Below are 51,380 nucleotides of genomic sequence, written 5' to 3'. Positions count from 1 at the left end.
CTCTTGGTATCCTTCTGGTTTTTCCTGCATGCTTTTTGGGACAGAGAGCATCCTTTCATAGTGCATTGGTAAAGTACCTAAAACATGAAGTTCTTTGGCGAAAGGGTTTAAGGTTAATACAATTCTTCAGAGTGAGGCAGGTTTTTCATTAATACTAAATTTAACCCCAAAGACAGAACTTGTTAACTATTTGTCAATAATTTCACCTGGATTTGTTTCTCACAGGAGAAAGATCTACTTGCTTTTAGGTGCTTGTCCAATGTGTCAGAGGTAGAGACAAATTTTATTCTTTCTTATAAAGAAATGGATTTGGAATCTCACTTCTCTTTTTTCCAGCGGGCATCTTAAGAGCATGTCACCAGGGCACTCCGCAGTAACTACTCTGCAGACACGATGGTTCAGCTGTTCCAGTATTCACAAACTGGTCTTACCCTGCCATCACGTGAGACAAAGATAAGAGTTTTACAGATCTTTAAAAAAGAGACAATCTATTCATACTACACCTTGTTCAAAAGTTTCTCTTGATGCTGGCATAAAATGTCTGAAAGTGAGTCAACCTTTTAAGATCCCTATTTTGCTGCTAGCATCTCTGCTGTTAACAGATGTGATTCATTCCTGTATGCCTCCAAGGTGAAACACTGTCAATGAGGTTTAGACAGTTAACGATGAATGATTCTCTCCTGGAAGGTAAATGTGTGTGCTCCCAGAGCTGCAATTGTTTCTACAGTCCAAACCAACACTTAAACTTTTTGTCCTATAACAAAATGAAGCAACAGGGGACTTGTGAATAGTAGGGAGGAATTATCCTGCTTTAAATTAGAAAGGTGTGTCTTTTGGCTTATCTTTATTAAATGAATATAGTTACACTTGCATCAATCTGGAGAGGAAATCTGAGCATGCAACTGCTAGGGGTTTCCAGCAAAGGAGGAACATACATGTAATTACCTGGTTGTTTTAAATAATGGTATGTCCAGTAAGTTTTAACGTCTATTCAATTGTTCTTTCTTCTGGTTATAGATGTTTTTATTTGTAAGAGGTCCGGGTACTATCACTATCTGCCAACACAGTAGCTATATGACTGTATCCAGCATGATTGGTGGAAGGGAAGGAATTGTTTTAATGTTGCATTTTTTAAAATAACTAAATAAACCTTCAAGGCTAAATAACATTAAGTACTTTTGTTCTGTCAGTGAAACCTCATCTACAGTTACATGTTTCTTGCTCACAGTCAATTGCAAAGCGTGCACATAGGTCACTGAAATCTTCCCACGTGCTTTGCGAAAACACTTGGGACTTGGTATTTTATGATATTTTGTTGTTCTTCAATATGTAAGTCTTTGAAAGGCTTCTGGACCTTTGTTATTTTTATAATGTTTCAAGGGAGAAAGTCTGAGGTGAAATGTGACGCTGAGAGGAAATAAATGTCCTTGTTGTTTGTTTTTCTAAAAAGACACTCTCCAAAAAATGTTTCACTTCCACAAAGGGTGAGGCCCTAAGAAGGGCAGATGCTGTGCTGAGGCTGGAGAGCATCGTCTTTGGTCACAGGCCTGCTAAACTGGAGTGGATTCCTTTGAATTCAGACTGGCAGGGACCACTGTCGTAGGCCCAATGGTTAAGTGTACATTTTGTTAACATGGAAAAGGTGCAAAAGCTAGGGAGCTCACTCAAGGTACAGTTACAGGAGCAAAAGAAGGAAAATCATGGGTCAGTTTGCTTAACATCCTGGATGTCTGTATACTAATGAATAAAGTATGGAGAAACTGAAAATCTTTATATTGAGTCAGTGATAACTTCACTGGCAAAACAGAAACTTTGTGAGATAATTCAGACGTGAAAGGAAGGACTTGTTCAGAGAGGTCTGAAGGCAGAGGAGGAAGGAAGTCTTTCTCACAAAGATGCATATGATTTTTGCTGAGATCCAGCATATATAGGAGGTGAAGTAACTGAAAGTATCTGGGCAAAGATATGAAGAAAAGATCAAGGTAAGTGTTTATTGTATATTTCCAAAGAAGTCTGGTGGATGAGGACCTTTTTAACCAGAGCTGGTTAACATCTTGACAGAAGACTCTTCTAGATTTTCTCTTTTTTTTTTTCTGGACTGAGAAAAAGGAACCAGTTGAGAATGTGAAGATGTAAGGACACAGCAGAACAGAGACAAAAGCATTTGAGAAAGAAAACTTCAATAGAATCGTTTAGGTTGGAAAAGACCTTTAAGATCATCCAGTCCAACCATTAACCTAACACTACCAAGTCCACCACTAAAACAATTAAGGGTAGAGTAATAATTAATTTCATGTTTCCTGGCTTGGTGGCTGGATTATTCTTCAATGAAAGTAAGACTAGGAATCATTAAGGTTGGAAAGGACCTCTAAAATCATCATTCCAATCATCAACCCAACACCACCATGCCCACTAAACCATGTCCCAGGGTGCCACGTCTACCCATTTTTTGAACTCTTCCAGTGATGGTGACTCCACCACCTCTCTGGGCAGCCTATTCCAATGCTTGACTAACCTTTCCATGAAGAAATTTTTCCTACTATCCAATCTAAACCTCCCCTGGCACAGCTTGAGGCCATTTCCTCTTATTCTATCACTAGTTACTTGGGAGAAGAGACCAACACCCACCTGGCTACAACCTCCTTTCAGGTAGTTGTAGAGTGCAATAAGGTCTCCCCTTATCCTCCTCTTCTTTAGGCTAAACAATCCCAGTTCCCTCAGCTGCTCCTCATAAGACCTGTGCTCCAGACCCTTCACCAGCTTTGTTGCCCTTCTCTGGACACGCTCCAGCGCTTCAACGTCCTTCTTGTACTGAGGGGCCCAAAACTGAACACAGTATTCGAGGTGTGGCCCCACCAGTGCTGAGTACAGGGGCACAGTCACTTCCCTGCTCCTGCTGGCCACACTATTTCTGATACAAGCCAGGATGCTGTTGACCTTCTTGGCCACCTGCGCACACTGCTGGCTCATGTTCAGCCGCCTGTCAACCAATGCCCCCAGGTCCTTTTCTGCTGGGCAGCTTTCCAGCCACTCTTCCCCAAGCCTGTAGCGCTGCATGGGGTTGTTGTGACCGAAGTGCAGGACCTGGCACTTGGCCTTGTTGAACCTCATACAGTTGGCCTTGGCCCGTTGATCCAGCTTGTAGAGCCTTTCTACCCTCGAGCAGACTGACACTCCTGCCTAATTTGGTGTCATCTGCAAACTTACTGAGGGTGCACTCAATCCCCTCATCCAGATTGTTGATAAAGATATTAAACAAGACTGGCTCCAAAACTGAGCCCTGGGGAAAACCACTTGTGACCAGTTGCTGACTGGATTTAACTCTGTTCACCACAACTCTCTGGGCTTGGGCATCCAGCCAGTTTTTTACCTAGTTTTTTTGCTTAAGCCATGAGCCGCCAGCTTCCCTAGGAGAATGCTGTGGGAATTATTATGGTAAATATCAAATGGAAAGTAAGTCTAAAGAGGAGAATTGTCCAGAAGAGTTGGCATTTTCTTGAAAAAATACACATGAAAGGCAAGAAATCACCTGCTTCAATGTGAATTCAAGGTAGGAAAGTTAGTAGAGGAGCAAACAGTATTTTCGTCAGTAATGCAAAACTTTTGTTGGAATTGAAAGCTAGGTTAAGTTATTGAAGAGGACTTGTAAAAGAATAACACAATCATGTAGGGGTAAATCAGAAAGACAAAGGACAGAAGAGATAGGACCAAAAGGGTGCCTCAGGGTGACCAAGAAAATGTTCTTGGTAGTGAGGGGAATTCCTACATACGGAAAACTTATAAAGTCATAGCATATTATCTTTAGTGATGTTTTTTATGCCATCTAATATGACTTTCTCCTAAGCAAGCAAGGGAAGTCTAGCCTACATCAAATGACTGTAAAGTGTTCAGCTGGACAGAAAGAAATTCCCCCCCCCCCCCCCCAAAAAAAAAAGAGCAGTCAACAAGTCACAGGACATATGTGTGTGGGGCGGTTGTTCAGGGGTACACCTGAAGTCTAAAACTATTTCCTATTTTCAGTAAGTCCTTGAATATTTGAAAAGTGCATGTTATATTAAATCTTTGGATAACAAAATGCTAGCAACAGTTGCAAACACTTTAGAGAACAAGATTAGAATTCAAAGTGATCTTGACAAACTGCTGAAGTGGTCTGAAATAAATAGGCTGTAATTCAATAAAGAAAAGTGCAAGGCACTTAGCTGAGAAATAATCAACCGCGCAAACAAAAGTTCTGCAGGAAAGATCTGAGGGTTAGGGAGATGCGCAAACAGAGCCTGAGTCAATAGAGGCAGGCTGTTGGGAGGGAAAAAAAGCAAACAACCTTATGGGATGTGTAAACGGGGTCATCTCATGTAAAAAGCGATAGTTCTTTCACCTAAATAGCACTACCAAGACTTTGGTTGGAGTACTTGGGGCATTGCTCTTCAGAAAAGAGAGAGAGCAACAGGAGTAAGTCCAAAGGAGATCAGTTAGCCTTAGCAGGTCTCCAGAAAAGATGATCTATAAAGAAAGACTGAAAGAACTGGAACTTTAGTTTACACAAAGAATGATCAGTATGAGACAACAACATAACATACACCAAAGGACTTCTGAAAGGAGGAATTACCTGTCTCCTGTCTTTCTCAAGTGTCTGAAAAAGTAAGAGGATTAAACTTCAGGAAGATTTAATTTAGATATTAAGGGAGGGGGAAAAAAATTTTGAAAATAAATAAATAAATATGCACTAGTGTAGGTCACGTAGGGGATTTTTTTTCTGGTTCACTGAACACTGGTGCTACATGGGGAAGTGAAAGAAAACTTACTTTGTCAAATGTTTGTCTCAAGATGTTCTAACCTAAATAGAAAATTATTTGCTAGTGGTCCCTCTTTGGATCTCGCCTAGCAGAGACATGGCAGGCTAGACAGCTTGTGATAGCTTTTGCTTACACTATGAAAGTTTGGGATACAAAAACTTCAACGGCTTCCTAACCTCAGACACAAATTGTATCTAGTCAGATTTCCCAAACTGTCAGAATACAGAAATAATTTAAAAATAGAATTTATCAGAGATGGTGGTTATTTTAATAAAGAGCGAAATTGGCTGCTGCTACTTTAAGGAAATGTATCACGAATTACGGAAAGTCAATAAATAAATTAAAGCCAATCAGTAGGTTTGTTTATACAGCCATGGTAGAACTATTTACACAACACATAAGATAGTATGATATCATGTTCAAGTCTGTTTACTGAGAAGAGCTTGCAGTAGGTAAATAAAAATATTTTTCTTCATACCTTATGAAGCAGAGATACTGGTTTTGCATTTATTTTAAAATAATATTGCTGAAAAGAAAAAGCATTGTAAAAAACCTCAGTCGCATGTATCTGGGACTTATCAGTCTCTGGTACGCTGGTCCTAAACTCTTGCTGCTTTTTCCAAGAAAAAGGATGAACACAAGCAAGATTAAAGGTGCATCTTTTCTAGCAGGGCTCAGTCTTCACTTTAAGTTCCTTGACATAATTTCTGGGTTTTGTTTTTTAATTGGAAGTTCCTGTTAAATATGTGATACTGCTTTACATATGTCTCAAAGAGCTCTTTATTCACAAGGACAAACACTGAAGTACAAAAGGGTCAAAATGTGATTTACTCCACTACTTGTGGAGTCAAATGTGATTTTTATCCACTACTCTTAAAAAAGAGAGCCAGCAGGTAATGGATACATGCATTATAGCAGAAGCAGGTCTTTAAGAGGTTTGAATGAATTAACCTCATTAAGAGAAAATAACCCATACGAGGGGTTACTATGCAAGTCTTGAACGCAACTGTGGAAGTGAGGAAGTGGGAGATGAAGTGTAGGCTCATTTCAAGCAGCAGTGTGATGAAAGGTATACTCAAACAGAGAGAGGGAGAGAGAACTGACTGTCAGGTAGTATAAGAATTTAAATCTGTGTTCGTGGAAAGGGGGAGTGGTACTGAGTGGTCTGAAATGTGGGTGAAATGGGTAGTCACTCAAGGAATTCTCATTGGTAGCAAAGAAACATGAGGCTAGAACAGTCTGTCTAGATTATTGTACTGAGTTTTCTTTTTATTAGAGGCACAAACCTATATAATCATTCTTTTCATAAACTACTTAAACCCTCACTTAAACACTTTCTTTTTTGTCCTGTTATTCCCATTAGCAGATTGTTCCAGAAATTAGTCTTCTGTTGGCCAAGACTCAGATTTTAATAACAGGCCGAAATGTTTCTGTGCCAGGTTTATAACCATCTGACTTAGTGCCAGTATTGTCCTTTGCTTTAAGTAGTTCGTAATTGCTTCTCCTTGGGGTTTACTCCCCAACTGTTCAACATCTCCCCCCCATTTGTTCTAAAGTCTTGTATGTTTTAGAAATCAGGTATTATCACACCCTGTTTGCTTGGTTGGGTTTTTTTTTAACTCTTATTGTCTCACTGCTTAACAGATTTGGTTAAAATACCAGTGCCTGGGTCTTGCAATGTCATGTGCTAATTTTTCATAACTCTGTTTTCATGTATTAAAACTCTTTCAATGTTCTCCCTGCTTTGGCTGTAGTAGTTTTAGTTTCTTTTCCCCCTTGTTATCCTTCCTGCTCCTAATGCTACGGTCAACATTGTTATCTTTATGGCAAACTAAGGAGATTCTATATCTACTGTGAGGTTATAGCAAATCTGTAATCTCTACTTTTGCTATTTGTTTTAAGGGGGTTATCTCTAATCTGTAACTTAATCTCTGCTTTTGCTGTTTGTTTTAGTATTTTTTCCAAGTCTCCTGTGGTTGGGTTTCTTGCCATATCTTTAGTGACACCTGGTGTGGACTACTGTTAGAGACAAGGGGCTCTTGGCACATATTCTACTGTGGGCCTGATCCAAACTGGAAATTCATGTGCGTAACTGGGCCCATAGCTATGTGTTAGAAGAAAGAACAAATGTACAAAAAAAGTGGCATCTTTGATCTCCATTTAGTAACTGGACTGCCCAATTTCATGTGAAGGTAGCTTCTAAGCTACATATGGTATAGCTTTTTGGAAAAGTACAGATTGCTATGGTGTATTCGTTGTTGACCTGGTCTTCGCGAATTTAATTCTTGAAAAACTCATTTTAACAATTCAAGGTCAGGATTTAAGCTTAGTTCTAGTTACTAATTTTCACTGTCAATTTCTTCGGTATGGCTCAGGATTTTTAAGTTAAACAAAATTTTTGTGATAACAATCCACATATAGTTGGTATTAAAACATCATTAGCCATAGGAGAGTAGTATAGTAAAAAAGAGATTAAAATAGTCTCTCTGTATCCAGATTGTTCACAGAAATGTGTAATTTTTAAGATAATGGGAAATAATTATCTTTCATTTGAATGGTTCAAAACTGAATTACAAACCTAGTGCTTTGTTTTAAAAACACATTATCTTTGACAATTTTATGATGCAGAAATGAGTTCCAGTTGGAAATCTAGGTGTTTTGAGGAAATAGTTCCATTGTTTAATAACATAATTCTGAAAAGAAAACACATTTTCTAGATTTTTCTTCTGGAGAGTCAATTCAGATTACATTTCAGAACAAATTTCTTCGGACTAGGGAGTGTCGTGGTTTAGCCCCAGCCAGCAACTAAGCACCACGCAGCCGCATTGCTCACTCCCCCCTACCCCAATGGGATGGGGGAGAGAATTGGAGGAGTAAGAGTGAGAAACACTCCTGGGTTGAGATAAGAACAGTTTAATAACTGAAATAAAGTAAAATGGTAATGATAATAATAACAATATAATAATGATAATAACAATAATAATATACAAAGCGAGTGATGCACAATGCAATTGCTCACCACCTGCCGACCGATACCCAGACAGTTCCCGAGCAGCGATCGCTGCTCCCCGGCCAACCCCCCCCAGTTTATATACCGAGCATGACGTCATATGGTATGGAATAGCCCTTTGGTCGGTTTGGATCAACTATTCTGACTGTGCCCCCTCCCAGTTTCTTGTGCACCTGGCAGAGCACAGGAAGCTGAAAAGTCCTTGACTAGCATAAGCAGTACTCAGCAACAACTAAAAACATCAGCATGTCATCAACATTCTTCTCCTACTAAATCGAAAACACAGCACTATGCCTACTACTAGGAAGAAAATTAACTCTATCACAGCCGAAACCAGGACAGGAGTCTTCTGTGGACAGTGAATGTTAGTCCTGCTGAACTGCAGCATATGCCCACAAGGAGTTTCAGTGAGCGGGGTTGCATATAGGGTAAGAAGGAACCTGGAAGGATAAAGATACCAAGGATCATCTCCATTTGAAGGTTTCATCCCAGCACAAGCAAAAGTAACGATCCAAGTTTTGTATTTGCAAATGCATGAGTGCTTGGATTGTGAAATCAGTCGCAAACGCTTACTTGTGACGTGAAAAGTGCAGCAGACTTCTCTATGTACCATCCAGTATATAAAAACACTGAGACTTTCCGTAAGGATTGCCTTTAAAAAAAAAAAAAAATGTATGCAGCAGGGTAACCTTCTAATAAAGATCTATATGTACCAGATATTACTTTAGAACTGTGCGTGTATGCTTTACTTAAAACTCTATGTATGATTTTGGGTATATAACCGACACAGTTTAAACAAAGATGATAGAGCAAGCTATCTTGCTTTTCAATATCTTCAGAAAAATCAGGAGACACAGGATAATGAGTTACTGTCAAAATTAAGCTCTGATTTTTGTCCTTAAACAATCTTAGGACAGATTACAATTTAAAAATCAATCAAAATACAAATTCCAATGATACCTAATACTACAGGTGACATAATCACTGCAGTGAAGATGATGGCAAAACTTCCAGTATTTTGCCCAACATTACATTCTGCCTCGTATAAACAAGGTTTTTAAAATAAGAGGTAGTTTATAAGTAACTGATCTTTTAAAATAATCATCTTGGGTTATTTTGTACATTTGCTGTATCTGTGTTGTTTGAGATTGTAAAACTGCTTTTCTTGATCAAAATTGTATTCTTACATTACTGGTGAACACTAAGCTGTTGTTCACATTTTTGGATTAAAATAGTTACGTATTACAAACTGTTTAGGTTGTTTGTTCACATACTTAATACACCCTGGAAGTCTTTGGCAAGCTACTAATGTTAACATGTTCACAGCTTTGAAGAACGAGATTTTCATGACCAAATTCTGATACTTTCACTCATTTTCTAGTACGTCATTCAACAAATTAAAACTTAATTGGATAGCACTGCTTAATGCGCCATTTAAAAAAAGTGTATCTGAATCTTTTTTTTTTTTGAAACACTAATCTTTGTCCTACTGACAAGTAGACATGTTTGTGTTATCAATAATAATTCACAACGCTTATCATTTTGTGAAAATTCAGAGGTCCTTGGGAAATACAACAAATAGGCTTAACAGCCAGAAAGCATTCCCTTCACTTCTGGTTTATGTCACCTTTTACATTGACATTTGGCTATTTTGTACAGCCTCCACTGTTAAAAACACTAACTGGAATACTTAATTGAATGTTAATTCAGTTCTTAACAAATGTTTGTGTGTGGATCCAGACAGCACTGATTGTTGCCTGAAGGTTCTCTATTTAGGTAAAATAGTCCCACGCTGCATTAAAAAACCCCCAAACATCTAAGAACTGTCATTAAATTTCCTTCTATAATAATCATAATGCAATCAGAAGAGGACAACTTCGAATATTCTCTCCCCATTCTCCCTGAACTTATCCTGGACAAACTCACGCGCCCCCCACGCGAAGCAGCAGTGTCACGACGGCTGGTCGGGGAAGCAAGGCGAGGCTCCATGTGGAAGGATGCCTGGAAACTTTCCCGTGAGAGCGCTTTTATTCGTACGCTTGACAGGAGAGAGAAGCGATGCCATCCGGCCTGACCGACCGCTCGGCGCCGAGCACCGCAGCTGAACCCCCGGCGGCCCGAGAGCCAAGGGCGGGCGGCCCCGGCCTGGCGCTGCGACCGCGGCCCCGGGGCACCGACCGGCGCCGCCCCGCACCCCCCCGCCGGACCCCCGCACCCCGCGGGGCCTGCCTGCCCGCGGCCCTCGCCGCGCCTCGCTGGCTGCGGGCGGTTCGAAGGCTGAGACTTTATTTTCTTGCGCGACTGCTAGCTGTAAGAAATGAAATTAAAACACGCAGGGGGGAAACGCCGCCCCGTCCCTGCGCTGCGAGGGGGCGCCGCGCTCCGGAGGGGACCCGCGTTCTGAACCCCGCCCCGGCACCTCGGGTGTGAGGGGAGGCCGCGCCCCGCCCCGCCCCGCCCCGCCGCCGGGGGCTGCGGGCCCTGAGGGGGGCACCGGCCGCACCGCCGCCGGCGAGCCCTGAGCCAGCGCGGCCGCGGGGGAGCGCGGCGGGCCGGGCCGGGCCGCGCCGCCCTGCCCTGCCCTGCCCTGCCCTGCCCTGCCCTGCCCGGCCCTGCCCTGCCCTGCCCTGCCCTGCCCAGCCTTCGGACGAGGCGGGGCCGCGGCCAGCAGCGCCCGGCGGCGGCGCGGGCGCTGCCGGGGCTCTGAGGGGAGCGGGCGGGGCGGCGGGGGCCCTGCTGCTCCCGGCGGGGGCGGCCAGCGGGCGGAGGCGCCCGGCGGAGCAGCGAGACCCGACCGCCGCGGCGTGACTTCGGCTGTCCGTCAAGACTCCGGGAATGAAGCGAAGTAGGTCGGTGAATTTACTTTTTTTTTTTTTTTTTTTTTTGCCCCGCTTCTTTAATTCAGGTTCCTTGCGGTTTTCCCCGCGTAGACGGCGGCGGCGCCGGGGCCCCTGCCCGCTTCCCTCCCTCCTCCCCTCCCGGCCGGCCGGCTTCGCGGGACGCCCCCTTCCAGCCGGTGGGTGAGTGCGGTCTTTTCCCTCACGGACCAGCTCGCGAAAGGACCGGGCAACTTTGGAGGCTGGCATGGTGTACCCACATCAGCCCTCTTTTTTCTTTTTTTCCTCTTGAGGCTTAGTGTCTGAAGCAAAAGAAAAGAAGAAATCTCCATGAATGTGGGTTGTGAGTCACTGATGCTGAGAAGCCATTATAGCCTGTTCTGATAGAAGAGCACTTTGGAAATGTAGTGTTAATTATTGACACAGTATTTGTAAATAGAGTTTATAATGAAAACACTGAGGACCCTTAACCAACAAGTGTGGCTATAGTATGAAGGAGCTTGAAGTGCCAGGTAATTACAGGAGCTCTGCTTACATCTGCATATAAGGAAAAAACAATGTATGTTTATCAGTGAAAAACAATGAGAGACCATTAATTAAAACCACTTTTCTCTATTGCTGACTTAAAATCAGGAATATTTATGAAACTTAAGTCTCTCAGATTGCATGTCATGAGTGCACACAAACTCCAGGACTGCGTTCAGCGCTGTGGTAGTGAGATGCAGGGACAAATGCAACTGCTGTGCTGCTGGATCCCCTGCCTTCCGTCTCTGTCGTGTGCTGGTGAAGGGAACCTGACTTTGAGCACGGTGGATGTTTGTGAAATGAGGGGGTAGTTTCAGCACAATCAAGAGAAATTGTACAATCTGGAGAAACTCTTTAGAGTTTGGGATGCTTTGCTGTTGAGTTTCAGAAGAGAGGCTCCATCAGCAGACTTGGAGCCTGTTTTTGTAGCTGTGCTTTTGCCCAGCAGTCGTGCACGAGTGAGACAAGGGGAGCTCTGCTGCTGCTTCTACTGTACTTAGCGTGTGGGGAGACGTGCAACTTGGGTTGCCTTGGTTAAAGCTTTAGTATTAGAAAGCAAAATTATTCAATGCAAGTCATATTCATTGCTATTTCATATGTTCCATTTAGTCTGAACTCTTTATTAATAGTGTTTACTAATACACTAAATGACAAACAAACACAATGAAACTCCGTGCCCACGATGGCTGACCAAGAACCAATGGTCTTGCCAAAACCGACAGGACTGGAAAGTCCTCGGCACCCTTAAAGAGCAGGCCAGAAGACGCTGTGCATAGGCATTATTACTAAAATATTTTTATGCTTTATAGAGATCTTTTAAATATTTAAAAACAGCTGTAGTGGAGTGTTTGCAAAAGTCAGGGACAGCTTGTATGCTTGCAGTATTATGTTCCTGTTTCTCATTAACTAGCAGCTGTTGCTGTTTTTTTGGGAGTGTGGGAATAAGGAAAGCCAAAAAAGAACTCCAGACCCTGTATGTGTGTGTGGTACATTACTCGAGGAAAAATAGGAGATCCTGGCAATTGAGTTTGTATAAATTTCTGTAGGCTTTGAAATTGCTCATTGGAAACCACTAACATGTAAGGCTCTGATCTTGCAACGTTTGCTCATCTAGTCCCTTTGTCCCTACAAAAGTCAGTGAGTTGAGTTTAGTGGTGTCAGGGTTGTGCTACTCCGTGGCGTCCAGGACGGGTTGTAGAGACTTGGCGCTCTTAGTCACCAGTGCCACCCTCTGTTCACTGGTGTTCAAACTGGACAGATAGACCTGCCTCACACTGCAGTCCTCTTTTCAAGTCAACCCTTTTTTTGTAGTTCAGAAAGGAGACATGCAGAAATATAAGTTGTCAAGACAAGGAACTGAAAAAAAAAAAGGCAGCTCCAGAAGGAAAAGGAAAACTTTCAGTACATTTTCCCTGCCCAGTGAGGACGTGTTTGTGGAGCACCAGTCATGCTTGTTTCAGGCTGTGCTGAAAATGCTTCTCATGCTGATATGCCAGTGGATTGTATGACTTCTCATCCAGCCTGTTTTAAAAAAAAAAAAAAATCTTACTTTCATTGTTTTCTTCCTTTTTACCATATCTCTGTGTTTTGTTTTAAATTGATTTTTTTGTTATGAGAGGGACTCTCCTTACTGAAGTTTTTTGAACAGTGGTTAGCATGGAGAGGAACATAGTATTTACATATGAAATTTGAAAATTTCTTGTTTGTAGCAGCAGCAAAGTTGGTGGTTTCAGAATGCCGTATCTTAAGATAGATGCATTAAAATGAGCCCCGATTCCTTCCGTTTGTATGGATACTTCCCCAGCCATGCATAAAATCATTTGTCCTTGTGTGTTAACTTACTCTCTCTCTGGGATAGAGCTGTAGTTACAGGCTTTAATAATTCTCCTTTATTTAACTTTGTGTTTCCCCATAACTGTTCTTGTAAAACTTGTATTCTTTCTTACAATGAAGTTAGGAATTCTGCAAAGTTCAATATTCTCACTAGAAAAGATACTGGGTAGTCCTCTCTAGTCCATCTTGTCCTGGGAGTTATCTGTAGATACCTCTTTTTACCCAATTCCCGTGTAAAGTTTACACAAGCAATACTGAACTTTGAACAGAAAAGGAGCTAATGCTGGTGGCATGTAGCTTACTTTTGATCATGTACAGCACTGTTTTTTGCTCATCAATATTGTTGGAACCAGGATGGAAAAATAATGCCTTTGTAAAAATCAGCCTAGATTGATGCAATAGAAGTAGGAAAAGAAGATGTCTTGAGCTGCTCTGAACTGTATTTTTGCCTTCTGGTCCAAATACTGATAATTATGGTTAAATTAGTGCAGATATCAGAATCTCTTTGCTCTATCTGGACATTTATATGGCAGCAGGAAGTGAAAATGCCTTTGTCTTCAAGAGACTACATAATTATAACTTTCCTTCTTTGAGGTGTATGTGGTTCTGGGGATCTGTGGTTGCTCTCTTTTCCGTTCATGGTAGGTATTGCATGGGTGAAACTAACACAGCAGCTGCTGTTGATGTGATTAACTATTTGTCTTCTCACTTCCAGGAGCAAATGAGAGATGGTATTTCACATTCTGCTTTGAAATAGTACAACGAAATATGTACAGTTACTGAAATAGTGGTTCTTTTCTTCAAATATCTAGGAGCAATATGGCTAAGATATCCGAGTGACAGCTTTTACTTCTTGCAGTGCCTGTGATGGGAGAGCAAGTGATGGACCATAACTTTATGGATTATTTAGAGCTCTTGATGGTAGACATTTTTTACTTGTTCTGAAAGTGAGAGCTTTAAAGCATTTGCAATAACATCCATGACATATTGATGAGTTTATAAGCCTTGGAGATATATGGCTGATTTTCTTGTACAACATGGGGAAGTGATCACTGCCAGTTTCCTACTGAGAAGTGGGACTATGTTTTAATGACTATTTACTATGAACAGTAAATTTTTGTTGCATCTTTAAAAGAGGAACATGGACTGTTTTTCATTAAACCATGCGTTTAATAGTATGAATAGTGTATGCTTATGTCAAGTAAATTATTTTAAAAGTTGGGTTTTTTTTTTTTCTTTCAGTCAGAAACTTGGGAAAAAAACTAGATAACTTCCATCATAGGCTTCTGGAAATAATCCTGGCCTGTATATTTGTGAAATGACAGACTTAATAGAAGGTTGTAGCTAGATAATTCCTCTGGCCTTCATGGCTCACCTATTAGGAAATAGGCTAATGGAAGAGGTACAGGTGAGGTTGGCCTCCTAACAGCTGTGCTGAGAGGCAAATTTTCCTCTGAAGTAGGGGCTGTGAAGCACTGCCTTTGAAACGTTGAGCTTTCCTCTTTAATTGCTCAAAATGTAGCCTAAAATGTACTCTGATTATAACGTGGGTGAATGGGGAGAAAAGTGAATGGGACTGACTCATCTTGCAGACCAAAATGAAGATGGTCTGTGCTGAAGAAATGGCTTGGCTCCGGCTCCAGCCCCAGCTGAATTTGCAAGGGCTTTCCTTGTGGGAGAGCTTGCAGGGAGACAAGAATATGAAACTACTGTAACTTCACTGGTCAGTTGTCTGCTGCTTCACCTAGACAGCTATGCCTGTTGAATCACCTCTGTTTTAAGCCATGGTCAAAGCTGTGTCAGGGTCAATGGATGATCATATCAAAGTCTCTGGTGAGGACAAAAGGTGGAGGAGGGATAGGTGTGAGCAGAGGGTGGCTTTCCTTATTGTAACCAAATTCTTTGGTTTTATTAGCAGCCACTGGTTCCTCTGTGGGGCTGACGCTCCACTCTGTGCTGTGTTGTTGAGGCACTGCCCTGGGTGAGACAATAGGGGTGTCCTCGCACTGTGCAGTGACCAGAGTGGTAAAAACCAAGAGGGAATTAGTCTGTTTCTCTCCTTCTGGTCTCCTGTGTCCACGTATGCTTTCCTTCCAGGCTGCAGAGCCAATAGCTGTGTAGCCGGTACGGAGACTCTCCCACTGCAGTAGCCTGTATGTATCATACAGTGTGTATGTATATATAGTACAGTACATGCACCTCCAAACTGAGAGGCCAGTGGATTGCACAGCATTGGTGCCAGTTCTTTTGGCAACATAGACGTTCTCAAGGAAATTGTTATCAGAAATATTTAAGGAATGAGAATGTTTTGGAGGGACTCCCCAAATCTTACTTCTTGCCCCAGCATTCTCTGTCTGACTTGATATGTAAATTTTACTAATCATCTAGTTCTGGTTAACTACAAAGGCAACCAAACTCAGTATGTTTTCCTCTGATATAATCTGTTCAGCTTTTTTTAAAATACAAAAATGCTTATATTTGGGTTTTAACAGAATTTATGTGACTATAGGACGAAAATCAAAAAGAACACAGTACCTCAGAGGAAAGAACAGTATTGAAATATTGCTGTAAAGTATAGTGAAGTTTTCACCATTGAAATGGGTACCCGAGTGCTTTTGTGTATGTTGCACTTTGAAAACTGAGTATCTCTCGGGCATTTTGATTGTTCAGATTTGTAGTGCCTTTCAGATGACCGAACCCAGAAGGTGAACAATGATCAGCAAAAGCCTGGAGAAATGAGGTACTATATAGTTCTAATGATGAAAGAAGAATTGTACTGATATTTAGTCGATGTTGTAAGCAATGTGGGTTTTTTTCCTCAAATGACATTCTGACTGTGTTCTTCCTTTCTGCTTACAAAGGAGTGAGTATCAAATTAAGTGAAGTGCACCTAAATGAAACCCTAATGAAATAATAGACTGATAATTATCAGCTCTCAGTTAATTTTCTGTATGTTTTTCAGATCAGCTCTACAAAACAAGATGTATTGGCAAATCATTCTGACCATGTTTGTGCTATTGGGTAAGTTACTAAAAAAATAAGTCTCTTAGAAATTATGTAGAATGAAGAGCAATCACCGTTTCTGTTTTACAGTGGTGTTTCAAGTCATGATACTGGATTAGTATCTTATCACAACATGCAGCTAGAATATACAAAGGACCTGATGCTATCACTGTGTGGAATTGCAATGCTGACACTCTGAGTTGTGTCTGTGTGTCTTATCCCAAAAAGCAGTGCAACTGACTTTTAAGATCAGGACACATCAGTAGAAAGTATGTGGTGAGCCAAGATGCATTCAAATAAATGCTCCCGTGAAAATTTGGTAAGATGGAAGTTCATGGGCAATTTTTTCTGTTACCCTAATAGATCCAAAAGCGGAAGGCAAAATCCCAGTTCCATCAGAACTGTAAAGTTTCTGTTTAATTCAGTATAGCCAGGGTGTCACTTTGAGTTTGAGCTCTGTTTTTTTTAGGTAGCTGACATAACTGCTTTCATGTGCACAGTGCTGTTAAATGGCTCTCAATTAACTGTAAATGTTTAATATAATAAACTGATTTTCTAATTGGGAAGTGTCTGTAACAATATTGCTGTATGCTGTTCAGGGACAGCTGGTATTTGCCTTTCTTTTTTTGATTAAAAAAAGAACTATTTAAAGACTTTTGGTGAGGATGCTTAGGGAGAAAGCAGATGCTGTAATCCAGTGAAATTAGTTTCAACATTTGTGTCATCTTCACAAAAGATGAATTAGATTTCAATATCTTTTCTGTATACATACATAGACATCTTTCTGTATCTTTCTATATACATACCTTTATCCACTCAGTATCAAATATTGCGTTGTTCACAAATTCTTCTTTTAGATACCTTATGTAATCTAAACATATTGTGTATTTTTTAATTGGACAACCTGGATGCCCAGGGAGTTTTCATTAGGCTTCAGAGATGTTTGTCACTTTCTGATGGCCTGTAATGACTGAAAGTCAGTGTATCTATTGAGTGGCCATCTTGGTCTGTTTCCAAATAAACTAGCAGCTATGGCTGGCATCTTTGAAGCCCTGTTAACCCAGACATGCAGTAAGCTGCTGTTTGAGGGACAGAACTGTACGTGATGGCCTCCTGCGTGTCTGTGTCATGGGCAAGCTGGTACACCTGTAGCAGGAAAACATTCTTAATGCATGCTGCAGTTTATTAATGGGCATTTAAAAGCTATAGCAATCCTATGCTAAATGTTCTGAATTGTAATGCATTATCATTTTTTTAACACTTCAGCAGTGGTAAGTAGCTGCACACATTTATAGGATTTAATTAATCCTGTGAGATTGTCTGGTGTGATATGCGAGGGGGGAGTCTGTTTTTTAGAAAAATAGATGACTGGCAGGAATCTCTTCCCACCCTGCAATTGGCTCTGTGAATTGCGTAGTATGTTAGTTATCTGTCCTGCTTCATAGGCACATCATGTCACTCACTCATTTGTCCTTTTTAAATCATGTATTATGGACTAATAGTCTGTTTGGTCAACTGAATCCTCTGCATGGAGCCAGGAGGTCTAATGAAGCTGATATTTACAGAGGCACAAACTCTGTTAAATGAGAGAGGAGGAAAGAGCAGAACCCTTCAGGAGTCTGCCAATTCAAAATCTATGTGAAGAGAAAACGAAACACTTTAACACACTGCATAGTAACACAGTGTCTGCTTTTAAGGTAGCATGCATCTACTTTTTTTAAAAGCTTTCATTTTGTGTTTTTGTATTATTTAGCTTATGCTTATGTGCTATTAACCCAACAGTGCTAGAGAAAGTCTGTTTTTCTTATTTTGGCTATTGGAAGGCATAGAGCATGAATTAATTTCTATCTAATGAACTGCTTAAAATATTTATGCCCTTAGTGAGTGAAAAGCTAAATGCAAAGTGCACAAATGACCCACATGCCTTTCTGTAACTAGAGCTTTAATCTTTGAAATTCATGCAGTGTTTTACAGTTAGCTATTTCCAAAACTGACACGCTTATCATTCTCAAAATCATTGTTAGCGTAATTCAAGCTATGACTTACTAACAAGAGCTACAAATGTGGTCAGAGTGATTTTATTTTGAAGAATCTAAGTCTGATGGAAAAGATTATTCTTTTCCTACATCTCATTTCCCAGATAATGCCCTGGGGTTGTGTAGCTACATACAGTCATGTATTCTTATAATCCTATTCTTTGGTTTTTAACAGTTACAAAGTGACTAAGTAGTATATTTACGATGGGATTATTTTTTTCTGCAGTAATGAAACCATGTTATAAGAGTGTCCCAGCACTGCAGGGGAAGATGAGATTCATACCTGTATAGTGTGTGAACTTATGTTTAGGATTCACTGTATTTTGAATTAATATAAGCCAGTTTACCCCAAAGAGATGCTTCCCCTACAGTCTTGGTCTTGACCTATTTCAAGAGGTTGAGAAAACAAAATGTTAGGTGTAGTGACTTTGGGGGAGAAGTTTGGCATCTGTCAGATGTGACACCAGTTCAGAGGGGGTGTTTTTAGTAATTTTGTCTCCAACTCAGAGGAGAGCAGCCCCTGGAAATAGTCTGATTTTTATGTAGTGAATGTGCTTCTGTATAACATTGTTACTCCCTTCTCATTGTCAAGTAATATGAACTTTTATTTCCAATATCTTTGCCTTCATGTTTGCAGACCTTCTTCAAATGGCAGTTGCTCACTGTATGGTCCAGCAGATTCCTCCTAGGAACTTTACGTTACCCTGTATGCTGCTGAATGAGACATTTTTGAGTCCTTTCTCTGCTGGAGTTGTAGAGAGCTGGTCTGGTTTGAGGAGAGCATCTGAAACTAAGCCTTACTGGCTAATGAATGAAGAAAGTTTTCTGTGTTGCCTTTGGAGTGATAACAACATTGATTGTTCTTTGTACAGAGCAAGCATGCAAGCAAGGAAGTTTATTCCTTCAGAAATAGTTGTCTCTGCTTCTCAGGAAATAGGTATGTTTTCCATTAAAGGGCATAAGAAGTTACTACTACTTCAAAAAAAAGGTTGGGATTTGTTGTTTGGGGGGGCAGGGGGCTGGGTTTTATTAATGTATATTCATTTTTATCCAGAGCAGACAATGTAGTGTGGTAAAATCCTTCCTCACAGAATTCTGTAGTGGAAGGTGAAGGACATTGTGTAGTGCAGATTCAAAGGGCAAAAAAATAGTTGGCTCTCTTTCTAGGGGAATGCTGAATAGAATATGTAGCACTGCATACGAGGATGTAAGCCCAGATCTTCAAAGGTGTTTAGATGCTGTGAGAAATGTTTTAAATATTTTTGTGGATGTGGGCTTTAAACTCCTTCAGGAGGCAGGGGAGATGGAGAGCAAGTGCCAACTTTTCTGTCTGGATTGGGATGCCGTACTAAATATCTGTACATGGATTAGATTGAATTATTTTTTCCTCGACTGCTTTTCTCCTCCTGTAAACCACAGTCTCGAGCAGCATACTGGCCAGTTGGCCTACTGCTATCAGTGGCAGGAATCTCATTGAGCTCAGCAGAGTAGAATTTCATTTTACAAGAAATGTCCCATGGAACAAATAAATCTCTGTTAAAGACTGCCGCACTACATTTCTTGCTGTTGTGTATTGCAGTACAGCTGCATATGTGTGCACAAAGTGTATGCACTATAGCCACACAGAGGCTGTACCGGTTAACAGTAACAAAACCTTCATCATCCTCCTCAGCTTAATTTCTTTCTTCTCCTTGTGGCCTTGTCCGTAAAGCCAGGTGAAATATATTCCTTCTCTAATAATTAGAATGCAGCAGTATCACATAGGTTGTTAGCCTTTTGAGTGTTGAAGGACATATACTGGTGCCCAATTCAGCAAGGATTATTCATAAACATTTGCACGCTTGGAGTCCAGCCTCACCTTCATGAATATCTGTTACTTGTCCTTTTTTTGGGAGTGAATTTTATCCTGGCTCTTCAGTTGTTTTTTTTTGGTTGTAATATAGTTCAGAAATGTTTACTCGCTTTCTTTTGTTTAGATTCAAATTGGAACATTGAATGTTGGATTAAAGGCACGCTGGACCTGTTAGTTTGTAGCCTGCGGCTTTTGAAGTTGTACTTGAGAGCCGACTTGAAGGTTAATCTTTTGTATGCTGTGTAAGTACAGACTGTTAAATTTGTCACTGTCAGCATTAGAAATCTGAAAGCTTTTTCTAAAACATCAACACTGGCCTCTCAAGCTTACAACACAGTGGTAGTACTAGCTTTGCAAGCAGATGATGTTATATACCTTTGTCTTATTTAAAAGTCATCTTGGACAATATGGAAAGTTTATGTTTCTGTCTTTAAATGAGAAATGGTTGGAATAGAGAGTGTCCCTCGTCTGTCCTTTCCATGTTCCTTAAAATGCTTTAATGAAATCAGTGTTTACTTGTTGTCCTGGTTTTGGCTGGGATAGAGTTAGTTTCCTTCCTAGTAGCTGGTATGTAAGGCTGTGTTTTGGATTTAGGATGAGAATAATGGTGATAACACTTTTTTTTTTTTTAGTCATTGCTGAGCAGTGCTTACACTAAGTCAAGGACTTTTCAGCTTCTCATACTGCCCTGCCAGCAAGGAGGCTGGAGGTGCACGAGAAACTGGGAATGGACACAGCCAGGACAGCAGACCCCACCTGGCCAGAGGGATATTCTATACCATATGATGTAATGCTCAGCTTATAAACTAGGGGGAGGTTAGCCGGTGGGGTGGGGCCGCTGCTCAGGCACTGGCTGGGCGTCAGTCAGTGGGTAGTGAGCAGTTGCATTGTGCATCACTTATTTTGTGTATTCTTTTATCATTATTTTCCCTTCCTTTTCTGTCCTATTAAATTGTCTTTATCTCAACCCACAAGTTTTACCAGTTTTTTTCCGATTCTCTCCCCCATCCCACTGTAGGGAGAGTGAGCAAATAGCTGTGTGGTGTTTACCTGCCTGCCGGGTTAAAGCACACCACTTGCTAAAGTATCTTTCTTGATTCTGCCTTTTTTATGCTTTTGACCATAATGTTCTCTCTCTTGAAGTAATTATGTTACTTAACATTTAATACAATGCCAAATGCTACTCTAATCACATCGTTGCCTCTGAGAGACACCCACCTGTGCACTTGCCACTGTGGTAAATATTCTCTGGAATGGTAATAGATGGTAATCTTACTGACTGTGGACTGAATAGGGCTTGCATACATGACCTGCCTGATTTGATCATAAAAAGATCTATTTGATTCCATTTCCGAAACCACACTGTTTTTTCTGTATTACTGACAGATTGGAAGGAATGGCATGAACAGACAGACTTAATTTCCTTAGGAAACAGGCTAAACCTAAATAGTTGAATTAGCTGAATTTACAGGTGACAACTTCTACTTAAAAAGCCAGAACTGGATGACAGATATCACTTGCCATAAATTATCCCTGTAGTCAGGGTAGAAAGCAAGTGTATTAACTGGTAATAAATATGATTGTTTAGTTGACATAATACTTGAAAGCTGAAATTAGATTTTTGAGTGGGTTCCCATTTCCAGCGTTCTCATGACTTTGATTTCTGAAATGTCATTACGTGTGTGTTTGTGGGAAAAGTAGATATGAATTTGCCTCTGTTTCCTCCAGTCTCAAATGCAATAGAAAAATCTTTGCTAGTAATCCTAGTGTAGTAATCTCCATATTGAATTTTTTTAGTATGCCTAACATCTGTGGAATAACAGATTCAAGTCCCAGCTGGGATGAAGGTGTTCTTTGTATTATGAAGGGAATTCAGTAAGTGTCATGCAATTTATGGGAGCAGGCCCTATAGACTCACTAGAGTCCTTGTGACATTTCTGTATTTGATTACTTTTTGCTGCAAAGGTGAGATGCGGTGCAGTCCCTGACATTGGAGAACTTGTTTCACTCATTTCATATTAATATTTTTCTTTTAGGGTCCCTATGTTCTGGGGGAACAGCTAGCAAAACATTTCAGATTTTGGTAAGGTGACAGCTTTCCTTGTTGGCTTGCTGATACCTTAACGTTTTATTCACATGAGCCAAAATACCTTGAAAACATTCCCAGTTTTAAAAATACGCATTCCTGGCATGTGTTACTCCCTGGGATTCTGGAGATCAAGCCAGAATTCTCACATATAGGACAGGCAATGTACAAAATTAATGACCTAGAAGAGTCTACAACAAAAAAGCTTGGGTCCTCAACAGCTTTTAAGTTTTTCAGCATTAAAGAAGTATCCTCTTATTTTACACATCCACAGTTTGCCTGCTTGTAAATGGTATTGAGTTACTTTGAATAGAAAATGTTTTGTTCTGTCCAAAACAGCGCTATGACAGTATTTTCTGTAAGAGGCTCAAAGAAGGGTAGCGATAGGGCTTTTACCTTCCCTAGCAGCATGTCTTTGGGAGGGGAAAGATTATTCTGAAACTTAATTAGAGAAATTAGGTTAATTGTCTACCAAAAGTGAATGATCTTCCCAGTTGTATGTATTCTAGGAATGCTGTAAACCCTGATGGTTAATTACATTAACTGAAATCACTTAGCCTTAGGGATCCTTTTGTAGTGACACAGATGAATGCTCCCACTTAAATTTTGAGCACTGATGATAGTTCGCCCTTTCAGCAGATGATGATGTATAGGGTGTACTCATATTTCTGACCTATTTGAAGTACCTGTGAGGCAGTCCTTTAGTTCTGGGCCTACTCTTGCATGTTTTTAAGGATAAATCATGCAATTTACCTTAAGACTGGTGGCTTAGTTGAGTGCATCAATTATACATTGAGCCTTCTTCAGCTGGAGAACATTAACCTTTCATTAGAGACTTATCCCCTCATGAGCTAGGCAGCCATCAGATATTCTGCAGTTAATGGGGCAGCTTGGTCAAATAAGTGTTGTCCTAGAGCTGCTATATATCAAATAGATTGAGATATAATTAGTGAAAATTCTTAGAACCCTAGACAGTTTTGCTCTGTCAATTCCTAGTAAAGGTAGCACTTGTACAAACACACTCTGTTGAAATATTGAAAGCAGTTACAATGGTAACCTTATTTCTGATATGCCTCAACATAGCTACCTAAATGTGATGTTGTACCTTTCCTGAAATCAGAGGAATTGTAGAAGTTCATGTATTTCTTCCTAAAACAATTTTGACCTTTTGTTTTCGGTTAGGTGTTCCAATTGCAAGAAGTTGATTGCAATTCAGTAAAGACATTCTGCAGCTTCTAACTTAAAGTCTAGAAGTTCACCACAGGGCCAAAGATTAATTTAGCATCAGTAACAACACCTACTGAAGTATGGTCAAATTGTGCACCAAAATACCAAACATTTAGGAAGTGTTAACTTAAGGTGTTGACTAAAAGAACTATCTGTGCACAACTGAAAAATGCAGTGCTTGGAGTAGAAAAGAAAAGCAAGCCTTGGACGCATACCTTTGTTGCAATGTTAATTACTTCTGTGATTCAGGGCATATGGTATTTATTTTTTTTTCCCCTCTTTTGCAGTGTCTTATGCTTTAGTCCCATGTTTCCAGCTTAAAGTCACATTGCCTTTGCCCATTCTCTCTCCCTTCTCTGCCAGCCATTAAAATTTACATCCAGTTCACTATTTTTCTGTTGAATCTCAGAGGTGGGCTCTGGTAATCCATTAACAGAAGTTCATATGCGTAGTACTTATCTGTTTTTTGCTTACCTCTCTGTGCCAAGACAAATCTCTCCAATTCCAGCAGCCAGCACTATAAAACTGAGGGGGACATAGTATATACTCATATATTTTATAAGCCCTCTGTCTTTCCTTCCCCCCACCACAATTTGGATCTGGCTTAGATCTGATTGCTGTTGTGTGATGTAAAGTGCTTGTTGAACCAGGATTTATAGCTTCTCTCAGTGTGCTGCAAGTCTGATGGAAAACTCCAGTTTTTAATAGCCTGTTGCTTTAAGTTTACCCAAAATTTCTCCTGCCATTCTACTGAATGAAGGCACTGACCTCTCCTGAACTTGTGAGGGCTTTAGAAGCGTAAACTCCTCTAAAGTCAGTATCTACAATTTAGGAGCAATGGTTATTCTGTGACTGGATCCATCTGCAGTCAAACTGAAGATGACAGGCTGCTCATGCAATCCTAGGCTGCTGCAGTTCTCCAAAATACTTTGGCTTTCTGTTGTTTGGCTTGTAATCAGGTCTCAATCGTTTAGCCCAGGCTTGGCAATTTGGAATAAGTTGATGTGGGGGCCCCTCATGATCATGTCCTCCATTGATCTATTCTCTTATCCCAAACTCAATTTTGTGAGATAGTCCCTGTGTCTTGCCAGTTCACGGAAACGCAGGGATCATTACCATGTATCTTAGTATCTGTGTACCTTCCTCTGGGAGCAGACCTGGCATCTGATAACATAGCTTGGTCTTTCCCCTGGCTTTGTGTTGGTTCCCTGCAGAGGTAGTGAGCTGTAAGAGAAGTCTACAGCATAGAAGTGAGATACTGATAGTTCTCTGTCACAAGTGGAAGACCTGCCTGGCATGGAGTCACAGGGTTTTCCTCCAGTTACCCTTGCATTCCTACACACAGCATTTTATACCGTAAACAAATGAAAGGGTTTGTGTGGTGGGAGCAGGAAGAAATAACAACCCATGCCTGTTTACTCCCAAATAAGCGGCCTTCAAAACACAACACTGGCACAACACAACATGGGGAGGAGCTCTCTAGCATCTTTTTCCCCTGTACACAGGTGGTCTTCTGGGTGCAAATAAGCTCAGTTTGATGGTTAAAAATTGAAATAATTATTAGGAGTGATTAGGAGCAAGATGGGGGTGGTGCTGTGGTGGTAACTGCTTTCCAGATAGATTGGATTAAGGACACGATTTGATGAAAAGACTGTTCTTAGGGATTGATTGTGGGTTTTTTGAAACTAATAAAATCTGTGAGCAGCAATAGAAGGCAGGGAAACTTAAAATTCTGCGAAGTCTTTGAAAGGAAATTCAGGAGAAAGAAGTGGAGCCACAACTATAAAACCAAAAGTATTCCAAGTCATTTAAAAGCTGTATGTCTGCCAGATACCATCAGCATAAGGTTCCATAGTTCTTGTGTCCTAAAGTCTATGAGTCCTGGTAAAAATTATTTTACGAATGTCAGTATTGACTGACTGTAGCACTAATAAATGTAAACTACATAGTCATATGAAGCTGCATAGCTTATGGGATCATTACTGCAGAGTACAGGTGCTATGAGGACATACTGTTATTGAAAATCCTTGTGTTATCAGCTTCAAAGAGTATCCTAAAAACAAGGTGGATGCATAATGTGTGTGTTGATCAGTGAACAATGAGGAGAACGGGGCCCCAATTCAAGGAGATCCATGTGTGTACGTTGTGGGTTCCCTTGCAGTCCCAGTCAGCATGATCTGCACGTGTTCTTCCCTGTAATTCATCAGCCCTTTGTTCGCTTCCAAACTCTCCTTGGTTTTTGACCTTTTCTTTTTTAAGTAGGGCAGATTATGGTAACAGGATCAATGAATCATGCCCATTTCCCCTGTGCTCTGCAGTCAATTAAATGCACTAGATACCAAATTGACTAAAAACAAAAAAAGGAGAAAATCTTGTCCTTTCTTCTCCTCCAATGTAGAGTTCTCTGCCCTCCCTGAATTCAAGTGTTACAATGAGTCATACCAACTATAAAACAATTTAAAACTTTTACAGAAAGGCTCTTATTCTATTAACTTCAATTTCTTTCTCTGAATTAGTAAAACAAAACCCTTACTATACAGAAATAATTCCCAAATTACTTCAGAACAATTCAAAACATAACCTTTTTTTTGTAAGGATGAAGTGTCAAAAGCAGGAAAGAATCCAGGATGGTTTAACTGTCAGGATTTGTCTTGGCTTTACTGCTTTGAGAAGTTTGGCCACAAAGTATTCACACTATTAAATTCACTGCCTTAAGGAGGTCTGTGTCACTGAATACCTGCAGGACACCATAAATGTGTGTCTGTGTTTGCAAGAGCCCAAAGAATATCTGTGGAATAGAAATGAGAATGAAGAATACTTTGGGAACTGCTGGATGCTCTCAGAATAGAAGCAGCTGTGTGCCTACTTGTGTGGTATTTATTTCAAAAATCAAGAATAGTTTGACTGAAGTTGATGGTCTTTTTTATGCTGCTTCTTGAAGTTGAACCAAGGAAAATTGTATTTGTTTTAGAGATACAAACTAAATGTGATGGCCTGTGTTTCAATATGAATGCGTATGTTCTTTGTGTATCCTATAAAACATTTGCTAGCCTCAAGAGACGTAATGCGTGACTGCTTTTATCAGTATATGCTACTTTGTAATTTACTTCATTTACAATGTATTTAAATAATTTTATTAGAAAATCTGATTAAACTGTTTATGAAACATATATTGTGCCCATGCAGCTATTAGTTGTTTAAAACTTCAGAAGCTCATCTTAGACCATACAAATTTTGCAGTGGATTATGTAATCAAAAACTGTGTATATTAAACTCTCAAGGAAGGAGTGTTAATAGAAAGAAAAAAAAAGGCAAAAAACCCAGCTTGAAACTAAATCTGAATGTTCAGTTGAAAATAGTCCCATGAGCTTTACTCTGAGAAGCAATAAAAGCAAAATGCAGTAAGTTACTTACTAAATACTTTCCGTGAGCCTGTCCAAGACAATAGCAGTAATGTGTGTGAATAAATAATTTGCTTTCCTAGAAAACATCAGACTATCTACTAGACAAACATGCTGTGCATAAAAATAATTAAAGCCTCATCTTGGAATTAACTGCACAATGTTAAGACTTTTAGAGGACACAGGTGTATTTTTCTTTTTCCCCCAAATACTGTAAGTTGTTGAAAATGAGTACTAAAATGTGTTCTGAATGGTGGAGTTCTTTAGCCTTTTGCTATTCCAAAACTTCTTTTTCACTTGAGTAATTATTTGTTATTATTGTATTATTTGTAATGCTTAATTGTAGCAGAAGCTAGAAGGAATGTTAAATTGTTTAGATTTTATTTCAGTGCCTCATAAATAGGAATTAGAACATAATCTCTATGGGGGTGGCAGAGAGCTTTCAATTAGTCCACTGTAAGGTAAACTAACTTTGTGTGCCTAAGAAGTATCTAGTAATAGTTACCATCAGGAATCAGAAAGTAGTCTGACTAAACTATGGGTATCATCTAGTATTGTAACACATTTGTTTTAAAGTCAAACCTTGGGAATACTTTTCATGAAATCATCTGAACTACTTTACTTGGAAACCATTTAAAAAGGGAGAAGCAGCAAAGTAAAAGCAACTGGTTACAATTACTGCCTTTTTTACTTTTTTCTTTTTTTTTTTTTTTTTTAAGTAAACTTTATCCAGATGGACAAACCTCCTCTACTGAGATAGAGTATAGAAAGAAATATTGCTTTGTTTTGTTTTATGGTTTGTTTTTTCCCTTGTAGATCAGAGCTTTCACTGGGAGATGTATCTACAAGCTTTCTGAAGGGGACTCTCTTGGTTGCTCAGTGTGACTGTAGTGAGTATGACAAATGTGAATGCTGTGTGCCTTCTCTGAGACTCAACTACACTTACATCATGTGGCTGAAGATTACGATTGGTGTAACACCTCTATGGTCACCTTTGATGTCAGTCAAGCCCATAGACATAGGTAAGACTGACCTATATTTTAAACCTTTTTTAATGGAGAACAGCAGCAGGATGTCTTTTCTGGAGAAGGAGGGCACAGACAGAACAGGAAGAGGCTTCCTGGTGCTGTCTCACTTGCTCAGGGTGGTGCTGTACACGTTTCTTAGCCGCCTAATGCCTTTCTGGGCTCTTGTACAAAACCATACTCAACAAAGGCCAGGCTGTCAACATACTTGATCTTTCATTTGTAATCAGGACAGCTCTGTGCCTGAGTCTGAGGCAGTGGTGGAGCTTATTTGTCTGTGTTACTGAGGACTTAAATTAAAAACCGAGGAGGAAAAAAAGCTGTTCCTCAAGTTAGTTAGGAAGCAAAACTGCCTCTTTCAAGCAGCTCTGTTGTCCTGTTGTTCCTTGCACGTACAGTTCCAGCATTTTCCAATTCGGAAAACATTCCTCTGTATTTAATCAAGTTAAAACCATACTGACATTATGGATTTGATATGTGTTGCTATCCAGTATGCACAGTTATTGCAGATCTTGGCAAATTTCAAAAAGGCAGGGACTCTGTCAGCTGTGGGGAAAAAAAGTAGAAGTTTTATAAACTTCTTTCTGACTGATGTGCTTTGCAGACAGAATAAGTTCAAAGTCTCTCGGCAGGCTAGTTTTGAAGATGAGAGGTTGCATTTATCATCATGCTGCTTTTAAATCATGCTACAGGAAAAAATTAGAAATTCAGAGTGGCATCTGCCAGTGTTTAAAATGACATAATTAGTTTGTTCTGCTTAGTGAAGTATATTTTAAAAATGCATAATATTAGTATATGTTCTGCCAAGATTTAGCTCAATTAAAAATTATTGTGAAAGTAATGCTATGAATACTTGTGTAATGTAGAGTTGTACTTGCTTATAGATGATACCAGCAGAACAGGTGGCATCAGTAGAACAGACATCATTTCTATTGTAAGAATCACGAAAGCATGATGTAGAAGTTACTGACTTTTCTTTTAAAAGCTACGCCTTTTTCCAAGGAAGAGTGGGTGTAATCCTAATCATCATTCTGAATTGCCCATCCATTTCCCTCTCCAGAGAATTCTCGTCATCCTTGTGGGAAATTTCTGAAACCCTCCATTTTTACTTTGCCCTAATGCAGCTCTCCTGGAGACCTTCTTTAATAGCCATAATCACTGTAGAAAGGTTGGGAATATTTAGAAATTCTTTGTGTACAGTACGAAGACATTATCTCCTATCTCTTAAGGACCTGAGCTAATTGCTTTGCTCAGCACTCCCATCTCTCTTAGTCCTCTTTTCGGCAAAACAGGTAAGTTAGTGCTTGGTTACTGGGGAGAGTCATGGCCCAAGGCAAGAAATTCATGTAGTTTTAAGGCAAACATTAGGTCAGGCAGCATGTCCTGATAACTAACTATGCAACAGTGCCAGGGTGCACTTTTCCAGTGATATTACACAACATTAGTCTGTCATACACTAGCTGTAGAGCAGCTCTTGAAAGCTGAATTTGAAGAAGACGCATGAAAGAGACTTGTGAATCAGTAAAAACACATTACTGCCAGCAATCACAGGCAATAAGGTTAGTGATAAACTTGTCAATTAATTTGTCCGCAGTAAAGCCTGAACCTCCTTCGAACCTGCATCTGGAAATGACAGAGAAAGGTCAAGTGAGAATCTGCTGGTCTGACCCTGTGCTGATGCCATACCCACTCCAGTATGAAGTGAAGATCTCTGCAAATTCAGGTCAAAATGGCTGGCAGGTGCGTCAGCTCTGCTCACTGTTTTACGGTGGAGCAGTGCAGGTTGGTGGGTATCTTCCAGAGCTCAGGATTTCTTACCATGCTCCTTGTCCTGGGGCAGTGGCTCTGGTGGGATGAGCGACATGGCTGGTCTGGTGGAGCTGGGCATGGCCCACTGGTTTCTCCTGAGCTGGTGTGTTCAGAAGACCCTGGTAAACATCAGCAGAGTGTGGTAGAGCTGGCAAGCTGGGCTTTACATCTCTTACACTAGGAGAGCCACTACACAATGATGAAAGACCTGTCTTCTGTTGGGTCTTAAAAACAAACTCCCATCTTTCCATTTGGATGAAATGCTAGATTCTGTGAAGTCTAAAGGCAAAGCTCTCTCCTTTCAGCAAACCTGAAATTCCATGATATGTGCATATATGTTTAATATTTATAACTTTTATTAGTGAATTGCTACCATGCAACTGGCTCTGTTGTCCGTAATGAAATAACACGTTTTCCACAGAGGTATGCAACCTCTACCATATTCAAACTTAAAGAAGAAAGCTATTTTTACCCAATTTGCTACCTAAAAACTACTCTCTAGACTATTTGGTTTGGTTCCCTCTGTCTCTTTCTTGTTTCATTATACAACAGTAATGGCTTCTGATAATCCAACAGATGGTTCAAGTTGCTCTAGAAACCTCACTGGCCATAGACAATACACCACTTGATTCTTCATACTTAGTTCAAGTACGGTGCAGGAATCGTCATGGTCCAGGGTTCTGGAGTGACTGGAGCACACCCTATAATCTCAACTTGGGAGGTAGGTTACGTGCAGTTGCTTATGTGCAGTAAGTAGTCTTTTGGAATAGAACAGATTTCTCTGTTTTGTTTTGTGGAATGAGTATTTGAGAACACGTGTTATCCAGGGAGGTACTGTAAGCATGAGTTGGGCTGAAAACACCTGTGGAAGTTCTTTCCTGTTCTGCTTCTCTTTCTGCATGGCTTTGCCTGAGGTTCCACTCTTTCCTTTGTTCAAGACTTGCATTAAAAGAGTTCTAGAGTAATGCATGCAGACTGCATGGTCAGCTCCACGACACCTCCTTGTCTGGCCCTGTTGCTTGCTCACCAAGCACCTGTTCAGACCCAGAAAAAGCTCTTTTTCTAAGAGTTTTTCCATTTCAAAAGACAGTTGGCAGCATTTAACCTCTACTCAATAGAAGATTTTTCTCCTAATGCCTTCTCTAACTTTTATTTTAGTACGAGGCTTTGGAGTTGAACTAAAAGTGCCGAACACAGTTTTGGGTTTGTAGATTTAACATAATCCATCTTGGTTTGTAATGCTGAGCCCCATTCATAAATGGCATAATAGCCCCAGTCAGTCAGTTTCAATGCATGTGGCTTTAGTGTTAAGCATATAATCTTATATACTGTAATCAATTTACGACCCAAATAGGGTGAGTTCCTGACATGTCGCACACAGTAAGAGCTCTCCTGAACTGAGTAAAGGGCTGTTATGATTTAATGAGGTCCTTTATATCAACACAGCTCCTGCTGAAATGATAGATCATAATGGCTCTTTATTCATGGTCAGAGTGTATAGGAAGGGAAAGAAATTTTGTTCGGCAAATCCTTGGTCAATTACCAGGATTGCTGATTCGCTTTGCAGATTGAGCTGTTTTGGGTCAGCCTAAAGATTTCAGGGTTTTTGCATTGTATTTTCCCATGCTCTCCTTACAATTAATTGGTAATGTTTTGATCTGTGTTGTCACAGGTATCCTCTGAATTATTACATGACAATACTAGTGCTTTACCTAGGTGCTTACGTGTACACCTGCTTACTGTATGCTAAATAATGTAATGTATGTGCTTAAATCAAGTTCCAAGGAAATAACTAAACTTTGCAGAAGGAACTCTCTTCCAAGAAAGCTGAAAATACACAGGCCCTCATGGCAATTGAGCATGAAACACGGGATGCCTGATTATATGATTAGAGGCCTAACTGGCCCTTAGTCTTTTGGATTTATCTCTTTCTCTCTATATATAAAAATTAAAAAAAAGTGTGTGTGCATATATGTGTATAGAACTATATAGCTTTTAGAATTTTTGGGGGGTAAATACACATGTTCTCTCTCTCTCATATGCATATATTGATATTTTCAGACAGGATTTAGGAGTGTGTTGAGAAATACAGATGTAAAAGAGGTGCAGTAGATACTGTTAGATTATTTTTTATTAATCCTGTTATGGGATATGTAATTGTATTAAACATACATCTCATCAGCAAAATAATCCCGTTGTGACAAATCTGATGGCAGCATAGAGGGATTAATTTCTTCACTGCAGGAAGCTCAAATTGGCAAGTGGCCTCCAATGGCCAATGATAAGATGAGCCAATGGAGGAACAGTGGAGCATGCAGCACAGCTGGGAGCAGCGAAGCAGCTGGTAACAGGAATGCTGCCTTGCATTCACAGAGGCACATTAACACCAGAAGAGTAAATACTGAAATCAGGCAGTTATATTTTTGTACATTCACATTCTGATTTATATTTAATATGAGAGTCTTTGACAATGACAATATTGTAGGTCTGCTCTACTATCTGAGAAGGCCTGTATTTTAGAAAAATCCTAAAAATATCTGAGGTGGTTCCTGAACTATGGAAAGCAAACCTGACCTTTTAAGGATTTTCATGCTGGCTTTGTGTTGATCTCTGGAAAACTGTTCCTTTTCAGCAGGTATATAACACCTGTAGCTCCCCTAAGTTACCTGAATGATTGAGGCTGAGCTTATGCATGTTTACATGCTTTACAAATTCAGTCTCTTTATGCGTAGGCGAACTACTGTATCACTGCTACCATTTGGAATTAACTACACTGCTGAGATGGTAAACAAGTTTTTGAGACACTAATCTCTTGCTGAGTTCAATAGGAATAGGATTAGTAACTACTGGAAAGCTTTTTTTTTTTTTTTTTTAATTTATTGTTTTTCAACCCTCCGCCCCCAGTTCTGAATAGCAATTCTCTCAAAATACATGTTCCACTATTACAGTAATGCTTCAGCTAGCATATGATTTCAATGTCCTTGCAGGATTCAAAGGGTTAGATTTTTTTTTTTTCCAAACCCAAACGTCACTCTTCTCTTATTTGGATCTTCTCTCACTTCTACCTGAGGACAATTTTACAATTTTAAAATTTGTGGTGTTTGTCTTTGTGAGACAAGTTACAGAAGCTAGGCCTTTCTAGGTTGCGAGTACTTGTTGCAGTATGTAAATAAGCTGACCTGATGCCTTAAAAAAGTGGGCTGAGTAGAAAGCAGCAGTGTTAATCTAGTTTCCTGAGATTTAATTTACAGGAGCTTGTACGATTCCCTGTTTCCCTTGTGCTGCTGTGTATTGCTTTCACTATAACCTCCAGTGGTTTTCTGCTCATTTAATTCCTGTTTGCCTGGGGATATTAAAGATTATTTTTATCAGAATTTACAAACATCAGTTGTCGGGGGAAGACAGTCAAGGGCTCATTTCTGCCTCTCTCCCCTATAGTCATTAATAGTAATTAAGAAGTAGGAAACTTAGAAATGCAACTGAAAACAACAATAGATAATAATATTCTATTGACATATGCTATTATATTTTTTTTGTTCAGATTCTAATGCCAATGGATTTTTTTTTCCTTTTTTTCCTCTTCTGTGTAGCTGAAGTCCTGTACTTCCCTCCTAAGATACTGACCAGTGTGGGTTCTAACGTTTCCTTTCATTGCATCTATAAAAACAAAACAAAGATTGTAGTGTCCAAGAAGATTGTTTGGTGGCTGAATTTAGCAGAAGAAATCCCAGAAAGTCAGTATACGCTTGTGAATGATCGCGTAAGCAAAGTTACTCTTTTCAACTTGAAAGCAACAAAACCTAGAGGAAATTTCTTCTATAACGCATTGTACTGTTGTCATCAAAATAGGGAATGTCATCATAGATACGCTGAATTATATGTAGTAGGTAAGACTCCAGATGATTTTAAATTACAATTTTGGTGCATTTTAATAGTAAGGTCAGAATATTCCATTTTAAAGTCCAGTTAGGTTTTATTGAGCAGTTATGACTTGTAATGCATGTTTTTTGTAGAAACAATTATATTTTGATTAATAAACTTTCAATGTGTTTTAATTAGATGTGAATATCAACATCACATGTGAAACGGATGGGTACTTAACTAAAATGACTTGCAGATGGTCTGCAAACCCAGACACATTGCTTCTGGGGAGTTCCTTGCAGTTAAGATACTACAGGTACGTATAGCTTTTAATTCACTCTTTATGTTTGGAAAGCATTGCTCTGGAAATAGTGTTACATTTGTAAGCTGGACTTTTTCCCAACTGGAACTCCAGAGGTATTAACTACGTGTGCAGAAAGGGGACCATAGGTAGAATCATAGAATCATTTAGGTTGGAAAAGACCTTTAAGGTCATCGAGTCCAACCATTAACCTAACACTGCCAAGTCCACCACTAAACCACATCCTTAATACCCAAGTATGTAACGTGGATTCTGTTTACAATGTTCTTCAGCATTTGTAAAACCTGTAGATGCAGTTTGGAAGGCAGTTCTCTTAAAGTAGCTGTGTTTGCTTGTATCAGTTGTAAAAATTATTCTTCTAGTTGCTCGCATCTACACATTGTAAGGAAATAAGGAAAAAAAAACATTCACAGCGAGAGTGACTGAGCCCTGGAGCAGTGGCTCAGAAGGGCTATAGAATCTCTGTCCTTGGAGACTTTCAGGTCTTGACTGGACAGGACCCTGGGCAACTTCATCTGACTTTGAATGTAACCCTGCTTTGAGTCGGAGGTAGGACTCGAGACCTCTTGAGGTCTCCATCCAATCTTCGATTTTTCTATGATTCTGCATCTTTTTTTCTATATACAGACAGTAGATAAAAACACAGGGATGGAATTTAATTCATTCCAGATGGAAAAAAATCTTGCTTATAAAGAGAGAATCAAATCTTAGTTCATAAAGGGAATATTGCTTTGTGAAGGTAACATCTTTGGTGGCTAGAGCAATTCTTAGTTTTCATGGTTTTGGTCAGGTGTTTTGGCCTAGCTTGTTTACAGATAGTTGGTTTAATTTTGTCTGTCTTTTGGACAGAGCAGGAGAACTGGGGTGTGGTGTGGAGCAAGCACATTATTGTTTGAAAAATACAAAACTAATTATTAAATCAGTGGTATGATCATCCTTATCTTCATTCATGTGCACAAATAGTGCCTGTGATAATATTGTTTTACCATGAAACTAAAAAATCCCTTTGAGTTACTAATACATTGAGCTTGAGAGTTTCCTAGAAGTGTGTTAGTCTTTATATAAACAAGATGGACAGACAACCCTTCCTGAGAAAAAATCTTTAGTTTTACTGCTCTGCTGGACTGGATATGCAAAAGTTTTGGCAAACAAGCTTAAATCAGCTCTGAGGGCCTAATCCTTTGGAAGGCTGGACTGTCTTAGCTGTTGGAGGTGGACTGAAGTTTTGAACCATGATTGGTACCAAGCTGAATATTTCTCAGGATTTTGTGGACTGGAGCAATAACTAGAATGCTTGAGATTTCAAGTGGAGGCTTTTAGGGCACGATTAGTGACTAGCTGACTGCTAAGGTAGGTTTTGTTTTGACTGTCTTCACAAATATGAATATAACGAGTGTCCTGCTGAGCAGGGAGCTTGAAATAAAAACCATGCTGCTCTTGCCAGGTTTTTTATTCCCATTTTTTCACTGTTCAGGTTTAGCTAAAAATGTTGTTTTCTAGTACGAAGTGATAATCTGTACATTTCTTACAGTGTTCCTGCTAGATCAAACAGTGAACACTAATACAGACTGAAAATGCTTCCCAGATGCTAATATTTACTGTGATCTTTATTTTTGTTTGGTTTGCTAATAGTAAGGGCTGAAAAGGGTGGGGGGGAAATCATGGGGGACCACACAAATGTACTGACTACCAAAAAGTTGAAGTATAAGACATTTAAAAATTTGTAGTTATGAAAACACATTTGCATAAGATCCCATTGCATATCGGGAGCAAAAATACAAAATGAACTTGAATGTTTACAAGCTTGAAACCAAATGAAATGGTCAGGTTTTTTAATTGCCCAAGCTTGATTGTAAGAGGCACTGTAAATACGCTGGAGTTGCTAGTATTTACTTAGACATAGGTCCACAGGATGAAAGTTGGAGGTTAGATGTGTTGCATCGACATCAGACTCGTCAGGTTTTCCAGAAGCACACAGCTATTCTTCTTAGTTACTGATGCAGTCACATTTTATAGATGAAATCCAACTGTCTACAGTAATGTGGTGTGATAGCTTTGCTGTTGGTGTCTTGTTTTGGTTGGGTTGTTACTACATCTTCCTCTACAGTCAGTGCTGCCAACAGAAACAGCACAGAAATGATCATCCTGTAAAAACAAAATGCTAAGCTGAACCTTCAAAGCACAAGGCAACAGTTTAATCAGTATCAGCTATGTTGACAGGAAAAGGAGAGATTCAGCTAAGTGTAACTTTTGTGGTTCAGCTGAATAACTAATACCCTATCTAGCCACTCTCACCACAAGTCTGAGCTGTGCAGAAGCTTAGGAGAAATCTGAAAACTTTCCTTTCCATCACTGGTAAGATATCCAGTGCCATTTTATCCAGAGTCCAGGCCTCCTCTCTTCTGTTGCCAGATGCGATACTGGCTGTAAGTGGGATTTTAATACCACCCTCCAGAATTGATATTGTTATGTGATTTCCATCTCCTGGAGACTTCGCTGTACATGTCCAGTTGGTCCATGTGGCAGCTTTCCTCTGGATGCCTGTTGGTATTTTGAAAGTCATATTCCTGTCTGGAGTAATTTCTTGGCAGGAGATCTGCCTTGCTATGTTTATGGCTAATACATACCACTCAAGAAGCATGATTTATGAGTATTTGGAGATGCCTGCTCTTGTCGTACCTGTTTCTTCCTGTTGTTAGTCTCTTATCAAAAGATTTTGCACTGGGGAGAGCCTTCATGTCCTACTTTTTTCAGGCCAAGAGCCAAAGTTTTAAGGAGTAACACTGCAGTGTTACTTATCCATTTAGTGCAGAGTCAAGTTCAAGATCTGTCCAAATAATAACCAGAAAACCCCAGATGGTTCCAGTGACACCATTTGTTTTATTGCCTTCAGAGTTCTATTTTACTGATGCCATGAGCAGCTTATAGTTTGCAATGTATTAGCTGAATGTTTTTTTTTTCTCTTTTAAGGAGCAGAATTTATTGTTCTGACTTTCCAAATACTTCTCCAAAATCAGAGGTGAAAGAATGCCATTTACAGAAGAATCATTCTTATGAGTGCACATTTCAGCCTATTTTTCTTTTATCTGGATATACCATGTGGATAGAGTTTAAGCACTCACTAGGAACACTTGAATCCTCACCAACTTGTGTCGTTCCAGCAGATGTGGGTAGGTCAAGATTTGTGCACGTCTTTCTTCACTTGTGACCTTGGATTTCATTCCTTATATGGTGTAGGTAAAGTACTTCTTCATAGCATTTTAAATAAATTTGATTGTGGAAAGAACATAAACCACACAAGAACTTTGATACTGTCTTCTAAAAGACATTGGATTAAATGTTATTTCCATACATTTTGCTTGGCACAGGAGCAGATTGTAACTGCAGCTAATACCTATAAAATGAAACGTCCAGTTTTGCATGTTTATCCTCTTGGGTGTTTTGCAAAGACATCTACAGAAAATGCAACTATTATATTTAAAAAGGCAGTCTAATTTTTAAGATTCTCGGTTATCTAATTTTTCTGAAGTCTTCAGTTGTTAAGTTTATACTTTGATACAGTGTAGCACTATATGTATTACTTACACACTTTTATATTAGTTTAAAATCACAGGGACTGTTCATGCTCTTGCATGTTTTTGCAAAGTTTCTTCTGTGACACACAGAGCACTTAAGTTTGTTTAAAAGCAAGAGGCAGGAAGAGTGTTTGAGTGTTTTCAAACACTGTAAAATGTGCAAAGCATGTCTTACCTGGTCTATGACTCAGAGCATTCATTGGGCTATTTTTGACACAAATGCAAACATATGTAGAGAGCAAACATGGCAGCTAGACCGCAGAAGTGCTACATGAAATAAAGCAGAATAAAATACATCTATGATGTGTGTGTGGAAGCATGCATACAGAGAACATAAATTAAATCAAACTATCCTTCGCATTTCAAAGTTTAAAGAGAGTAAGCAAACATGAATGTCACAGGAAGGAAAGGCAAAGTTCAGTGCATTATAGCTAAGTGGGGTATGGGAATTATTATTACTATTAATTTGGTGGCCTTGTAGTTTTCAAGGTTGCTTCTGTCTCATTCAAAGAGGATTGTTTGTGTCTTTTTGACAAGCAAGTTCGCTGATTAGCAGAGAACTATTGGCAGCCTTGGGCATCAGAAAGGAGGGTGGTGTGAGGGATGGCAGGTAGGGATCCTGCACTTCTGCTGCTTAGACAATTTGCCAAGAGAACCTGGCACCTTGTCAGCATGGCAGCTGTAGTGTTAGTCTGTGTCGGGCATGTCTGTGCTCTCAGTTGGCTGGGCCCTTTTGGGGAAAGGTGGTGGCTTTATACAGTGCTGCCCAGTGAGGAATTCTAGCAGAATTTTAGAAGTCTGGTTTATTCAAGTCATCACTTTAAATAAAAAGCAATGAATAGAACTGACCTACACTGCATGAAAGGTACTCTGTATCATAGTAAAACAAAGCATACTCATTCTAGCACCATCCTAAATTTAAAGCTTATTTCATTTTTTTTGTTGTTTCTCCTCACTCACCATCTATTAGTCAAAACAAGTTTATTCTAACTTTTTGCTTTGTTAACAAAATAGGGCTTTGTGACATTCACGTTCAGTCTGCTGGAGCAGCTCAATTTTGGTGGGATTTCCTATTAGTAAAATAAAAACTTAATGTAGTATTTCCATTAATCATTTCATAATGTCTGTCACAGTCTTTTATAGGAGCTGCCTTTCTGGGCCATGTGTGCTGCTGCTTTCCACAGTGGCGCACCCTGTTAGTGCCAGGCTATGTCTTTTGCTGCTTGTACCAGGAGAGGTACCAGGTGCTAGCACCAATAGATGCTATTGTGGTTTAAAATAAAAATAAACCTGCCCATGGATTTTTTTTTTTTTTAAATATTTGTTCTATAAGAAACTTTGATTTTTGATATTTCAACTTAAGATTTTCTTTGGTAATTTTAGTTTGGGTCAAAATAGGAATGAATTTCCTGTTAGACAAACATTGCCTTTCTCAGTCAGCAACGCTTTTGTCTGCAGTGAATGGGCCAGCCAGCCTGGATTGGTGAATTGTTATGTTTGCATTATAGTCCAGCTTTACTTGGAATAGCAGAGGCCACAGTGTGTTACCTGCCACCCTCAGGACAGAAGAAAGTAAACCATGATGATTGGATTTAATGAGAAATGTCAGTGCAGACATTACAGTAACTTTTTTTTCTTTCAATTTTGTAGTGAAGCCGCTTCCTCCCTCCAATGTTAAAGCAGAAATCACCAGGAATGTTGGGCTGCTGAATGTGAGCTGGACAAACCCAATATTTACAAACGATGATCTTAAATTTCAGATTCGGTATGCTGTGAACAGGGAAGAAATTACATGGGAGGTACTGTCTTTTTTAATGTAGGTTGAAGCATGAATTGTTGCAGTACTCTCATTTAGTGTGTTAGCTGGGTTTTGTGGAATTTGCGGCATGCAATGAATCACGGTTATAAGCATTTGCATTATCTAGCAAAGGAATATTACTGATTAGGCCACTTTCTCATTGGATTCATTTTCAGGAATTTTGACTCTAACAGATGCCTGAACAGCCTTTTGTTCTCACTCTAAATATTTTGACTTCTGTTACAGCTTTATGAAGTTTCAAACGCACCAAGATCAGCTGTGATAAAAGTTCAGAAACTTTGTGTTGAGTATGTTGTTCAGGTCCGGTGCAGAGAACTGGATGGATCAGGTTACTGGAGCAACTGGAGCAGACCAGCCTATACGCTTGTAAAAGATATCAAAGGTATGTGTGCTTTCAGAGTGCACTCTGATGGTCTGTCCAGTTTCAGACTGTGGTGTGACGCTGTTCTTTCAAAACTGTGTCATCTTGCAGCTCCCTTACAAGGCCCTGAGTTTTGGAGAATTATTATTGAAGATCCAGCAAGGAGGCGGAAGAATGTTACACTCCTGTGGAAGGTGAGAACAATTACGTTTTGGTCTTTCAGTTTGATCCAAAAACCATTGGTAGAATTGCCAAAAGGGAGTATGATAAGCACATACTGCCCTGGAAGGCAAACTTGGGCAGTCACTGTTTATGGGACTTCATGTGCACGGCACTTGGGATATGACTTCTTCTGTGTTACTGTCTCTTGCTTGGCTAATACTAGAGGCAAGTAGAGGTTGCTGGTGAATATTCATTGTAATAGCGTGATACAAGGTGAGATGGTTTGTACTTTACTCCTTTCCCTTTCTGTTTTTATTCTCTGTAATCTTTTCTGCACCTAGCTGGCACACATTGACCTGATTTTTACCCTAATCATTACTGAGTTTATAGTAATGTAGTAGGACAAAAACTTTATAATAGTGCTGTGTGATTGCTCTGGATGAACAGGTAGGTGAGGCTCAGCACAGGCCTACAATGGCAACAGGCGTATTTCCAGACTTAGGAAGCTCACAGGCCAGCCTTCCTAAGTGAGCTGATTTTTGTACAGTGGACCCATCTGAGATTGCAGTCAGATTGTTCTTGTGCAGGTCCAGGTGCATGCACCACAGCCACGTTGAACTGCTTGTGGTGCTGCATCACAGCCGTGAGGAACATCCCATTATTCCTGAAGTCTTATAGTCCTTGCTGCTTCAGGAGAGCCCTCAGATCTCTGGGCAGGCTGCAAGCTTCCTTGCCTATGTGTGGAGACCAGACCTGCTGTCTGAGCTGTACTGATGCAGCTGAAGTGTCAGTGCTGTGTGACATGTTCATGTCAGCCTACACTTTCAGTGTTAGTTATACAAATGCTATGAAACAGAGACTTAACCTGCAATTCATTCTAATACTCAGAAAAAAGAATAACATGGAATCAAAGAGATGCTGTCTTCAGCTGCCAAGTTCTGCTGGCCAAGACCTCTGAGCAGAATGTGCCACTGACTCCTAGACAGCTGCCTGTATAAACACCACTGCAACTGCATGTAAACTGGGCAAAGCTATGTTAAAAGGTTAACGCAGGACACAGGAAAAAAAGTACATCAGTGACCGCCCACTCCTGTTTGTTTAGTATGCAAACAGTCATCTGTCTGTTTTTTCAATCCTGAAAAATACTAACCTAAAACAATGAGTTACTATAGGAGTCTGAAAGGTTGTATTTCCTTGTCCCCCCGCCCTCCCTTCACTGGAAAGGTAGCAAGTGTGTCAGGTCTTGCAGAGAGAGATGGAAGAAATTAAGTCTTTAAATGGACTACAGTGCCTTTGCTAAAAGGACGGTAGCCAGTCTATAGCATATCTTTTATTGGGTCGTGTTTTCTTGTAATTGGAACAGTGCCTTCTGCCCAAATAACAATTGTTTTTCGAAATCAAAGACTGGGAAATTTATTAATGCCAATGTTTGCTGCAGCCACTGATGAAGAATCATTCACTGTGCAGTGTGAGCCGATATGTTATAAAGCATCAGACATCAGGAAACACCACGTGGTCAGAGTATGTTGATAATGGCACTACCTGTTCATTTCCATGGACTGAACCCACACATACCATTACAGTTTTAGCCATGAATTCAATTGGAGTTTCTTCAGTTAATTTTAATTTAACTCTATCACAGCAAATGAGCACAGGTAAGAACACCAATTAGTAACCATTTTGAGATGTGGAAAATGCTAGGAATCCTTGTGATGCTTTTGGACAAAACTTGCTTTGTAATAAAATTCCCTCTGTTAGAATAAAAACTGTTTTATGGTGGTATGTTCAGCTATATATGGGAAACAGATTCTGTATCTCACCAACCAAACACACCAACCAAACACTATTTGAAAAATGAAATTTCCATCGCCATGAAAATCTTAATGATCTTTGGGTTGGGAAAAGAGTTGTGTTTAACTGGGCTGTCTTCCCTCCGCTAACAGACTATAAAGTAATTAATCAAAGAAAAATAAAATCTTGCTGTAGAACTGATGTTTCATCTACTTTGTCTTGGGAACACCCAACATTCCTGCTAGGGAATGTTTTGTTGTTTCCAGAATGAAATATGGTCTTGTTTCTCTGTCTGCTCACCTGACGGACTGCCAGAGTACATAGTTTTCAGAGGTTTGGCTTTACTTTCTAAGCAGCCTCTTCATTGATTCAGCTGCACTCTGCTTTATTAATAAAATAAAGGCTATTGCTTTTGAATACTTCATTTGTGTAACATTCATATGCAAATATATGTTGTGGAAACATTACTGCTGTAATGCAATTTTTAAAGCATTTTTATGGATAAAATTCTTTCTGCTATTGTGTGTAAGCGTAGTCTGGAAACCCTGTGGTTGGTAGCAGATGTAATGGGAAGCATTTGTCTGACGGGATTGTTATCTTGGTGCATTACTTGAGAGGTTCAGTAGGATTTAGCTTACAAGGCTCTCAATGAGTGCTTTACTAGCTAGATTATGCCAGTTCAGTTGTTGATAATTTTTTGGTTAAGGAGTGATAATTAAGGAGGTGCACATGAGAATCAGGATGTTTGTTTGATGTCTGGTAAGAAACTTGATCTGTTTAGTGTTCGAGACTAGTAGGTGTAAACCAAGCTTTGCTGGCTTAGAGAGAAATATGTTTGCTTATGTGAACTAAAGATCAGGCTTTATTATATAGAAGATAATTAAACAAGTAAGTGATAAAGTGCTGAAACTGTAGCAGTCATTCGTGTGCACGTAGTTTATAGTGTACCCCTCTCCTGCTAACCCAGCTCTCATCTCAGCTCTGTCTGAGCTCATGTAATTCACGGCTGTTTTCTCCTTGTTCTGTCAGTGAATGTTGTGCAGTCTCTTAGTGCTTACCCAGTGAACAGCACTTGTGTGATTTTGATTTGGACACTTTCACCTCAAATACATGTGATAACATCTTTTATTATTGAATGGAAGAACCTTAACAAAGAAGAGGAGATGAAATGGGTGCGAGTTCCTCCAAATATTAGTAAATATTATATTTATGGTGAGTGTGCATTTGAAAATATAATATTTTAGGTTAATTGTTATGGAACAGAAAAATGTAGCGTTACTGAGCTCTCGGATTCCTTTCCTCCCCCTGCCTCTGATGGCTTTTATGGTAAGGACCAGTAGAGCAATTCTTGATTGTTATTAGAGGACTGACTGTAAAGGATTGACTGTTGCCTTAATAATCAGGTTAACAAAGAGTGAAGTTGAAGTGTGTTCATTTTTTGGCAATGCAATAAAATTAGTTCTGGAATATTGACTACACCGGCTAATGATTTAAGTTCGTATGTGCATTCCATTTGCATTTTGGCTTTAATCTTAAGAAATTTTTACAATAGCTCCATAAAGGTGTTAATTCCATGACAGAATAATGCTGGATTATCCAGTGTAATTAAAACTATTAATCTCCTGATATTAAAGTATGTATCTATAAAAGATGGCTTTCATTATTCCCCTCTCTGGGATGATCTGAACTCTGATATGTGACCAGAACCTCTGTGGAAGTAATTGTTTAAAAGTAGGATAATAGTTTTGATTCAAAAGGCTGATTTCCTCTTTCCAGATCACTTTATTCTGATTGAGAAGTACCAGTTCAGCCTGTACCCTGTGTTTGCTGGAGGAGTTGGCAAATCCAGAGCAACGGATCAGTTTACCAAAGGTGACTTGTAGGATCTTTCTCCATGTTATTTATGAAATAGGAGCTTGTAAAAGTAAACTTTAAATGCAGGAGAAGTCTGTATCTTATCAGAAGAAAATGTCAGTAATAAAGTAGTTGTAATATAACTATAAACAGTGATCTAGACTTCAGTTGCTTTAATTTGAAAACTCTGTGGGATTAGTTGAGTGAGGGACCTGAATTCCCATGCATCTAACTTAATAGCTGAGATCCTAGGTCCCTGTGATTCTTCATTCTCCATTCGTGGACTATTCTCTTATTTCAAGTGCTCTCATTTCATTTCCTAATAGCAAGGGAGCAGTGGGCACCTCCCACAGGGATGGAGGAGTCACCTCAGTACTTAAAATGATTCCTTCCTCTTTGTCTGTTTGTTCTCAAGGTAAAGGTTTGTTGATGTGCAATAAAACTGGTTTTTTGTGTTTAAGCTGTTGTGTCTACTGTTTGTTGTTTCCCTATTGCAGACTATTTGTTCACAGACAAATTATTTTACTGCATTATTATCTGAATTCCTTTTATTTCCAGGTGGATATGAAAATGAGAATAATGCCAGCCTCTATGTGGTTCTGCCAATAGTTATTTCAACCTCAGTTCTGTTGCTTGGAGCATTGCTGGTTTCGCACCAAAGGTAAGCTGTTCATTGTCACATAGAAGTCCCAGAAGGCCTTCAGAAGAAGGTGATGCAGCTTAGGTGATGCCTGTCTGCTGAACTGGTGGTCAGAGTCTTTCTGGGGAAAGCCAGGAATTCTTTTTATCGTATATTTGATGTACTGTACTGAAAGGCAGTGGACTGTGGAATACAGCACCAAGAATTAAAGTGTCTTGAGCGCACAGGCTTGTTACCTTGTGCAAGTCAGACCATTGCCCTTTCGGGTCTGGTGTCCTTGCAGTAGGGTGATGATCAGTGCTGTTCATTTTCACTGGGAAGTAGCACTTCAGCCTGTACCCCATACTCCTTACTTCTGCAGCGTGATTTGTGGGCAAGTTAACGAGTGTCATGTGCTTTGAATTTGTAAAGCACTCTTGAGTTCCATATTTAATTGTCATCTCAAACTAAGGTCTGAAGTAAAAGCCAATTGAAAAAGATCCCTCTGAGTTTTGTGGAAGGTGGGTTGGGGTCGTATTCAGCAACGACTGCCTGTACTTTTTACATTTTTGCAAAACTGCCACCTGGTATGTCACTTCTTTCTTTCTTTATTTTTTCCTAATAAATTTTAGCCATCTGTAATATCTAAAATGATTGTTTCATTGTCATAGTGTTCTGGATAAATAAAATTGCACAGATTCCTTTTCTGACATAGCAAAGGTGAATGACAGCAGTACAGAATATATGAGAACAGTACCAACTCCAGAATTTACCTAATATTTCAGAATGAAGAAACTGTTTTGGGAAGATGTTCCAAACCCCAAGAATTGCTCCTGGGCACAAGGAGTTAATTTTCAGAAGGTGTGTATTTCCCTGGTGATGCTTCCTCCCCCACCCCATGGGTCTGACTGCTGCTTGCCCAGTACTGAACTCTACCTATTGGTTAGACTAGACCCTATGTGAATTACTGAACAAAGCAACTGGGAGCCTCTGAGGTTGGAAATACAGCAGTTCTCTCAGCTGTAGAAAGCCTATACCTGGAAACAGGCCAGGACCAGAGACCACCATCTCTTTTGAATGCAGGGTTTGTTTTAAATTCCAGGGCAATTAGTAAATCGGTTGTAGAGTCCCATAGGTATAATACATATGCACCTCAGTGAGTGCCACCTGTGTGTATCAAAGGCCAAATTCTTTGCTGGGGTGAGCTGCTTCTCCATTTGGCACGTGAATCGGGAGCTATGACAAGTAAGAGCCTTTACGTGGACTTAGCCGGTTTGCACCAGCAGACAAAAGTTTCTCATGGTCCCAGAGTTCGAGAGTGTGTAATCATTGAGACAATAATCTAAATTCAGGCCTGTTATTTCTAAAAGAAAAAGCATCTAATGGCAGAAAAATTTTCAGGTATTTAGTTTGCTTTCTCAGTGAAGGCTTCTTTTCTCATCTTTTATTTTATTTCATTTAAACAGAGAATGGACATTCTTTGAAGTCTAATCATGGTCACTGCCTGCTGAACCACTGGGCCAGCTCCCAGGCTTCCTATACAGAATTGTTAGAAGATTTTTCTATTTATATTCAGAAGACAGGAAGCACAGATCCAATACAATGCTGATTTGTTTAAATATAACGAATCCTGGAAGTAGCTCTGTCAAAAATCTAAAATGCCCTCACAAAACTTCGGAGCAAGTGCCATATTACAGACCAAAACATGGTTTGTCACTTGCACAGGCAGAAGCACTTACTTTAGATTTGGCGTTTTTAACTTCTGTTTTACTGCCCTATTGACTAATGCTGTGACTGGCAAAGGGCTGAATCCTCTCAAGCTCTGGCTTTCAAAAGGAGTTGAAAGAGCCCAGCCCTTCCCAGGATGCAGCTGTGGAAGTAGAGATGTTAGACTGGTTTGGGATTTATCCAGCTTGAGTGCAAGACCTGCCCAGTTATTGACTTCACTTGAAAGTTAGTTTTTATTCTAATTGAGTATTTGTTCTAAATGAGAGCTAGCTTGGGACTTTCCGCTGACTTCAGGCACATCAAAATGATCAAACCTCATATTTGCACAAGCACTTGGTTGTCCCATTATGGTCTTTTGAACTTTTTACATGCATTTGGGTGCAGCAGCAACTCAGAGAATGCAGAAACTGGGTGTGTGTTGTGCCTTACTGGTTCTTCGTTTGCTTGCTTGCTTTTGCCTGAAAATACCAATGTGCATGTTATTTGTATCGTTTCTTCATTTGTTATCATTTAAACATGCAGCCACATCAATGCAGATGCCCGAATAATCTCTAACATTAGATCTGTGTTTGAAAAAGCAAGCCAGAAATCCTCAAGGAAAATCTGATTTTGGTGGTGTTAGGGCAGTTTCTGCTTATTTTTTGACTTACAATTCTTTGTGGCTTTTTAATGCGCTAAAGTACGTGATTCTCAGATACACCATGCTGTATGTTTTAATGTTAAATGAAGCTCCTGGAAATCCTTCTGTTGGGGAAGATGCAGTTGTGGTCGGATGGAGGGAAGAGTGGGTGTTCTCCAGCCTTGCGGCAGCGGTCACGCTGGCTGGCGTTAGCAGAGCCTGTGCCTGTGGCTTGGTCTAGAAAGCTAAGCATGTTTTACTTGCGCAGTTTGTTAAATCCCAGACCAGTCTGACATGTCTGCTTCCACGGCTGCGTCCTGGGAAGGGCTGGGCTCTTCAAACAGCTGTTAATTGCAGGAGCATAAGTTGCACCGGTGCACCTGTGTTTGTCTATTTAATCTTTTCATCTATAGCAAAAGGAGCTCATGACAATCCTCACTGCCCCTGATTGCAAAGGTGCATGAACTTCGCGTGTTGGATTTAGCACGTTGGAAATGATTCTCCTCACCGACTGGTAGAGCTGAAATGAGTGTATTAAAGTTGATGAAGTTTTAATTAGGGAAGGGGGTTAAAGCTCACACCCTGGTGATGCTGCTCCATATTCATATGCCTTGTTCCATAATTAATGGAAAAGAAATGATGCATGCAATATGAAAGAAATTGAAGTTTGACATGAGTTTTGCCAGCTTGTTATGCAGTAGAAAGCATGCCTCTTCCGTACGTTGTACTAATCTTACTGGTTAATGTAAATGGCACTGAAAGCAGAGTGTCTGTCCTCAGATTAGCATGCTCATCTCTCACTCGCCTCATGAGTGTCCAAGGCCAGAACACATTCTTTGAAATCGTGTGTTTAGGGCCAAATCCTGCTTTTGTATGTGCGCATGGAATTTCCAGTAGAAAAAGGAGTGTACGCTACTTGTATGGTATTTTTCCTTAGTTGTAAAAAGCATTGATTACCTAAATAGCCTATATACCACTACTGGAAAGTTCTGATGTCTTTTGGAAGGCATTTGATGTAGAACTCCTGGCTTGTCCTGGTACATATCAATGTTAAATCCTTGAATCAACATCTGACCGTTACTTTGTATATTCAATATAGCGTATTTGGTACTCCAGAACTGCATTTCTAGAGTATTATTTTATCCTGATTGAATTGGTCACAGAAACAAGAGGTTAAAATCATCATCTAAACCAGGCAAGTCTTGCATCTAGACTCTGTCTTGAGAGCCTTTACATGTATGCAGAATGTCAAAATCATAAAAAATCCTCTTATTTGCTCAATAAAATAGTAAATAAAAAAGCTTTAGGACCTAATGTTGGAGAAATTACTTAAACACAACTACAGATGTTTTACAGGGAAATTAATATCAGTCTTGCAAAGACTCATGCATATCTAAATTGCCCTACTATGTCCATCAGCTGATTTGCAATGTGTAAAGGCATATGTGAAAGTCAAAATCTGGTCATGGCAGAATTAGGCTGATAGCATATTTTGATATATCTGTGTTAAGCAACTAGAATGCAAAGTAACTTTGACCTTAACCTGTCTCAGGCCTGGTAACTGGCTTACAGCTCAGAGGTAGCCTGTGGCTTATGAGATAAATAGAACTTAAAACCTAGACTGAACAGGAGAGCAAAATACGATGTTGCTTGAAACTCCTTGTTTGTTTGGGTCTTGTTTCATCTGGTCAGCAGAGTTTGGGAACTGGTGACCTGAGACTGTGATTTTTCTCCCGAGTTTTATGGAACTGCTTTGCTTGTTGTTTAACACAGTTTGTGCCCAAATTATACCATACGTGCATACACTGTGGAAATACAGCGCTATTCACCCAGCTTACTCTGTAATTGCTGAGATGCTATAGTTCTACGTTTTCTCAGGACATTGGATTATGCGTTGTATTTGATTAAATCTCTGACATGTTTTAATAAGTGATGTGTCTGAGTTGACAGATGGTGGCCTTTGCCAAAGAATATTCCTGTCTTTGAATGTGATGTATTTAACCTTTGCAGGCAATAATATCTATATGTTTTCTGTGGTCCCCGTAAGAGCAGATACCGGGGGCTGGGGTGAGGGAGCAAGCAGATTTTGGAAGGAACATAAAGCATCTCCATTGAGGATAAACCAGCTGCTGGTTGTAGGAGGGCAGGTGTATCAGGAGGAAACATGGTTTTCTGGTTGTTCTAAAGCTTTCCGACAATATATGCCTCCCGTTTGAAAATGCCGCTGTGGGCAGTATACACCAACTGGAGTGTCAGTCTGCTTTGGCACAGCAGTGCCTGAGTTCCTGTGTCAATTCATAGCAAGCCTGTGAGAGGGAAGATAGCTTTCATTGGGCAATATAAGTTACGATCATTATGGCTTGATGTATACAGCACAGTAGCAGCCTACAGCTCATTTCAATAGCTGGTTAATTTTATATGTGGTGATTGACATTATTTTGAAGACTAGGAGAGATTCCAGTGTGCGGGTTGGTTTCCGTGTGGGAAGGTGATGGACTTGTGTGGGGCAAGTACCAAAGCGGTTAGAAACCTGCTCGCCAGCTTTGCCATGTGAGGGCATAGGCGTTACTGATAGCTAGTGTAGACTGAAGTAGTAGCCTCAGATATGCAAGTTAGTTTACTCTTTTCTATAATTGTGTACTAGTCTAAGTATTTTGACATGTTCCTAGTTGTTTTGGCAGCTTTCCTGCTGTAAAATATGGTTTGCTGATGTACACAAAATCTGTTTTTATCTATTTGTTTTGTCTTGAATTCATTAGGAAATACATGTTTTTCAAGTGAATTTTCCTTTGTAGCTAGGAGTTCCAGTTTTGCTGTCAGTTCATGCTGTTGTATATTTTACATGCATATATATTAGGTAGTAGTAAAGCATACATTTCTCCAAAATAAGCGTGTGTTTCTCCTCATGCAGATCAACATACAGCTGCTATTCAGATGGGAATGCTCTAAAAATACTACAGAAAGGCTGAATTTGACCGTAAATAATAGAATCCTAGCAGGGAAAGTTACTTTAGTTGACATGTAAATGATAAGTCTATTGTTTATGCAATCTAAATAAAAAGCCAAGGACATCTAAGGGCATAAGACCTTTGTCTGCAAAGCACTTGCATATGTTTTTAACAATACGCACATGTTTATTAATGTTGAAATGAATGGAACCATTCAGTTGCTTCTGTTTCAGCTTAAATGGTACGCTGTCTTGGTTGGAGTACTGAGCACTTCACAGAACGCTTGCTTTGCAGGACTTGACACACAAACAGGTTCTCACTTTTTTTGTCTTGTCCCTCAATGTTCACCTACACACAGACATAAAGAAAAGAGGAAATGTGCTTTAGAGGATTTTCAACTATATATTCTTACTAAAACTATGGGGTTTTTGTCTGTGATTCTTAAAATCAGTAACTTCATACTGAAATAAAGCTATTAAATAATAGATGAGCATTAAAATATATCTTTTCTTCTAGCCTGAAACTTTTGAGCATCTTTTTATCAAGCACCCTGAAGCAATGTCGTTTGAGCCTCTTCTTCTGGAACCAGAAATAGCGCTGGAAGACATCAGTGTTACTAAAGCGTTGAAAAAAGAAGACACACAAGATTTGTTAGTAATTGATTCAATGTTTACAAAAATTCAGGACTCTGAACATGACTCCGCTTGCTCTAGCAGCCATGTCAATAGTAGCAGCTTCTCTGAGAGCTCCCATGATGACCAAACCAGTGGAGAAATTGCAAGGCAGTCCGATATTAAATACGCTACTATTATCAGTAACTCTAGATCAAGTGGGCTTTACGAACAGAAAATGAATCGAAGAAGTTGTTTTGATAGATGCTTCTTAGCTAAAGATTCTTTAGTTACAGGCGCCTTCTCAAGTAGCTCTTGGGAGGTGGGAAATGGGGCATTCCTCATCTTACCTGATCTGCCTGGCAGGCAGCCCAGCAAGATTCTTTCTGTTATTTCTTCAGAGGGATTTTCAGAGCCTTCAGATCAGGATGACACTTTCACAGATGGAAATAGTCCTGAGCGGAGCCTGTATTACCTAGGGATAACATCATTAGAAAAAAGAGAAAATGACATTTTTTTAACAAAAGGTTCCAGGGTGATGTGTCAGTTCCATACAACCGATCTGCTCAAAGATGTGGGGTTTCTTCAGCATACACCTCCTAATTTAAATGCATTTATCCAAAGTAGCCTTAAGTATAAAGCCATTGTGCCATACATGCCGCAGTTTCAGATGACTGCTGCCAAGGTGCAAGAGACCACAGAGAAAAATTCTTAAGTCATCACACCATAATTTGATACTCTTTAATTTTTTTTTTTTTTTTTTTGGTGTTGATATGTTCCCCTGTTTTTCCCTCTCCTGACTTCTTTCAGGAGCTCTCCTGTTTTGAAGCTGGGTAACTGGTTGTATATTTCAGTACCAGGATTTTAGTAGGAAGAAATGCCATTTCTTGACCTAATTTTCAAATGTGGGGACTTTCTTTAGAGACTCGATTGTATTCAAGTTAACCTCTGGTGCCAAATTATCTATTGTTGATGCCTGTTAGGTGTATGTCTGAGCACCCCCGTGAAGAACTCCACTTGAAATTGGACTTTGTGCCATAGGCATTCAGGTGAGAGGATGGGATGTGATCCGGATCAGTCTGTGCTCACGCTCTGTCCTCAGGCTCTGCGCTAGGCTGCGGTCTGGCCCCAGGGCAGAGCCTTCGACAGATTTGTAAGCCCTCTGTAGCTGCAGCTGGCTGCCATGAACATACAGGGCCACCACATTGCTCATCTGCAGGCAGAGCACAGCAGCACCTTCCAGGTGTCATCAGCAATGACAAGAGACTGTTCCTCCAGCTGGGGAGAGGTAGAAGAGTCGGGGCTTTTGCAGGCCTTGTGGTGGAGATTCCCAAACGCTCCTCGAGGGCTGGGAAGGATTCAAGCAATACACGTCAAATGAACACAGCTCCTTGTTCATGCATTGACTAAGTGCCCCCTTCCACTCCCCGTGTGGATTGCACCAGTCCTGTAGCAGTGGGCTTCTTTCAATTCATTGTTGTCAAACATGACCGTGTTTCCCACAGGGGTGAGCACAGTGTGTCTGTTGGCAGTACAGACCCATACGCACATTTCTTCTCTCCATTTAGGAGTAAAGTATCTCTTCAAACGCGTCAGCAAACTGTGCTGAAAGAGCTTGTTCTTGTTTTAGGGTTTGTTTGGGGACCCCAGGGGCAAGATAGAAAGGAGTGACC

General features: G+C 39.9%; 1 protein-coding gene across 1 annotated transcript; it reads left to right on the top strand.

The window, feature by feature from the left end:
* The first annotated feature begins 15,979 nt into the window (after nt 1-15,979).
* Nucleotides 15,980-50,422, top strand: LEPR (leptin receptor). The gene is made up of 18 exons (XM_009481591.2): nt 15,980-16,019; nt 18,675-18,974; nt 20,014-20,131; nt 27,420-27,625; nt 29,223-29,368; nt 30,014-30,158; nt 33,028-33,324; nt 33,497-33,614; nt 36,591-36,790; nt 38,846-38,994; nt 39,240-39,396; nt 39,487-39,569; nt 40,976-41,192; nt 42,358-42,540; nt 43,105-43,200; nt 43,741-43,843; nt 44,587-44,662; nt 49,613-50,422. Exons 1-18 carry the CDS (start codon nt 15,980-15,982, stop codon nt 50,420-50,422), a joined length of 3,444 nt encoding a protein of 1,147 aa, XP_009479866.1.
* Nucleotides 50,423-51,380: the final 958 nt, after the last annotated feature.

Source organism: Pelecanus crispus, chromosome 5 (assembly GCF_030463565.1).
Source record: "Pelecanus crispus isolate bPelCri1 chromosome 5, bPelCri1.pri, whole genome shotgun sequence".
NCBI lineage: Eukaryota > Metazoa > Chordata > Aves > Pelecaniformes > Pelecanidae > Pelecanus > Pelecanus crispus.
This window is presented reverse-complemented; position numbering and strand designations above follow the sequence as displayed.

Excerpts from the sequence above, each read along its gene's own strand:
- LEPR (XM_009481591.2), top strand. The coding sequence starts at position 15,980 with ATGTATTGGCAAATCATTCTGACCATGTTTGTGCTATTGG. Across the intron at positions 18,975-20,013 it reads CTCTGCTTCTCAGGAAATAG|ATTCAAATTGGAACATTGAA; the intron begins GTATGTTTTCCA and ends TCTTTTGTTTAG. Across the intron at positions 39,397-39,486 it reads GCTTGTAAAAGATATCAAAG|CTCCCTTACAAGGCCCTGAG; the intron begins GTATGTGTGCTT and ends GTCATCTTGCAG.